We start from the raw sequence: 72,089 nt of genomic DNA, 5'->3' as shown, positions 1-72,089 counted from the left end.
TTGTCTTTATTTTATAATTTTAATTTCATAACATTAATCTAATTCTTCAAATAATGCAACCATCCCATTGCTTTTACTATGCCACAATTTTGAAAATTTGTAAGAGAGTAAAGTTTATTAAATTCGTTTCTTTTTTCTCATTTTTTTTCTAGTCGATACATTAAGCTGATTTGATTTCAGAATTTGGACAATCATCCTGGCTATAGACCCGTATCCACTAAGTCGATTTTGTATTCTATTCATAGAAAGAAAACTATCTTATATAGTTAAGTAAAGATAAAATTGACTACATATGTATCTACTCACCCTAATCATCAATTGGTTGAATCATTAATTGAAATAAAATAAATAAAGCATATGGAAATTAAAGACGAGAGAATTAAAGTTTCAAGGTAAAAGTGAAAAAAATTGGGAAGTACTTTAGGTGGCAAATGAGAAAGCTCCCTTCGTATTTTCTCATCTGAACACATCAATCAAAAATAACTAGCTTTGACATGTAAACATTTTATCCAGTTTTTTAAAAAAAACGTTAAATAACATTCTATTTTTTCTTGGAATTCTAATTTTAGGAAGTATTCGCTATTAGAACACATGTTGTATTGAATTAATCACAAATAAAGATTCTAAGTTAATCGCCTTACAAAAATACTCTTTTCAACTTCAACTTTAATTTTTTTTAACTTCAGCAATATTGTCCAAAACTCCAAATTAACTTCTACCAAATATAAAGATCTGCATAATTGATACTTTAATACGGACGAGAAACTAAAATTTCGTGCTTTACTATTAGCGGAACATAATTTACTTTAAATTGTCCGTAAAAGTTTCGTCATTATCTATTTTCTTTTTTATTTATTTATTTCTACTAATTCGTTTGAATCTTGTTGACAATTTTCTTGATTAATCCCATTAAAGTTCACCAAGCTTTCTTTTTAGCTTAAATTTTGTATAAGAAATTCCATTAATTAACCAAAAAATAATGAAGGAAAACTGAGCTGAATGATTAATAAGAAAGGTGGTGTGGATGATCAAACTTCAAAGCTGCCAACATATTAATAATCTCACGACAAATTATATCAACTAAATATAATTAACCCCAAAAAAGAAACTAAAATCTAACACCTCTCTACTAAGAAAGCTCTTCTGAAGCTGACTTTACATTATACAAAGGCTCCTCTCAGTGAGAGAAAAAAAGAAGAAGCTAAACTGCAGTTGTCATATGTTCCTTGCCTGTATTCTTTCTGGTTTTTTCGGGAATTCAGAAAAAACAACGTTTATGAAAATGGAATAAGTCGGACCAGTTTCAAATAATACTGAATATTCGAAGTGAAAAAATAAACAATTTATGGAAGAAGGCCGATGTAAGGCGTTGTAGCAACGTAATTTCTGTTGGCAGAGGAAGAAGAATTGTTTTGTGAGATAACAGTACCAACTGCCTCTACAAACACAACAACGAACTCAAACGCCAATTTCACCATTCCTATGCACATTTCCAACCTTTGAATCACCATAATTGTATAGTATATCAAATGTGTTTTCGACTCTCTTTCTCCTTCTAATTTCCGCTTCTTTCTCTTTTGTCCAGTATTCTAAGAACCTGTTCTATTTATAGTATTCAAGAAACAGCCTGCATGATTAATTGAAAAACGAAGAAACTTTAGCTAAATGCGGCTTTTGGAAACTCCCAAGCGACAGGGAATAAAATTTGCGCTCTTGGTCCTTCAAATATTGACAAATTTTAAGTTTGATCCTAGTTATGATATCTGATTGCCATTTATGATTTAACCTTCAATCAATTGAAATGTGCAATTTTTATTCTACTGCTTGTGAATCTTCACATATATGATATAAATTATTAACTGTTAAATCTTTTAACTATTCTTATTTTGTATTAATTTCTCGTTGTTACTGCACATTCAAGGGTAATATATAGTTATAAGGATTACTCTTAAGGGATGAAAAACATATACTTAAGTTAATTCAGGGTTTAAATGTATTTAATAAATTTCAGAAGGACTAAAATCAGAACTACTAATAATTAAAAGGTCAAAAGTACAATTGTTTCAAAATAATAATAGCAATAGTGACATGGAACAACCATTACTTTTGTTTCTCCCTCCTCTTTCAAATAATACATATCAAGGACAAGTTTGGAAGATAAATGTGAATGGTTTCAACTTTTGGGTTAATGAGACCCTTTACTATTATTATTATTGATAACCTTATCCATCTATCATGTTGGCAATAAAGTAACGATATTTTATACCAACGTAGCATTACTAGGAGGAAAAACAAATGGGCTTTTTGATTAGAAAAATTAGCCGTACGAAACATCAACGTTGGTCTACGTTGAATAATGAAACTGTTTGTTATGTGATTTAGGATAATCGAGTATTTATTGGATTAATAGAATATTTGACAAGCATTAGCGACTAATTTTTACCTAATCTGAGCTTTTAAACTACACCTTGGCATTGTTTAAGTTACTTTTTTTGGTGAAGAGGCACTCCGTTCTGGAAATACTACGTCTCTTCAGAGGTTGCAAGTGCTTTGAGGCAATTATTTAGACATTTAATTTGATCATTAGAATCTTCTTAGATTAATACTGCTCATTAACTAAGATGAAAGGGAAAAGGGAGATTAATATAATGCTTCATTCCTTGCACCTAGAAAGAAGAACAACTTAAAAAAACACTAAAAAGAAAATGAAAAAGAAAAGGGAGGGGCTTTATTTAGAGAAACTACCAATTATGTCATCGCATAAGTAAATTAGTACAAAAATTAGCCAATTCGTAAAATATTACCAATATAGCTAAATGCTATCAATATTAGCCAATTAACTATTTGTAATAAAAAAAATATCAAAATGTTTTCTTTTGACTCGGTATTGTTGGAATAGATTTGGTACATCTTAACTAGTTTGATCCTCAGTTTTAGGATGAGTGGTGGAGTTTTGAGGTAGTTTGAATTGAAAATTCGAAAGTAGAAGATGAACATGAAAAAAGAAGACATGTGTATCACACTATCACTATGTATCATTTGTGTATCACATATGTATCATATGTGTATCAGATATGTATTACATGTATATCTATGTATACTTATGTGTGAGATACATGTGTCGTAGAAGAATTTTTAAATTTGATTTCAACTGCGAATTTTGACTCAAATCTAGTCCAAATTACCTCCAATCTTCTTCAAATTTTGTACATTGATTCATCTATATGTTTTCAATGAATTTCAACCATACTCACTCAAAAGGGTCCCTTTTTGCTTAGATTTTGGAATCTTGTATATGTTTTTTCTTTGTGTTTCATTACCTTATTTGCTACCTCATCCATGGAATTTCTTTTCCGTCTTGCATCTAATGTTGTTGATCCCACTTAAAAATATGGAAGGAGATCTTTGCGTGTGATTCTTGAAGAGAAGAAATCTTTATTTATCTGAGTTTTTTTTTATTTTTGTATGTACTTGACTAATGTTGGTAAATCTGTAATATGGCTAGAGGTCGGTAAGTTTGGATTTATTTTGGACATTTTCGTAAGATTCTCTTTTATTTAACCCGCATATGGGAGACGGGTCGCGTATTAATGGGTTAAGTATGGACAAATCGGTCCGAGTCCTAAATGACATGCCAACTAAATAGCATTTAGTTTGATAAGCTATTTTAGATCACTTAATCGGCACCTTTGCAATTTTCGATAATAATTATTACTTCATTTGAGGGACTATCTTTAATAAGATGATTTTATTATGACAAAACAATACGTGAATTTACTACTAATTACATTCACGTAAGTGATCATTTAAGCAATTAACTTCTCATGATAATAGGGGAATTGCTCCATCAGACTTTCTTTCCTGTCTACAATCTTGAGCAAAGTAAAGTGTATATGGGTAGAACCGAGCTCTATACTTAATCAAGGTATTTGGAACAATACGCAAAGCCCGGCACCTACGTAAGAGATCGAAGTTACAGATGTAACTGAGCTCGATATTGATGATCGAAGTTCGAACAAGCCCATCAGATTTGCCCTCGAGTTTATTGGGGGCATGACGGACTCCGCTTCTAACGACCTCAAAGAAAAGCTTTGTCAACTCACACAACAAGTATCCGTGATTCTCGCCATTGACCAATCATTATGGCAAAATTTACGGGATTAAGTAAAAAAGGGAGCCAACGGTCTACATAATTTCCTATAAAATAATGTCTTAGAAGTTTCATCTTCCTGTATATATAAAGGGAATGGAGTAATTCATTGGACACGTTGTAACATACTTAAGAGAACAAGATACTATTTTTTTGGCTTTGTTCATATTATTCTGGCTTCAAGAATATCACATCTAAATTCTAAGGAAATTAACCTTGCGAGGCTTAAGTTGTTCTATCTGCATGGTTTGCATTTATTTTTCTACTTATTCTTTCATATTAAATATTATTTCTGACTTTGTATCAAATTAGATCACATATCCTTAAAACTGCATATAAATTCAATTGTTATCCGATTTTGGGAGAAAACAGGTTGGCGCCCACCGTGGGGCTAAGGATAATAGTGGTAATTTGATACAAATCTTCATAACACATACTACTTTACACTTGCTCTTTGAAGTATCTTTGATCTCAGGCCAAAAATGACAAACTCTCAATTGGCACCTCTACATATCGACAGCGAGGTTGGTCATCAAGGTGAGAATAACAACATGGCGCCCGCTAATGCGGGGCCACCTGCTGATGTCGTTAGGATTCAGACTGCAGATCCGATCGATGTAAATTCACATGTGGCCATCGACGCGAACTTGCGTACCGACCCTAAAAATAGCTTCCGTGGTGGAGCCCGATTTGCAGCTCGAAACACACAGAACATTGAAGAAGACGGGATTAGCCTACGCATGATCTTCGAAATGTTGCAAGCTCAACAGGTGGCGATAGCTCAGTTACAGAGCCAAACCCAGGAACCGAGCAGGGTTGAACCCGATCAACCCCAAGAAGTCACCCACAGAACGGAACCGGCCGTGGTAAGGTCGAATGAACAAGAGTCGGGGACTAACCCCGAAATTATAAAAATGCTCGAGGAGATGACAAAGCAGATAGAGTCAGGGGAAAAGAAGATCGAAGCAAACGGTAAAAAGGTTGAAACTTATAATTTCAGGGTAGATCAAATCCCAGGAGCACCCCTGAAATTGAAGGGACTGGATTCCAAAAAGTTCGTACAAAAACCTTTTACTCCAAGCGCGGCCCCAAAATCGATCCCCAAGAAATTTCGTATGCCCGAAATACCTAAGTACAACGGAACGACCGATCCAAACGAGCATGTAACCTCTTATACATGTGCCATCAAAGGAAATGACTTAGAAGACGACGAAATCGAATCTGTTTTGCTGAAAAAATTTAGGGAGACCCTGTCGAAGGGAGCCATGATATAGTATCACAACTTACCTCCTAATTCTATTGACTCATTTGCTATGCTTGCAGATTCTTTCGTAAAAGTACATGCCGGTGCCATCAAGATTGAAACCAGGAAATTAGACCTTTTCAAAGTCAAACAGAAGGAAAACGAGATGCTCAGGGAGTTCGTGTCCCGTTTTCAAATGGAGCGAATTGATCTGCCACAGATCGCTGATGATTGGGCTGTTCAGGCTTTCACTCAGGGACTCAATATTCGAAGCTCGGTGGCTTCGCAGCAATTAAAGCAAAGCCTGATAGAATACCCCATTGTTACTTGGAACGATGTACACAATCGGTATCAGTCAAAAATCAGAGTCGAAGATGATCAACTCGGGGCACCTTTAAAGTCTATATATCCCTCCAGGATTCTCGATAGAGCCACAAGGGATATCGATCGTGAACCAATCAAACGGGAATCGATATCGGCCCTATAATGGAGACCGAAGGAATAGTGAATCGGGGCAAACCCCGTAAGAAATGCCAGGAGAAATGACCAAGGTCGAACCAACCGGGGTCTCATGACCAAAAATATCTTCGACAGGACCATCGGGCATAAAGAAGCACCAAGGCTATCAGAGTACAACTTTAATGTCGATGATGTCGCTATCGTATCTTCTATCGGGAACATCAGTGATACCAAATGGCCTCGACCTTTACAATCCAATCCAGCTCAAAAGGACCCTAACCAGATGTGTAAATATCATGGAACTCACGGTCATAGAACGGAAGATTGTCGACAACTGAGAGAAGAAGTAGCTCGTTTATTCAAGCACTTTCGAGAATTCTTAAGAGACCGAGCTAAGAACCACTTTAGAAACAGGGATTCTAACAAACAAACAAGACAAGAAGAGATCGAACCTCAATACGTCATAAATATGATCATCGGTGGAGCCGACATCCCACAAGGGCCAATGTTGAAATGCACCAGAATCTCCGTCACCAAGGAGAAATGAACTCTAGACTACATACCTAAAGGAGCCTTATCCTTCAGCAACGAGGGCGCGAAAGGGATCATACAACCTCACAATGATGCACTGGTAATATCTGTACTCGTAAATGAAACTAGAGTCAAACGTGTGTTAATTGATCCAGGCAGCTCGACCAACATTATTCGATCGAAGGTCATAGAACAGCTCGATCTACAAGACAGAATCGTGCCAGTAGTCCGGGTCCTAAACGTGTTCAACATGGCATGTGAAACCACCAAAGGGGAGATAACATTACCGGTCAATACGGTCGGAATCATACGGGAGGCCATGTTTTATGTAATCGAAGGGGACATGAGGTACAACGCCCTTCTCGGAAGGCCATGGATCCACCACATGAGGGCAGTACCCTCGACTCTTCACCAAGTGTTAAAATTCCCAGTCCCGGGGGGATCAAGACAATCTATGGGGAACAACCGGCCGCAAAAGAGATGTTTGCCATCGAAGAAGTGGTTCCGATATCAACGCTCTCAATACCAAAGGAACCGAATTCTGGCGCTGACCCAGAGGCCAAATAGTAATTACCAATTCTGGTAACAGTCCAATCAGATAAGCAAAAGACTTATGAAGACGATGATTACGGGGTTCCCCGATCTATTATAATCCCCGATGACTCCGACGCAACCAAATCGACGGTCAAAGAGCTGGAACAGTTTGTATTAATCAAGCATTTGCCCGATCGAAAGGTCCCATGCCCAGGAAAATATTTATTCAATTTCTTATTGTTAACATAGATTGTTTTATTTGATCCCATCTTGATATGACAGGGATCCCACCAGAAATAACCACTCACAGACTAAGCATGGACCCAAAAATTAATCCTGTCAAGCAGAAGAGGAGGTCCCACTCCGAGGTCAAACATGCTTTCATCAAGGACGAGGTATCTAAACTCCTAAAAATAGGGTCCATTCGAGAATTTAAATACCCGGATTGGTTAGCAAACACAGTGGTAGTCCCTAAAAAGGGAATAAACTAAGAATGTGTGTAGATTACGAAGATTTGAATAAAGCATGCCCCAAAGACTCTTTTCTCTTGTCCAACATCGATCGTATGATCGATGTCACGGCCGGCCACAAGATCCTCAGTTTTCTAAATGCCTATTCCGGGTACAACCAAATACGGATGGACCTGGGTGATCAGGAAAAAACCTCCTTCATTACTAAAAACAGCACATACTGTTATAATGTAATGCCATTTGGATTAAAAAATGTCGGTGCTACATACCAACGCCTAGTAAATCGGATGTTCGAAGAACAAATAGGAAAATCGATGGAAGTTTATATTGACGATATGTTGGTTAAATTCCTGTGAGCAGAGGACCATTTAAAGTATTTGCAGGAAACCTTCGGTATATTGAAGAAGTACAATATGAATCTGAATCCGGAAAAATGCGCGTTCGGAGTCGGATCAGGTAAATTTCTCGGATTCATGGTATCCAACCGAGGAATCGAGATCAACCCGACAAAATCAAAGCTATCGAAGATATCATGGTAGTGGACAACGAGAAGGTCGTGCAAAGGCTAACCGGGCGCATTGCCGCCATGGGGCGATTCATCTCGAGGTCCTCTGATAAGAGTCATCAATTTTTCTCGTTGCTAAAAAAGAAAAACAACTACACATGGACCCCGAAATGCCAACGGGCCTTGGAAGAACTTAAGCGGTATTTACCGAGTCTGCTACTGCTTTACACACCGAGGGCAGACGAACAGCTATATTTGTATTTGGTAGTATCCGAGGTAGCGGTAAGTGGAGTCCTAGTTCGGGAAGAGCAAGGTACGCAATTTCCGATTTATTATGTTAGCTGGACCTTGGGTGAGGCCAAAACTAGATACCCCCACCTAGAAAAATTGGCTCTCGCTTTACTAAGCGCCTCCAGGAAATTAAAACCATACTTCCAATGTCAACCCATATGTGTCGTAACAACATACCCGTTAAGAAACGTTATTCATAACCCCGAACTCTCAGGCCTATTGGCCAAATGGGCCGTAGAAGTAAGTGGTTACGATATTGAGTACCGGCCCCGGACCGCCATTAAGTCACACATTTTGGCAGATTTCGTGGCCGACTTTACGCCGACCTTAATACCCGAGGTCGAAAGAGAGTTATTGATTGACTCGGGGACTTCTTCGGGAATCTGGACCCTCTTCACAGACGGCGCCTCAAACGTGAAAGGATCTGAGCTTGGCATTGTACTAAAGCCACCGATTGGTAATATAATTAGGCAATCTATTAAGACCGTGAAATTGACTAATAACGAGGCCGAATATGAGGCCATGATTGCAGGCCTCGAGTTAGCCAAAAGCTTGAGGGCAGAGGTGATCGAAGCCAAGTGCGACTCACTCCTTGTGGTAAACCAGGTTAATAGGACATTCGAAGTCAGGGAAGAATGAATGCAGAGATACTTGGACAAGTTGCAGGTCACATTGCATCAATTCAAAGAATGGGCTTTGCAACATGTAACTCGGGATCAAAACAGCGAAGCTGATGGCCTCGTGAACTTGGGATCGTCAGTCAAAGACAACGACATCAACTCGGGAGAAATTGTGCAGCTTATGAGATCGGTGGTGGAACAAGGCCACGCCGAGATCAATCAATGAGCCTAACTTGGGACTGGAGGAATAAGTACGTGGAATATATCAGGACTGGAAAACTACCCTCGGACCCAAAAGAATCGAGGGCCCTACTGTCATGACCCAAATTCCATTAGAGGTCGTGATAACGCCTAACACCGCTTTCAGGCCAGCCAACAATAATTGATTAACTTAATTAATCATTTCAGTATTTTTGAAATCATAATTTCCTTCAATTAAATAGTAAGAGATGGATTTTACAAAGTAAATGATAGTGTTTTCACAACTACAATACTGAACAGCCCATAATCACTCCCAAAACCCGGTGTCACAAGTACATGAGCATCAACTAGGAAATATATTAGAAACACAACATCTGTCTGAAAGTACAATTAGACATGAGAGGGTAGATAACTCTGATGGAGACTCTGTGTGCTGCAAATTTGCAACATGGGATGCAACTCACCTAAATCCATGAAATAGCCGTGCCTCTGCACCCACAAGTCTGCTAGACATATATGCACCAACACAAAAATGTGCAGCAAGTGTAGTATGAGTACAAAAATCAACGCGTACCTAGTAAGTATCTAGTCTAACCTCGAAGAAGTAATGACGAGGGGTCGACTCCGACACTTACTATGGGCTAACAATAAGTACTGATATTATACTTAAGCATGGATTGTATGAAATATTTGTAAACTCAATAACAAGAAGTGAGTGAACAATTCTTTTATTAATAGGAAATGTTTCCAAATTTATTCCCATCATTTAACATTTTGTATCTCAGGCCAATGAGGCAATATCAATTATTATTAATTCCAAAGATTTATCATGCGCAAATCTTGTCGAGGTCATACGGTCCGATCCAACATAAATATTTAAAACGTGCACTATCGAGGGTCGAACGGCGCGAACCATAAATGCATTTATCTGCTACCGAGGCGTTCGGCCCGCTCCACAAAAGAGAAAATACATTTACAACAACCAATTCAAGATTTATTAAGGGGCAATTATTCAAGGGAATACCAAATTCTCATTAACGGTCAAGAAAATGAAGTTTAACCTTTTACAATTCCTTTATCAAGTTTCAATATGATTTAAGCAATTAAATTAACTAGTAGCGCACAAACATCACAAGTATAACATGATTTGGGTCCTAGACTACCCGAACATAAGCATAATAGTAGCTATGCACGGACTCTCATCACCTCGTGCGTACGTAGCCCCTACAAATAGAAGCACATATTAAATCAATTTACCTATGGGTTAATTTACATATTAAATGAGGGAAATGAGCTAAGTCCCGAAATAAAAGCCCTTGCTCTAGTCGCAGACGTCGCATTTGCGACATCTGGTTCGCAAATGCGATGGTCGCAATTGCGACAAAAGCATCGCAAATACGAAGGAGAGCCACCCCTGCCAAGGTCGTATTTGCGACCAAAATCTTCGCAAATGCAAAGAGGACAGATTCACAAAAGTGATAAAATGTTCGCAAATGCGAACCCCTCAGAAATTTCCCACCCTCGCAAATGCATACTCCTTCCTCGCAAATGCGAGTTTGCAAATGTGATCAAAACCTCGCATTTGCGAGACCTGCAACCTAGACCCAAAAACCCGTAGAACCAGCAACAGCTTTTCATCCAAAATTGATTTGAAACCACCTCGGAACACACCTGACGCCCCCGAGACCCTGTCCAATCACATCAACCTGTCCCAAAATATGACTATTACACCCCAGGTTTTCGTACGTAAGAATATGCCATAAGTAAATTGATGAAAGCTCGGAAATAAGATATTACATCCCGCATTTTCGTACGTAAAAGCTTCGTCGTAAGTTAATCGACGTAGATTCGGGGATGAGATTATTTTTGAGGTTATAAGCATTTATGCTACTTATAACACGCGATAAGTAAAGTGCCATGAAGGTTAAAGGGTGAACGAATCAAAGATAATGAGTTTCGTTGAAGATTGTCGATTTGGAAAAATAATATGGTCCGAGCTATAATACCTGGTATTTATGGATTAGTACCATATAAGGTACTACGTGACCATGATAGTAAGATGTATAAGGTATGTTAAAAGTGAGTAGTATTTTAAGTAATTTTAGATAATTCCTAATTATGTGGATAATTGAGTAATTATTGGTTAGTGGGAGATTAATAAATTATCAATAATTTGGATAACTTTAAGAGGGCAAAATGTGGCAGCCCCTCCCTTAATATTTAGATGACTCTTAAAGTCATACTATTATGTGGCAAAGTCTAAAACGTGAGTCACACATCCACTTTCAAGAAAAGAGTTACAAGTCCTTTCTTAGTACATTCATTCTTAAGAAAGAGATACATATCTTTCTAACCTCTTAGAGAGTCTCAGCCAAGAACGTTACTATACAAATCACTTTCTAAGAACATAGCAATGTTAATTCATTTTCCAAATAGCAACATTGTTGCTAAGCTCTTAAGGAAAAGTTTCGGCCAAAATTTTCTTTGCATAGCAACGTGATTACTTCGAGCTTTTCATATGATTTGCTCCGTGTTTTATCACAATTAACGCGTGTTAGAGGATTGTCAAGAGAATCGACTCAGGTATGTTAAGGATCCCTTCTCTCTTTTGGCATGGTCCAAATGATACAAATGAAACAAGCAAAATACACAACTTCCATAAATGACTCTATTCATAGAAATATTAGGGGTGTCTATATTCTTGATTCCCCATGTAAATTATTATTATATCTTATGTTCATGGGTCTCAGAAAAATACGTATTTGATAAAGTTTATCCGACATGCATATTATTTTTATGACATTCCGAGAAATCTTATTAATGTATTTCTTATGCATTTCATGCATTTATACATATACATTGACCCGTGACCAGATGACGTTATATGCGCGTATATATATGTACTTATATGTATATGGGATATGGGAAAAGGTTACGGCGTTATATACGCACCACCACCTGATCAGCTGGTATATGTTGATGATTTGCCCACAATGGCCGAAATGATATGATGGGATGCCCTCAGAGGCTTGATGATGTTATGAACGCATATACCAATGCATGGTATGACATTTATACGCATATGCATGACATTATAAAAATGAAATGATTCACAGAGCTATGCAGACGTACATGTCGAGTCTTTTACTCCATGTTTCTCTCATGTCTATTATTTACTGATTTTCATTCCTTACATACTCGGTACATTATCTGTACTGACGTCCCTTTTGCCTGGGGACGCTACATTTTATGCTCGCATGTCTCGATAGACAGGTCGAGAGTCCTCCAAGTAGGTGATCAGCTCAGCGAAAGATGTTGGTGCACTCCATTGTTCCGGAGTTGCTTATGTGGTCAGTATGATTAGGACATGTACTGATTAGTATGACGGGGCCCTGTCCCGACCTTTATGATATTTATGTACTCTTAGAGGCTTGTAGACATATGTCGTGTACGTGAAAGATTGTACGGCCTTGTCGTCCTATGTTTTGAGTTTATAAATGATGATGTTGGCCTATTAGGCCCGTATGTCACGTGTATATGATGATGTAATAAGAAAGATACGTTACGTCGGTATTCGATTGAGTAAAGTACCGGGTGCTCGTCGCGGCCCATCGGCTTGGGTCGTGACAATGAAACGAACTTGCTCGAGGCCTCAAATCACGTCAAACAACGTCGAAATCATGAGTCACACCCCAATTCGATCTTAATGAACTTTAGAACTTCAAACCTCTACATTCGATGCCGAAACCTATCAAATCACGTCTGATTGACCTCATATTTTGCACACAAGTCACATTTGACATTACGGACCTACTCCAACTTCCGAAATCGAAATCCGACCCCGATATGAAAAAGTCCACTCCCGGTCAAACTTCTAAAAACCATCAAAATTTCCAACTTTCGCCAATTGACGCCGAAATGACCTACGGACCTCCAAATCAACGTTCGGACAAGCACCTAAGACCAAAATCACCATACGGAGCCATTTCCATGCTCGGAATCCCAAACGACATCGATAACATTGAAATACACTTCAACCCGAATTCATGAATTTTTTTCAAAATGCCAACCTTTCACAATAGGCGCCGAAATGCTCTCGGGTCGTCCAAAACCCGATCCGGACATACTCCCAAGTCCAAAATTATCATACGAACCTGTTGGAACCTTCTAATCCCGATTCCGAGATCATTTACTCAAAAGTCAAACATTAGTCAATTCCTCCAACTTAAAGCTTCCGAATTTAGAAGTTTTTTTCCATATCGACTCCGAACTTCCCGAAACTCAATTCCGATCACACGTACAAGTCATAATACTTGAAGTGAAGCTGCTCATGGCCTCAAAACACTGAACGACGTGCTAGAGCTCAAAACGACCGGGTGAGTCGTTACATTCTCTCCCACTTAAACATACGTTCATCCTCGAACATGCTAAGAACTATTCCGGGGTTGTCCAAAATTACTGTTTAATACCTCGTGTACCTAAACATGCTACCACAATCCAGTTGGGCACATTAGCTCGAGCCAGTCTGAAATTTCTCCCTTTTATTTAGTCAAATAAGCCTTAGAGCCAAATTCCAACATTCGAAATTCTCCACGATACCAGATTCTAACACACGAACAGCGTATCAATCACCAGACTCCGTACCAAAACATGATAGTATACCTTAGCTGAATTCACACCCTACACCGCATAATTCACATGACCATAATTACATCCCTTGACCACAATAGCTGAAATTTCATGAATCTGGTCCCCACAACACGCCTCATGACAACTATAAGTATTGTTCCAACTCTCGCAATACTGCCACGACGAAAAAGATGGGTAAAACTCATAACCACCTGCCGAATAAATGATTCGTGGAGTCTCTTCTCCTGATAAGAACCATTACCTCACTCTAAACTGAATAACGATATCTTCTTTTTAATGCACCTTATATAAATCTGGTCAGACTATTTTCAAGTCCAATAATCTTGTCTCATCCATTACAAGTTGCTCAGGCAATAAGCCACCTCAGACAGTGCCAAAAGTCTCATATGATGCCACAATGTGCCAACAAGCTACAAACTCTAATGTGATACATAAGGAAAAATGAACTCTGGAAAGAACTACTCAACCCACGTAACTAATTAAACAACTGAAAAGATGTCATAAACCTTCCTCCGAAAATGAGTGACAAAACACACGAGAATAGATATAGGGAACTGTACTCCACATCCCACAGTTGCAGCGTGCAACCCAATCCACACATGACACCATTGCGACGTGCAACCCGATCCAACCATGATACTTGTGGCGGCGTGCCACCCGATCCAAACAACATACCCGTGGCGGCGTGCCACCCGATTCACACATAATAATCTAAAGAAAACACACATCGAGCCGTAACGCTTATACTCACGAAATGCCCGAATATCAACCATAAGCACGCCAAGTTCATAATACAAATCCAGGGAGACGGGTAGCGTCATACGCTACAAAACTCAAGCACAACTAAGGTACGATATATGATCTGTATCTCGAGAGCCATCCTGCTCACATAACACCACCGCTACGCGGGACCTCAACACATTGTACAAATAATCAAGTCGTCTTACAACCCACATGGCATAATAGAGTATTACATGAAATAGCTGGCGACGAAATTAACATCTCATGCCCGAATACTCTTCCATAAGGAATGCTATGCTGAATGAACACACCCAGGCTGGTGTAGAATACACATCCACATTTGGACCCATCAACAGACCTCAAACCGATTCTGATCATACCATGCTTGGGCAAATAACCTCTCAAGGATCCACAATGACCCTTTTTTCCCATGACACGCAAGAACAACCGTCGAATCCAGAACAAACTTCCATAATTCACAACCAACTGAATAGAGTGCCTTTTCAGGACTAAACCTTCACATTAGCGATAGTACAAAAATCTCCATACTTGATTTCAATCTTTAATCAATCAAGTGACTACATGTCACACTTATACAATTTTCCCGTGGGATACGCTCCCACGACCTTCCGCACCAGGTAACAAGTCTGCACCTCCATACCGCCGGCCACATTAATGATGTAAAGCAAATCAAGAATCCGCAAATCAGTACACAAAGCCTCTTACACAGGACATCGATCTCAGGTAACGCTAAAGACAATACTAGTTGATTCTAACCATCTGAATTCTTTCCTGCTCGTCCGAGCTCGTGACATTCTTGTCAACACCAAACCACAACCTTGATCCTCAGCTTCCGATTTCCATGTTGTTCACTACATCTAACATGACAATACGTGAGAGTACAGGAATTACATAATAACCCCTGATCCACTAATAAAATAAACACTCTTTCATATAGCAACCTTTCACTTAACTCATTTCAGGAGAACCATTACAACATGCGACCGAATTCTCATAACCGTAGAAAATACAACCCCAAGTAGTGGTCTAAACCACCATGACCCTTCTGGGATCCATCTACACATAACAGGCCATAATAACCCGAATGCCTCCAAGTAAAATCAATTACGGTGGCCGTCAAGCCTCGCACGTACCGCCATAACCACCTGTAAAACTTAACACGTTGAAGGAACTGATCATTACCACATCATGCCGATTCAACCATTGCTAACCGATCTAACTTCTTCTAATTTACTCCGGACTTGCCTTAGGAATAGTAATAGCTCCATTCAAAATATGACAAACCCAATTCGCACTCATCCAGAAGGACCCTATTTCACGAGACCACGTTGTCTCAAAATCCACAAACAAATCTCATACCCTCCTTATGCACACATTTGCATCTTCAACTGGTACACCCATTCTGATATTTCCTTTATGAATCCGAACTTATTTTCTCCCATTCCTCCAGTGCTACACCGCAGATCGATGATAACATAGAACACTCTCCAAGCCCTTTTTTTCGTAATCCACTGCAATGCTCGATACTTAACCATACTACAGACTCGAAATCCTTAGGCACCGCACTTTAATTTTTTTTGAATCTACTAGGACCGTTGTTGAGAGTCACCCACTCTGACTTGTTCCCAAATATGATCAAACCCCAAGGCTTTGCTAGAACATAAATGCCCTCTCAAAGAAGCATCCGGCTGAATCACCTTTCTTGTATATCACATCTACACGAAGCATAAATCCTGAGTCTTCCCAAAGCCTGAACATGAATCGATAAGGCCAATTATAGCACACATTGCTCAAATCACCATTGATGTTCTCTTTCCTTAGTCGTAATAACCCACCAATATGCCGATAACCAGAAACCTCACAAGTAGACAACCATGCAATCAAATCGTCGGCGGTGGGGCTCTCCCACTTAGCTTGAAGCTACCATTACATAACCTTGGAACCTACCAAGATTCCTTCTTCCTCACTGACATGACCTAGCGCAATCGACCCGCAAAATTCCTCGAAATCTTCCTATTAACCATTTTATGAATGCTCTGAATCCCTAGCCACATTCACATGTTCGACCTCTTATCGGGTAGCCAATAGAATTCTTCGCAGAAGCTTTGTCAACACCACGCAACTGTTAACCTGCTCACCGGAAATAACCCACTTGTGAAAATTCCATGCCGACATCTTCCAACAACGCTGCACTGAGTATAATTACCACGAAACCAATAAACCATCCTGAGCCTATGCTCATTCACTAGTTGTACAAGCCCGTTCACTCCTCATGGACATCAACTAAAGGTGCGACAATACATTCCAATCCAAAGTCATGTTGTATCCTTATTCATATCAAGCAACTCCTTTCCGTCGTATCTAACGTTTCTCCGTATAGCATCCCATATTCCAAATTAAGCTCGTAGATTTAGTCACTTTCCACCATGAGTTCCAAATCACTCAAAACTTTCCTCAATGCGTGTAGCTATCCTACCACAGAACCCATATGCTACCCGGACACTCTCTTACTTTGGTCAGACCCTCTCCTTTAAGAACCTACTGGACTTCTGTTTTCTTACACTTGGCCTTCTAGAAGTTTAACCACAAGACACCTCCCACATGTCCTTCCTCATCCTTCGCTACCTAGTTGTTGCCTTAAGTAAATATTCATATCTATAGCACCTGAACCAACAGATCGCCGCCAACTCTAAACCTCCTCGAAGATCATCTTCCTTGAGCCATCAACATTAGGATCACCGATTCTATTCTGAACTACAGCACACTGCGACCTCTAACAGTAGCTTCCCCGGCACCATTCACAATACTCTGCCCCAAAGGTGATTTTGAAGAAGGCCATAATACCGTCGAGCTTAACACATTCAATCAAGGACGACGACACCACATGACGGATGAAGATTCCACTATGCTCGAAAATACCAAGTCTTTTTACTCCATCAACCCAAAACTAACCATTCTTAGTCCGATTGCCTTTTCTCCACTGGAAATAAAACACTGAACCTCTGAATTATGCATTGAGAAAAACCTCCTTTCGAATCATTCAATGCCCCGACACGTAGACAAGTATCCTACCATTGCATCAATACTGTGCTATAATAACTCTTAGACATCATAGCAACCCATGCACACTCTCGAAACCATAGAAAATACCGATACTGAGCTAGAACAAAAGAACATCCTTCCACAAGGCGATAACATTAGCCCAATCAAATATGCAGGGAGAAACATCCTGTACTACATCTACAGTGCCATTAAAATTCCTCGATTCCCAATTTATAACAAGCGTTTCACGTTGCATAAGATTGAATAGGAAGGGAATGAATACATAAGCCTCAAAGGAATCAAACTGCACGATGAGGAATCAAGAAGGGAAGTGCTCCTAACAACCCTGTAGCCTCTCGAAGATAAGTACAGACATCTCCGTACCGATCCACAAGACTCTACTAGACTTGCCCATGACTCGTGAGACCTAAGTAAACCTAGGGCTCTGATACCAAGTTGTCACGACCTAAATTCCAATAGAGGTCATGATGGTGCCTAAAACCGTTGTCAGGCAAGCCAACAATAATTGATTAACTTAATTACTCATTTCCGTATTTTTGAAATCATAATTTCCTTCAATTAAATAGTAAGAGATAGACTTTACAAAGTAAATGATAGTGTTTTCACAACTACAATACTGAACAGCCCATAATCACCCCCAAAACCCGGTGTCACAAGTACAGGAGCATCAACTAGGAAATATATTAGAAACACAACATCTGTCTGAAAGTACAATTAGACAGGAGAGGGTAGATAACTCTGATGGAGACTCTGTGTGCTGCGAATTCGCAACATGGGATGCAACTCACCTAAATCCCTGAAATAGCCGCGCCTCTACACCCACAAGTCTGCTAGACATATATGCACCAACACAAAAATGTGCAGCAAGTGTAGTATGAGTATGTAAATCAACGCGTACCCAGTAAGTATCTAGTCTAACCTCGAAGAAGTAATGACGAGAGGTCGACTCCGACACTTACTATGGGCTAACAATAAATATCGATATTATACCTAAGCATGGATTGTATGAAACATCTGTAAACTCAATAACAAGAAGTGAGTGAACAATTCTTTTATTAATAGGAAATGTTTCCAAATTTATTCCCCTCATTTAACATTTTGTATCTCATGCCAATGAGGCAATATCAATTATTATTAATTCCAAAGATTTATTATGTGAAAATCATGTCGAGGTCGTATGGCCCGATCCAATATAAATAGTTAAACTGTACACTATCGAGGGTCGAACAGCGCGAACCATAGATGCATTTATCTGCTACTGAGGCGTTCGGCCCACTCCACAAAAGAGAAAATACATTTACAACAACTAATTCAAGATTTATTAAGGGAAAACTATTCAACGGAATACCAAATTCTCATTAACGGTCAAGAAAATCAAGTTTAACCTTTTACAATTCCTTTATCAAATTTCAATATGGTTTAAGCAATTAAATTAACAAGTAGGGCACAAACATCGCAAGTATAACATGATTTGGGTCCTAGACTACCCGAACATAAGCATAATAGTAGCTACGCACGGACTCTCGTCACCTTATACGTACGTAGCCTCCACAAATAGAAGCACATATTAAATCAATTTACCTATGGGATTAATTCCCCCCTACAAGGTTAGAAAAGAGACTTACCTCGCTCAGAAATTCCATAACCGGTTCCAAAGCCTTTCCAACAACTCACACCAATGCCCATCGCTCCAAAACTAGTCAATAAATGTGCAAATCCATAAATATATACTCTAATACTCATTATAATCCAATTTATAACAATTCCAAACTCCGCTCGAAAAGTCGATAAAAATCACCCTCGGGCCTACGTGCTCGGATTCTGAAAATTTATGAAGATAAACATTACCCATAGCCTCACGAACTCAAATATATAGATTATTCTCAATTTCACGCCCAAATTCGTGGTTAAAATCCAAAAATACCAATTTTTAGGTTTTCAACCAAAACCCCAAATTTCTATAAATTTTCATGAATTTCCATGTTAAAATCTATGTATAATCCAATTATTTAACTCAAAAAACACGGGAATCACTTACCTCTTTGATGTTGATGGAACCCCTCTCAAGATGCTCTCAAAATTTGCCTAAGTCCAAGTGGGAAATGAGGGAAATGAGCTAAGTCCCGAAATAAAAGCCCTTGCTCTAGTCGCAGACATCGCATTTGCGACATCTGGTTCGCAAATGCGATGGTCGTAATTGCGACAAAAGCATCGCAAATGCAAAGGAGAGCCATCCCTGCCAAGGTCGCATTTGCGACCAAACTCTTCGCAAATGCGAAGAGGACAGATTCGCAAAAGCGATAAAATGTTCGCAAATGCGAGCCCCTCAGAAATTTCCCACCCTCGCATTTGCAAGACCTGCAGCCTCGACCCAAAAACCAGCAGAACCAGCAATAACTTTTCATCCAGCATTTATCTGAAACTACCCTGGAACACACCTGACGCCCCTGGGACCCCGTCCAGTCACATCAACCTGTCCCAAAACATGACACGAACTTGCTCGAGGCTTCAAATCATGTCAAACAACGTCGAAATCACGAGTCACACCCCAATTCGATCTTAATGAATTAGAACTTCAAACTTCTACATTCGATGCCGAAACCTATCAAATCACGTCCGATTGACCTCAAATTTTGCACACAAGTCATATTTGACATTACGGACCTACTCCAACTTCCGGAATCGAAATCCGACCCCGATATCAAAAAGTTCACTCCCGGTCAAACTTCTCAAAATCATCCAAATATCCAACTTTCACCAATTGACGCCGAAATGACCTAAGGACCTCCAAATCAACGTTCGGACACGCACCAAAGACAAAAATAACCATACGGAGCCATTCCCAGGCTCGGAATCCCAAACGACATTAATAACGTTGAAATACACTTCAACCCAAATTCATGAAATTCTTTCAAAATGCCAACCTTCCACAATAGGCGCCGAAACGCTTCCGGGTCATCCAAAACCCTATCCGGACATACGTCCAAGTCCAAAATCATCATACGAACCTGTTGGAATCTTCAAATCCCGATTCTGAGGTCGTTTACTCGAAAGTCAAACATTAGTCAATTCCTCCAACTTAAAGCTTCCCAATTTAGAATTTTCTTTCCAAATCGACTCTGAACTTCCCGAAACTCAATTCCGACCACACGTACAAGTCATAATACTTGAAGTGAAGCTACTCATGGTCTCAAACCACAAAACAACACGCTAGATCTCAAAATAACTGGTCTGGTCATTACACCTACGTACCAAGGCAGCCCGGTTTAGTTTATCTGAGGATGAAACCTTAGTCAGAAGAACGTTCAATGGCCTGATGGCGATATGTTTGGGACCAGGGGACACCGAATACATGTTTAGGGAAATCCACGAAGGTACCCGTGGAAATCACTCGGGCGCCGAATCATTGGTTCAAAAAATAATCAGAGTGCTGATCGACATGGAAAAAGTTGCAAAGGAGTTTGTCCGAAAATGTGATGGATGCCAATGGCATGCTCCGATGATTCATCGATCAGGAGAGCCGTTATATTCGGTCTTGTCACCAAGGCCATTCATGAAATAGGGGATGGACATCGGTGGCCCAGTTCCACGGGTGCCCGGTAAGGCCCAATTTATTTTATTTATGACTGACTATTTTTCTAAATGGGTGAAAGCACAGGCATATGAACAGGTCAGAGAAAAAGAAGTCGTCGATTTTATCTAGGATCACATTATATGTCGATTCGGAATACCGGCCGAGATCGTGTGCGACAACGGAAAACAGTTTATTGGCAACAAAGTAAGCAAGTTTCTTAAAGACCATAAGATAAAAAGGATCCTATCCACTCCTTCCCATCCCAGTGGGAACGGACAAGCAGAATCCACCAACAAATCGATAATCCAGAACCTCAGAATGAGGTTGATGGAGGCCAAAGGAAAATGGAAAGAAGTGCTACCTGAGGTCCTATGGGCGTACCGTACAACCTCGAAGTCCAGTACCGGATCCATACCATTTTCTTTGGTTTACGGCACCGAAGCTTTAATATCGGTCGAGGTCGGAGAACCAAGCATCAGATTCCTACATGCAACAAGGGAATCAAATGACGAGGCTATGAGTACGAGCCTGGAACTATTAGATGAAAGGCGTGAAGCCGCCCTTGTCCGTTTAGCCTCCCAAAAATAGTGGATCGAGAGATATTATAATCGAAGGGCCAACCTTCGGTATTTCAATATTGGGGACTTAGTATTAAGAAAAGTTATACTAAACACCCGAAACTCAAACAAAGGGAAATTGGGGCCAAACTGGGAAGGACCGTACCAAATTATTGGGATCACTAGAAAAGGATCCTACAAGCTCGGAACAATGAACGGCGAACAATTACCGAACAACTGGAATGTATATCACTTAAAACCATATTATTGCTAAGGTACGACCCCAATTCTTTCTTCTGTTTATCTTTTTTAACATTTCAAACTGACACTTGCAGGCAACTCACAAAGGATGATACGAGATCCTAGGTTTGAAAGCACGCGTTGTACTCTTTTTCCGTTGTACCGCTTTTATCCTAAATGGGTTTTTTGGCAAGGTTTTTAATGAGGTAACAAGTAATCATGCTAACTTAGAAATTGAGGGCGGGCTATAAAATCGGTGACAATGATCATGACAACATTTGAGGCCTCTCATCGGTCAACCTTGAACACTGAGGGGCAATGTCCTCGGATATCGGATTTAACAAGGCATTTCGACTCCGTGATTGAAGGGCCTCGACCAACGAGATTTATTGTAAGGGCCAAACGGCCAAATGAACCGTGCCCGCTCAAATCATTCAAGCCCTGGTACAAAACGTATATGCATGTACAACTATTATGCATAGGAATAAAAAGGAGACTGTATAAACATCTCATCTTCAAAAATAGCACTTGCATTTTTCAAGGAATTTCCTGCAGATATTAAGCCCAAGGGCCACCTTAATCCGAGTTCGAACATTCACTTCACTCGGGGAATGTAGGCATTGCCTAACTGAAAAGGCTAAGGCCAGTCCGAGTTAATAAAACTCGAGGGCATGAAGCTTATTTGGCATTGCCCGAATTTAAAGGCTAAGGCCAGTCCGAGTTAATAAAACTCGAGGGCATGAAGCTTATTTGGCATTTCCCGAATTTAAAGGCTAAGGCCAATCCGAGTTAATGAAACTCGAGGGCATGAAGCTTATTTGGCATTGCCTAAATTTAAAGGCTAAGGCCAGTCCGAGTTAATAAAACTCGAGGGCATGAAGCTTATTTGGCATTGCCCAAATTTAAAGGCTAAGGCTAGTCCGAGTTAATAAAACTCGAGGGCATGAAACTTATTTGGCATTGCCCGAATTTAACGGCCAATGCCAGTCCGAGTAAATAAAACTCGAGGGCATGAAGCTTATTTGGCATTGCCCGAATTTAATGGCCAAGGCCAGTCCGAGTTAATAAAACTCGAGGTCATGAAGCTTATTTAGCATTGCCGAAATTTAAAGGCTAAGGCCAGTCAGAGTTATTAAAACTCGAGGGCATGAAGCTTATTTGGCCTTAATCCAAAAAGGCGATAAAGGCAAGGTTTGTTCGAACCTTCGAAAATAACCTAATATTTTCATGCTAAGGCATCTCCACTTTTGAAAATAAATAATAAAGCAAAGAAGAAATTTGAAAGCTATGAAAGAGGCCTTATATATATATATATCAAAGTTTTTTTTACAAAGGCCGAATAGCCCTGTTACATGTCATATACAAAGGCCAAATTGCCTCAACAAAAGAAACAGTACAAAATTTGAACGGACTAATCTTCACTGGGGACTGCGTCATCGCCTTCGAAGTCTCCCTCACCACCGGACTCGCCCGTTTCTTTAGACGCATTGGAATCCTCCTCGGGAAAATCTAGCCTTTGAGCATTGACTTCGCATGTCTTGGCGTTCTCAATTTCGTTCAATTTGTCAAAATTCTGGGCATGGACTCCCTCGAGGGTCTTCCTTCGGGATTCCCACCATGCATGCTTCACCATACTTTTTTCCTGCTCCTATATAGCCTCGGCATCAACTTTGAGCTGGGCCACCCTTTTATCAGCTTTGTTTAGGACCGTAATAACTTCTAACTTGGAAGCCTCGAACTCCTTGGCCAGATTCTCTTGGCCAGAAATAGCTAAACTAAGTTGAGATTAGAGTTCCTCGATCGTTTTGGCCTGCGCTAAGTTCCTCTCCTTTGCAGCCCGAAGCTGAACCTCAGCAGAAGCCAATTGTGCCTGGGCAGTTTCTATTTTCGAGGCCAGATGGTCCATAGTTTTCTTCCATTTTTCGGCCTCGTCCTTCACCGCGTCCACCTCTGCTTGAAGCTGCTCGACCTGGTCAAGCCTTTTTTGAGCCTATAGTTTCGGGTCGTTAGCCAAAGTATCTGAATCATCATCACTAAGATTGAATATTCGTATTACCTGCACGAGCAAACCGGTATGCTCCTTCCGAGCCGCTTCTAACTTGGCCTGAAGCTTCTCAGTAAGAAGCTTGTAAGTATCCTTCTTCTCGGCAAGCTCCCGAGTCTCGGCCTCATGACACTTGAACTCCTCCTGGTATCGTAGAAAGGCCTCATGATGAAGCACTGAGGCCTGAAAACACAAAGGAAGATGTTAGGATTATTCACTATTAAATTTAAGTATATAACAAAGGGATATGCGAAATTACCTGATTCAGCGCATGTTGAGCTTTGTTGAAAAGCTAGGGCGCCTATACCTCGTTCATTATGATTTGATCCTCTTCGGTCAGCAAGCACCGAAGGTAACTAGCAATTACCACCAGGGTGGAAAGAACCTGGGTGTCCTCTGGGATGGACATATAAATTGCTCGCCTCCCAGTAGGATCAACACTCGGAGCAGGGAACTGATTCACTAATTTCGGGCTCGAAGAGGACCCGCCAGCTCCCGGGGACGGTATCTTCCTTGGTACCGGTAGGTCGCCTAAACCGGTAACATCCTCTGAAGCAGTGGAATCTAGGCCGTCGAAAAATTTATGGAAAGAATCGGCTACTCCTTGGGCCCCTTCGCCGAAGTTACCTTTCAACGCCTAGGCCTCGTTTATCATAAAAGTTGTAAACGAAGGCGACCCAGAAAGGTCAATCACCCAAGCGCTTCTTTGGGTACGTTATCTTCCGACCAGGATGTACCGGTCACATTTTCTTTCTCGACCTCACTGGCTCGGGCCAAATCAGTCTCGACCCTCTCGGAGACTTCAACCGCTGTTTCTTCTACGGCCTCCATGGCTCGAGGCATTTCGAAGGCGCTTCTCACGCGGGCCACTAACTCAGAATTTTCTTCTTTCTCGGACTTATCCCTCAACCGATTGAGTGAGTCCGATGAAAGTTCTCGGGCGCTGGGTTTCTTAGGTTTATGCGCGGGTCGCTTCCTCGGTCTTTTCCTTTCAGGGGCCGAGGGACTCGAAGCTTTTCTTTTCCTCTTCTCTTTGCCCTGTTTCGAAGCAGGGGGATGGGCGTGTATATCATCGTCAGCTGGTAGAGGCCTCATCTCGACGTCCTTTCCTAAACCTACATAATGAATATATAACAAATCAGAGACTGATGATGAAAATGAGATCAGATATATTATTAGGGAAAAACCCTTACCATGATTACGGGCCTCCCATCGGCCCTTCGAGAGCTCACGCCATAAGTGTTCGGAATAAGGTCTCTGTGTCGCAATGCCCTCGACCTACTCTTTAAGTTAGGGAATAGGGTTCGGCATCTGGGCAACAACTGCATCACATAACATCGATGAGAAACCAAACGGAATGAAAAGCAATAAAAGGAATACCAAAGGCAAAGCTAAACTTACGTTTCATGTTCCATTTCTCAAGGAACGGCATGTCCTCAGCCGGGATTAAGTCTGAGGTTCTCACTCGAACAAATCTACCTAACCAGCCCTGGTCTCGATCCACGTCGATACTTGAGAACAAGGTCTTGGTGGCTCAGCGTGCAAGTTTAATTAACCCTCTTCGGTAAAGTCGAGGGTTGTACAGGCACATGAGATGGTCGATGGTGAATGGACATCTCTCGACCTTGCTTATAAAGAATCGAAGCAGAATAACGATCCTCTAAAATGAAGGATGTATTTGCCCGAGCGTCACATCATACCTTTTGCAAAAGGCTATGATAACCAGGTCTAGAGGACCCAACGTGAAAGGGTAAGTGTAAACACTAAAGAAACCCTTCACGTAGGTGGTAATTGATTCTTCAGCGGTAGGAACCACTACGTGTTTGCCTACCCAGTTGCAATCCTCTTTAACCTTATCGGGGATGTTGTCCGTGATCGTACATATGTACTTTGAGACCGGTTCGCATCGACCCGGTAGCATGGGCGTATTCTCAACCTTGAAATCAGCCATAGTAGGGCACCCGGTAGGGATGTATGATCTCAGAGGGGTTCCTCAGTAGCAGCGTGAGGAGCATTTTCAGAAGGTTTTGAAGAAGAAGGTGTTTCTTTTTGAGGAACAGACTTTGACGTTTTTACCATTTTTATAAAAAATGAAAGAAAGAGATTGTTCATAAGGGGAAGCTTTGAGGTTGGCAATGAGAAAACCAGAAGATGAAGAAGATAAAGTTCTTAGAACGCAAAATGGATGTGAACGTAAAAGTTCTAACGAATGGATTAAAGGGTATTTATAGGTTCCTCAAGCGGCGATTCATCTCCAGAGGTAGCCGACCATCAACTGACATATCTTTAATGCCTCGAAGACCGGACTGGCGGGACGTTTCCACTATTCTTATCACCTACGTCATGTACCCGTCGTCATGATTTATCAAAGTAAAGACCGAAGGTTCATATCGTTTTTAATCGCTTACTCTCCAAAAAATGAAGGGACTATCTGTATATGGGTAGAACCGAGCTCTATGCTTGATCAAGGCATCTGGAACAATAGGTCAAGGTTCGGCACCTACGTAAGAGATCGAAGTTACAGATGTAACTGAGCTCGATATCAAGGATCGAAGTTCGAACAAGACCATCAGATTTTTCCTCGAGTTTATCGGGGGCACGACCGACCCCGCTTCTAATGACCTCGAAGAAAAGCTTTGCCAACTCACACAACAAGTATCTGTGATTCTCGCCATTGACCAATCATTATGGCGGAAATTACGGGATTAAGTCAAAATGGGAGCCAACGGTCTACATAATTTCCTATAAAATAATGTCTTAAAGGTTTCATCTCCCTGTATATATAACGGGAATGGAATAATTCATTACAAATATTGTAACATACTTAAGAGAACAAGATACTATTTTTTTCAGTTTTGTTCATATTATTCTGGCTTCAAGAATATCAAATCTAAATTCGAAGGAAATTAATCTTGCGAGGCTTAAGTTGTTCAATCTGCACGGTTTGTATTTATTTTTCTACTTATTCTTCCATATTAAATATGATTTCTGACTTTGTATCAAATTAGATCACATATCCTTAAAACCGCGTATAAATTCAGTTGTTATCCGATTTTGGGGGAAAACATAAAGTCACTCCAAACATAATGTAACAGACTGAATTTTCATTTCTCTTGATGGGTAAATTAAAAAACTGATAAAACTTCCTTTTATGTTTGATATGATTTGATTTTTTATATAATTAACAGAGTAAAATAATTCAAGTAAAACTCAATTCAAACCAAACCACAAATAACTCTATAGAGCGGGATAGAGAGAATTAATGGTCATTAATTTATCTTATTTTGAGAGTAAGCCAGTACTGTGTTAGCCGTTTCGATGGCCTTATCGTTAGGCAAAATACTTCGTTACTCCTATAACACAATATGACAAATTTTAATGTACAATGTGGTCGGAAAATGATACCATCTTCTGCAAAATAAAATTAAAAACATCAATTATGCTGACATGCCACCAGGTCCCTTCTTTTGTCTTCTTTCCTTTCTTTTTCGAGTTTCATGACAGTTGCCATTTAGTAGTAACTTGTAAGTGAGAAAAGGGGTGTTGGTGACGCTGAAATAGGAGTTTACTAGGGACTTGATTGGGACATTTCTGAAATTTTAAAGGCTTGATCGTAACCAAAAATTGGATAAGAACTCACTTTGAAAATTTGGATGATTTAAGAATCTTTGGTATCTAATTTGATTGTACTAAGGTAACAGCAGACAATTTAATAGTATAATTTTTTAATAAGAAGTTGGCTAGAAATCTGAAGGGGGCTGGTAAAACTACAAGTTTGAAGTGCTCTATAATTTCAGCTCTTTTTTAGCAACAATCAACGTGTTTCATTTCGGCCTTATTCACTTTTGAAAGTCTCAACAAGAATTATTCATTTCAACTTCCTAAGTGTTGTTTTTGGCACCATCACCAACAACGACAACCTCCAATCTCGCGATAAACTGAAAAATTTCAGAGATTACTCTATGATTTCTTGTGCTTTCTTTATGTAAAAAAACCTCGAGTTAAAAGTGACGAAATATGTACTTATAGTCTATTTTGTGTAGGAATGAGTTGATGCATAGTGAGATGTGAAAGAAGCACAAAATGGTGTATGAAATACTCAAAAACTTTTGTCAATGGCAACCTTAGCTGAGGTCTTCCGTGATCTTTAAAATTAATAAAAAGTATGAGTATATATCCTAAAAGTGTAAAAAAAAATTCCAGCCAAAAGATTAAAAAAATAAAAAATTAAAACCAACAAATTGATGGAAAAAAAACACTTAAGCGGACGCGAGGTGGCACGAGACAGGTGGACGCAATGTGGATGCGAAGCGGATGAACGCAGGTGCAAATGATATGCAGGGAGGAGCGAGTTAATACAAACCTGTCCCGCACCCGCACCGCCATGCCGCTTGCCATTCCTATCAAAAGCCTAAGTGATCAAACGCTGAAAAATCTAGCTCAAGCCCAAGCTCAAAGATTTCTTAATAAATGTGAAAATAGTATGGGCTAGCCAGTTTTTTAATTGGTAATTGAAAAATACTCATTGTTTGTAAAGTCATTGCAAAATAGTCACTATTTTACTGCAACATGAAAAGTTCTAGCATAATATACTGGAGATTGGTGCACATGTGTATGAACTTCCAGCATATTATGTTGGAACTCTAGCACACGGAAAGTTCCAGCATAATATACTGGAGATTGAAGCACTTGTGTATGAACTTCCAGCACACGCAAAGTTCCAACATAATATACTGGAGATTGGAGCACCCGTGTATGAACTTCCAACATATTATGCTAGAAGTTCACACGTAAACAATTCGAATTCTAGTATATTATGCTGGAAGTTCACATGTAAAAAATTCGAACTCGAGTATATTATACTCGAAATCTAGTATCTTATATTGGAACTCCAGTATATTATGCTGGAATATTTTTCGGATTTTGAATAGTATTTTCGTTCAAATTTATCTTTACATGAAAGTGGATAAATTTTGATTATTTTTGAAATTATGGTTATTTTTCAATTATCACTTGTAAATCTGGCTATTTTTTAATTTCAACCAGATAGAATTATGAAGAAAGTCGATTTTTACTGCATAATCATTACCTTTAGCAGCCAACAATTAGCACTTAGCTACTCCAACCACAAGCACAACCAGAAACCATCTCACTGCCAATATCGCCGACCACCACCACGGTCAGTTATTACCACCACTAATTAACTTTTAGCGTACTTCATCAAGCAAATAGTTTTTACAACGAATATAAATAATTTTGTAAAAATATTATTTATTCAACTAAATTAGAGACATTAAGATGTTGCAAAAACAAACATGTGTGTTTGTATATAAACTAGAGAACTAATTATACTAATTATGCTGCAATCTTGACAAGAAGCTGGTAGGAATAATGATCAGACCTCAAAGTTGCCAATATGAATAAGCTCACGACAAATCACATTAAATAAAAATAATTAACCAAAAATTACAAAACAGAAAAGGAAAAAAAAGCTAATTAAAACTCTAACACCTCTCTCCCAAGAAAGCTCTTCTGAAGCTGATTTTACATTGTACAAAACCTCATGATGAGAAAAAGGCAAAATTGCAGTTGTCATATGTTCGTTGCCTGTATTCTTTCCTTCTTTACGTGGGTTTTTCGGGAATTCAGAAAGACAACGTTTAAGAAATTGGATTAAGTCGGACCAGTAAGTTTCGGATATTCGAAGTGAAGAAATAAACAATTTAAGGAAGAAGGCCGATGTAAGGCGTTGTAGCAACGTAGTCTCGGTTGGCCGAGGAATCATGTGTTGACAAGGAAGATGAATTGTTTTGTGAGATAACAGTACCAACTGCCTCTACAAACACCACAACGAACTCAAACGCCAATTTCACCATTCCTATGCACATCTCCAACCTTTGAATCACCATATTTATTGTCAAAAATGTATATTCGTCTCTGTTTGTTTTTCTCCTCTTTCTATTTTCCGCGTCTTTGGTTTCTCTTTGGTCCAATTTAGTACCTGTTCTATTTATAGGTTCCAAGAAACAGATAGCCATGATTTAGAAAACAAGAAATCTTTAGCTAAATTTGGCTTTTGGAACTCCCAAGAGACGAGGAAATATGAAATAATACTTATAGCAATAATGACATGGAACAACCATTGTTTTTTTTATTTCTTTTTCTCTCTCAAATAATATAGGAGTGTCGAGGACAAGTTTGGAAGATAGATCGACAAGAGATTGAGACCCCTTACTACTATTATTACTATTGGCAACCTTATCCATCTATCATGTTGGCAATAAAATAATAATAATACATATTAAACCAACGTAGCATTACTAGGACGAAGACCAAAAGGGCTTTTGATTAGAAAAATTAGCCTTACACACATCAACGTTGGTCTACGTTAAATAATGAAATTGACTGTAGGAGTAGTATGTGTTTTAGCACAATGAAATACTATAAGGTGGATTCATGATTTGAATTTGAATAGTTGAGATTTTAATTTTTTTTTATCAATGAACCTGTTGCACTTCTGCAATTATGGGGTTTAGGCTTGAAACTTGTTGAAATTTCAATGATTTTTTACACGTATATGTATATGTTTAAAAAAAACGAATTCAGTTGAAGAACTAAAGAGCATCTGCCGGATTAGTAGAAGATTCTCATTGATTGAGTTAGCTAGTTGACAAGCATGGTGATTAATTTTCACCTAATCTGAGCTTTTAAAACTAAATGGTGGCAATTGTTTAAGTTACTTTTTGGTGAAGAGGCATTTCTTCCTGGATATATACTGTGTCTCTTCAGAGGTTGCAAGTGCTTTGAAGCAACTTTTTAGACATTTAATTTGATCTTTAGAATCTTCTTAGATTAATACTGCTCATTAACTAAGATGAAAGGGAAAAGGGAGATTAATATAATGCTTCATCCCTTGCACCTAGCTAGGATGTTCAACAGAAATAATAAAAAAAAAAAACAGTCTAACTTAAAAAACCTACCAAAGGTTGTCATGGGATTGAGTATCTCCATCCTTAATCAGAGGTCCCGGATTCGAGCTTTAAAATGGAGTTAGTTGCCTTTGGCATGGAGGCGCTTTAACCCATAGTGACATTTTCTGGCAAGAATCCGAAATAATCAAGCTTCCGGTACCAGACACTGGGTGAAAAACTATAGAAACTATTTTAAAAAATAACCTACTAATTGTAAGATTGCATATACATGTTCGTAACATGCAGCGGAAGACAATCTTAAAATTTATGTACATGTCAAAGATCACATCTAAGGCGTACCTCGTGAAGAGAGTCTCGTTTCAAAAATTCTTCGATAGTGCGAAGACTCTATGCGTATCCACACCGAGACCGATCCTTGCTATCAACTCTTTGATCAATGAAACGGGCGAACAAATTGAACAAAATATTATGCTGAAAGTTTTCTCACAAATCTCAACTCAATGGTAGAAGAACAAGAAACACTTTTCTTGTAATGATATTTTCTCTCTTGGCTTGTGATGCAGTCTCACTTTCACAAAGTGATTTTTCTTTTCAAAAAAAATTTTTCCGGCAATTTTCTCCATCACTCTTTATATAACATCACCTATAAACCTCTTTTCTATTTGGTTGAGGCAATAATTTACTTAGGGTAAAAATTTATTCCAAAATAAACTTCATGGAATATTTTATATGGAAATTCGAAATTCCATCTAATTGACATTGTGACTGCCGATTTCAAATCCAATTCCAATTGGAATACAAGTATCAATTAATGTATTATATTAAAAAAAAAAAAAAAAATACCAATCCCATTCTCAATGGGTTTGAATCAACCTCACGTCCTTCTTTGGACTTATTGGCAATCCAATCCTAAATTGGTTTTACCAAATAAGTCTTCATCATTAATATATTATATACATCCCATATATATAAATAAATAGTAATTATATATATCACATATACATTTTAACCAAGAGATAATTTAATTTTCTATTTCAAATAGAAAACTTTAATTTGTTCACAATATTAATTATATCCTCTGTGCTAGCAAAGAATATAATAATATTTCATTTGGACTAATAACCAAATCTATTTACCAAATAAGTCTTCATCATTAATATATTATACACATCCCATATATATAAATAAATAGTAATTATATATATCACATATACATTTTAACCAAGAGATAATTTAATTTTCTATTTCAAATAGAAAACTTTAATTTGTTCATAATATTAATTATATCCATTGTGCTAGCAAAGAATATAATAATATTTCATTTGGACTAATAACTAAATCTATTTGACCAATTAAATTCTTTAATTTAATTATCAAATAATAAAGTAATTAACTCTTGAGCAAAGATCAGAACACTCGTTAGTGTGCGACCCCATAGGTTCAATACTAAGACACTAGTAAACTGATCACATTAATATACTAATCAAGGGTGGCGTCTAGCAATACTCCTTAATGACCGGATAGAATAAAGTATACAATTTACTCTCAAGAACCAGTAGAAGAATAATGTAGCAATTCCTTCTGTCCTTATAGCTCCGGGTCACCCTAGGATATGGTTCAACTGTCAAATCCTAATAGGCGACCAACTATGTGTGCATGTCAAATATAATCGACCATTGAATGACCTAAGAAACTCTTTTCTTCTTTTCATCAATTGCCCAGGCCAAGGTCTTAATTTGGTCGTTTATAATTCATGACAACATAGAGCTTAAACTCATTACCAAGAGTTGACAGATTCCATCTTGATCAATCACTAATTCTACAAGCATTTAATCATACCCAATATCCTTTCAACTATCGCCCTAGGGCCATAGGTGTCACGACCCGAAATTCCCACCTTCGGGGCCGTGATGACGCCTAACATTTCACTTGCTAGGCAAGCCAACGTTAGAATAATATAATCCATTTTAAAATAATTTTTAAATTTATTAATAACAAAGAAACAAATGCGAAAGTAAAGTCTGAAATGTAGTGAATAATTCATAAAAATAACGGAGTCTAAATACCATCCCAGAATTTAGTGTCACAAGTACACGAGCGTCTAGAATAATACAAATAAAGGTATGGATAAAATAAAATTGTCTGGAAACAAACACACAGCTAAAGTAAAGTAGACGGGGACTTCAGAACTACGGACGTCGTGCAGTTATACCTCAAGTCTCCTCTAGTAGCTGAAATCCGAGCAAGTCTATGGTACGTCGCTGGGACCAACTCCGAAATCTGCACAAGAAGTGCATAGTGTAGTATCAGTACAATCGATCCCATGTACTGGTAAGTGCCGAGCCTAACCTCGACAAAATAGTAACGAGGCTAAGGCAGGTCACTTACATTAACCTGTACGCAATAATAGTAATAACCACAATAATAGAATTAAATCAGGTAACTCATTTCTAATAGTTGAAGCCAACTCAGCAGTCATAACTAATTATTACTTCAATCAATTTTCGTTGCAGCGTGCAACCCGATCCCCCAATATGGACTTTTAATAAGTCTGTTGCGGCGTGCAACCCGATCCCTCAATATGGACTTTTAATAAAGTCTATTGCGGCGTGCAACCCGATCCCCCAATATATTTATTTCAATCAATTTTGTTGCGGCGTGCAACCCGCTCCTCCAATATATTCATTTACCAATTCTTATAGAAGAAATTTCCCCAATAAATGCAACAATTAATATAAAATTATAAGACAACAAGCATACAATAATTATGATTTAATTATGAAACAAACAATGACAAATAGAAATTTATTATAAAAATTAAGGAGAAAATAGACAGTTTAATATTTAATATGCTAAATGTCAGATAGCAATTAATGCACATAAATCAAATAAGTATATAGCAATTATTGCAGGAATTCAAAAACCAATATTTGACAAAGAATAGGAGAGAAACAATTTTTATAACAATTAATTCGTGTATTAAAACAATTTAGGCTTTTCAAATAATTATGCAAACAATTAATTTGACGACATATAGACACTCGTCACCTCGCCTATACGTCGTTCACATATATTTCACATAACAAATAATTTAAGGGTTCTATTCCCTCAAGTCAAGGTTAACCACGACACCTACCTCGCTTTGCAATTTCAATCAATTACTCGAACACAACTTTTCCTTTTAAATTTGACTCCCAAAGCTTTAAATTTATTAACAAACAATTTTATATACTCAATACAAATCGTAGGAATTAATTCCATATGAATTTACTAATTTTTCAGATAAAATCCGAAATTTGCTTTTAAAAATTGACAGTGGGGCCCACGTCTCAAATCTTTAAAAAAAATTACGAAATCCGAACACCCATTACGAGACGAGTCTAACCATATAAAAATTATCAAATTCCGATGTTAAATGGACCTTCAAATCTTAAATTTTCGTTTTTGGAAGATTTTATAAAAATCTTATTTTTCTCCCAAAATTTTACGGATTCATGATATAAATGAGTATGGAATCATGAAATATAATCAATATAGGACAAGAAATACTTACCCCAATATTTTTCCGTGAAAATCGCCTAAGAATCGCCTTACCCGAGCTCAAAAATAGAAAATGGTTGAAAATGGGACGAAATCCCATTTCTAGAACTTAAGTTCCGTTTCCCCAGATTTTACCTTATGCGATCGTGTACAATGCTTCGCGATCACGAAGTACCTTTTTGGCTGCCCAGATTTTTGCTCTACGCGAACGCGGCAGTGCTCTCGCGAATGCGAAGCACAATTTCTTAGCCTTCCGCGATCGCGGACATCATTGTGCGATCGCGGAGTACAATTTTTGTGCTTCAGCTTCTGCCTCATTCCTTTTACGCGAACGCAGCTTGGCCCTCGCGTTCGCGGTGCTTTGCCTGCTGTCATTGTGCGATCGCGGACCTCACTATGCGATCGCATAGTACAAATTTCATTTGTGACCATTAAGCCTTTGTGATCGCAAACACAGTCACGCGATCACATAGAAGGAAACCAGTAGCAGCAGGTTCAGCGGTTTCATGTTCCAAAATGCGCTGATCCTGATCCGAATTACACCCGAGTCCTCGGGGTTCCAAACCATATATGCACATAAGTCCTAAAATATCATACGAACTTACTCGCGTGATCAGATCGCCAAAATAACACCTAGAACTACGAATCGGACACCAAATCAAAGGAAATTTTCAAGAAAACTTTAAAACTTATATTTTCACAACCGGACGTCTGAATCACGTCAAATTAATTCTGTTTCTCACAAAAATCGACAGACAAATCATAAATATTATAGTGGACCTATACCGGGCTCCGGAACCAAAATACGGACCCGATGTCAATAAATCCAACATCAGTAAATTCTTAAAACTCCTTAAGCTTTAAAACTTTTAATATTTCATCAAAATTTCATATCTCGGGCTAGGGGCCTCGGAATTTGATTCCGGGCATACGCCCAAGTCACAAATCACGATACGGACCTACCAGAACTATCAAAATATTGATCCGAGTTCGTTTGCTCAAAATATTAACGAAAGTCAACTCATTTGAGTTTTAAAGCTCTATTTCACATTTTAATCCTTTTTCACATAAAAACTTTCCGGAAAATTATACAGACTGCGCACGCAAGTCGAGAAATGATAAAATAGTGCCTTTTGAGGTCTTAGAACACATAATTAATTATTAAATTTAAAGATGACATTTTGGGTCATCACATTCTCCACCTCTAAAACAAACGTTCGTCCTCGAACGAAGTTAAAAAAAGTACTCGAGCTGGTGAATAAGTGGTGAATAAGTTAGAAAAAGTACCTGGGATGGTATTTACTCCGCATGTCCGACTTGGACTCCCAGGTAGATGCCTCTACCGGCTGACCTCTCCTGTGTACCCAAACTGAAGGATAACCCTTATACCTCAACTGTCGGAGCTGTCGGGCTAGAATAGCTACCGGCTCCTCCTCATAAGTCAAATCTTTGTCCAGTTGGACTGGGCTGAAATCTAACACATGGGACGGATCACCATAATATTTCTGGAGCATCGACACATGAAACACCGGATGAACCACTGATAAACTAGTTTGTAATGCAAGTATGTAGGCTACTTCACCCACCCTTTCAAGAATTTCAAAGGGTCCAATATATCTAGGGATTAACTTGCCCTTCTTTCCGAACCTCATTACACCTTTCATAGGTAAAACCCGGAGTAATATTCTTTCTCCAACCATGAATGCAATATCACAAACTTTACGGTCGGCATAACTCTTTTGCCTAGACTAAGCTGTGCGAAGTCGATCCTGAATAACCTTGACCTTATACAAGGCATCCTGTACCAAATCGGTACCCAACAACTGAGCCTCTCCCGGTTCAAACCATCCAACTGGCGAACGACATCGCATTCCATATAATGCCTCATATGGAGCCATCTGAATACTCGACTGGTAGCTATTATTATAAGCAAACTCCACAAGTGGCAGGAATTGATCCCAAGAACCTCCAAAGTCTATAACACAAGCGCGAAGCATATCTTGTAATATCTGAATAGTGCGTTCTGACTGTCCGTCTATCTGTGGATGAAATATTGTACTCAACTCAACCCGCGTGCCTAATTCATGTTGTACAGCCCTCCAAAAGTGTGAGGTAAATTGCATACCTCGATCTGAAATAATAGACACGGGTATACCGTGTAGTCGGACAATCTCACGAATGCAAATTTCAGCTAACCGCTCCGCAGAATAGGTAACTGCCACTGGAATGAAATGTGCTGACTTGGTCAACCTGTCCACAATAACCCAAACTGCATCAAATTTTCTCTGAGTCCGTAGGAGCCCAACAACAAAATTCATAGTGATACGCTCCCACTTCCACTCAGGAATTTCTAACTTCTAAAGCAAACCATCATGTCTCTGATGCTCGTACTTGACTTGCTGACAATTTAGACACCGAGATACATATGAAACTATATCCTTCTTCATTCTCCTCCACCAGTAGTGTTGTCGTAAATCTTGATACATTTTGGCGGTACTTGGATGAATAGAATACCTGGAACTGTGTGCCTTTTCAAGAATTAATTCACGAAGCACGTCAATATTAGGCACACAAATATGACCTTGCATTCGTAGAACTCCATCTTCCCCCACAACAACTTGTTTGGCATCATCGTGCCGCACCGTGTCCTTAAGGACAAGTAAATGAGGATCATCATATTGCCTCTCTATGATGTGCCCATATAAAGAAGACCGAGCGACTGTGCAAGCTAGAACCCAACTGGGTTCTAAAACATCTAATCTCACGAACTGATTAGCCAAAGTCTGAACATCTGCAGCTAATGGCCTCTCACCAACCGAAATATATGCAAGACTGCCCGTATTCGCAGCCTTTCTACTCAAAGCATCGGCCACCACATAAGCCTTTCCGGGGTGATACAAAATGGTGATATCATAGTCTTTCAACAACTCCAACCATCTTCTCTTCCTCAAATTAAGATCTTTTTGTTTGAACAGATACTGAAGGCTACGATGATCAGTAAATACCTCACACGAGACACCGTAGAGGTAATGCCTCCAAATCTTCAACGCATGAACAATGGCTGCCAGTTCTAAGTCATGAACAGGATAATTCTTCTCGTGAACTTTCAACTTTTGTGAAGCATATGCAATCACCCTGCCATCTTACATTAATACTGCACCAAGCCCAATGTGAGATGCGTCACAAAATACCGTATACGATCTTGAACCTGTGGGTAATACAAACACTGGCGCCGTAGTCAAAGAAGTCTTGAGCTTCTGAAAGCTCAACTCACACTCGTCTGACCATCTGAATAGGATACCTTTCTGGGTCAGTCTGGTCAATGGGCTTTCTATAGATGAAAACCCTTCCACGAGCCGACGATAATAACCTGCCAAACCCATGAAACTCTAAATCTTTGTGACTGAAGTAGGTCTAGGCCAATTCTGAACAACCTCAATCTTCTTAGGATCCAATTTTATGCCTTATGCCGATACAATATGCCCCGAAAAGGCAACCGAGTTTAACCAAAACTCACATTTTGAAAATTTGGCATATAACTGATTATTCTTCAAAGTGTGAAGCACACTCTGAAGATGTTGCTCATGCTCCTCTCGACTGCTGGAGTAAATCAAGATATCATCAATGAATACAACCAGAAAAGAATCCAAATAGGGCTTGAATACCCGATTCATCAAATCCATAAATGCTGCTAGGGCATTTGTCACATCACTAGGAATTCGTAATGCCCATACCAAGTCCGAAAAGCTGTCTTAGGGACATCAGATGCTCTAATCTTCAATTGATAGTAACCGGACCTCAAATCGATCTTCGAAAATACCTTGGCACCCTGAAGCTGATCAAATAAGTCATCAATTCTTGGTAGCGGATATTTGTTTTTAATAGTAGCTTTGTTCAACTGCCGATAATCTATACACATCTGCATAGAGCCATCTTTCTTCTTTACAAATAGTACTGGTGTACCCCAGGGCGAGACACCGGGTCTAATGAATCCCTGATCAAGCAGGTCTTGTAACTGCTCCTTCAATTCTTTCAACTCCGGCGGGGCCATACGGTATGGTGGGATAGAAATGGGCTGAGTGCCCGGAGCCAAATCAATAAAGAAGTCAATATCCCTGTCGAGTGGCATCCCCGACAAATCTGCAGGAAATACTTCCGGAAATTCACGAACAACTGGTACTGAGTCCATAGAAGGAACATCCACACTGGGATCGCGAATATAAGCCAAATAGGCTAGACACCCTTTCTCTACCATACGTCGGGCTTTCATATAAGAAGTAACCCTAATGGAAGAATGACCACGATTTCCTTTCCACTCTAACTGAGGTAACCCCGACATGGCTAGGGTCACTATCTTGGCATGACAATCCAATATAGCATGATAAGGTGACATCCATTCCATACCCAAGATGACATCAAAATCTACCATATCAAGAAGTAGAAGATCCACACTAGTCTCAAGACTACCAATAGTAACCACACACGAATGATACACATGATCTACTATAACAGAGTCTCCCACCGGTGTAGATACACACAGAGAAGCACTCATAAAATAAAGAGGCACAACCAAATATGAAGTAAAGTAAGAGGACACATAGGAATAAGTAGATCCTGGATCAAATAGAACTGAAGCATCTCTATGGAAAACTAGAATAATACCTATGATCACAGCATCAGATAACTCAGCCTCAGGCCTAGCTGGAAAAGCATAAAATCGGGGCTGGGCCCCACCACTCTGAACTGCGTCTCTGAGATGGCCTCTAACTGGCTGGCCTCCACCTCTAACGGTCTGACCTCCACCTCTAATGGCCTTACCTCCACCTCTAGCTGCCTGACCCCTACTTCTAGCTGGCTGAGCAGGCGATGAAGCAACCGGTTCTGGTATGATGGCATGAGAATCCTATCGAGATCTATTACTCGACAACCTAGGGCAATACCTCCTGATATGACCAATGTTCCCACATTCATAACACCCATCCCGATGTCGTGGCTGCTGAAGCTGACCCAAATAGGCCAGATAACCGTTGTAATAACTCTGGAGTGGTGGTGCACTGATAGGAGCTGAATATGCACTAAATGTTGGTTGCCCATAGTAAGGCATAATAGGACCGTGACTCCCTAAAGCACCGGGAGATGCATGAAATGCTGAATGAAACGGTCTAGGAGGATGACCCCTACCAAAATTACCCCTACTTCCAGACGAGGCACCACTGAAACCACCAAACTAACGAGGCCTCTTATTAGACCTCTACCCTCTCTCCTGTGCAAGAACCATCTCGATCCTCCTCGCGACATTAGCAGCCGCCTGAAAAGAAATATCACTTCTGATCTCCTTGGCCATCTGAAGCCTGATAGGGTGAATGTGTCCCTCAATAAACCTCCTCACTCTCTCTCTCTCTCTCTCCCTCAGTAGGTAGTAAAAGGAGAGCATGACGAGCCAAATTCACAAAATGGGACTCATACTGAGTAACAGTCATACTGCCCTACTGTAGACACTCAAATTGCTTGCGGAAATCCTCTCTGGGTGTGATAGGAAGGAATATCTCCAGAAATAGCTGAGAGAACTACTCCCAAGTAAGTGCAGGCGATCCAACTAGTCTGGTCAATGTATAATCTCTCCACCACCTCTCGTCGGAACCCGTTATCTGAAATACAGCAAAATCAACCTCATTGGTCTCAATTATACCCATGTTCTGCAGCACTTTATGGCAGCGGTCAAGATAATCTTATGGGTCCTCAGGAAGTGTACCACTGAAGTGAACTGTAAAGAGCTTAGTAAAATTATCCAGTCTCAATAAAGCCTCAAATAATATGGCGGGCCTATCACCGGTCTGTGCCGCAAACAACTGGCTGAATTACCCCAACTGACGGGGCTGCTGGAGCCTGATTCTAGGGAGCCATCTGCTCCGGAGCGGGAGTAGTGAGAGTTTGTGCTCCTCTCCCAGTTTGTGAGATGGCTGGTGCCACTAGAAATGTACCATTCTGGGCCACGCCCTTCATAAGACTCACCAAATGGACCAAAGCGTCCTGAAGTACTGGGGTGGCAATGAGCCCCTCCGGAACTTGAGCTGGTCCGGCAGGAACAACATGGGTTGGAACCTCCTCGTCAAGCTCTATCTGAGGGTCCACTGTTGGGGATGCTGCTTAGGCTCAGGGCTGAGCCCTGCCCCTGTCTCTGCCTCGGCCTCTAGCACGACCTCGGCCTCGACCTCTACCCCTGGCCATAGTTTCCACCAGGGGCTCTGGTCCTTGTCCATCGGTAGATGTATTATGTGTTCTCACCATCTATGAGAGAATAATAGTAGAATGGTTCAATGATCGCTGATAGAATAAAAATCGCACGATAGAATAAGAAAGAAGTGATATTGTTCCTAAACTTCATAGCCTCTAAGAGATAAGTACAGACGTCTCTGTACCGATAATTCAGACTCTACTAAGCTTGCACGTGACTCGTGAGACCTATGTAACCTAGTGCACTGATACCAACTGTCACGACCCGAAATTCCCACCTTCGAAACCGTGATGGCGCCTAACATTTCACTTGCTAGGCAAGCCAACATTTGAATAATATAATCCATTTTAAAATAATTTTTAAATTTATTAATAACAAAGAAACAAATGCGAAAGTAAAGTCTGAAATGTAGTGAATAATTCATAAAACTAATGGAGTCTAAATACCATCCTAGAAGTTGGTGTCACAAGTGCACAAGATTCTAGAATCATACAAATAAAGATCAGAATAAAATAAAGCTTCCTGGAAACAAACACACAGCTAAAGTAAAATAGACGGGGACTTCAGAACTACGGACGTCGTGCAGTTATACCTCAAGTCTCCTCTGGTAGCTGAAATCCGAGCAACCCTATGGTACACCGCTGGGACCAACTCCGAAATCTGCACAAGAAGTGCAGAGTGTAATATCAGTACAACCGACCTCATGTACTGGTAAGTGTCATGCCTAACCTCAACGAAGTAGTGACAAGGCTAAGGCATGGCACTTACATTAACATGTACGCAATAATAGTAATAACCACAATAATAGAATTAAATCAGGAAACTCATTTCAAATAGTTGAAGTCAACTCAACAGTCATAACCAATTATTATTTCAATCAATTTCCGTTACAGCGTGCAATCCGCTCACACAACATATTCATTTTCAATCCTCCCATATATTTATTTTAATCAAGTATATATAGACTTTTAAATAAGTTTATTGCGGCGTGCAATCCGATCCCCCAATATGAACTTTTAAACAAGTCTGTTGCGGCGTGCATCCCGATCCCCCAATATGGACTTTTAAACAAGTCTGTTGCGGCGTGCAACCCAATCCTCCAATATGGACTTTTAATAAGTCTGTTGCGGCGTACAACCCGATCCCCCAATATGGACTTTTAATAAAGTCTACTGCGGCGTGCAACCCGTTCTCTCAATATATTCATTTCAATCAATTCTGTTGCGGCGTGCAACCCGCTCCTCCAATATATTCATTTGCCAATTCTTATAGAAGAAATTACCCCAATAAATACAAAAATTAATATAAAATTATAAGACAACAAGCATACAATAATTATGATTTAATTATGAAACAAACAATGACAAATAGCAATTTATTATGGAAATCAGGGAGAAAATAGGCAGTTTAATATTTAATATGCTAAATGTCAAGTAGCAATTAATGCACATAAATCAAATAAGCATATAGTAATTATTGTTGGAATTCAAAAACTAATATTTGACAAAGAATGGGAGAGAAATAATTTTTATAACAATTAATTCGTGTATTAAAATAATTTAGGATTTTCAAATAATTATGCAAACAATTAATTTGACAACGTATAGACACTCGTCACCTCGCCTATACGTCGTTCACATGCATTTCATATAATAAATAATTTATGGGTTCTATTCCCTCAAGTCAAAGTTAACCACGACACTTACCTCGCTTTGCAATTTCAATCAATTACTCGACCACATCTTTTCCTTTCAAATTTGACTCCAAAAGCTTCAAATCTATTAACAAACAATTCTATATACTCAATACAAATCGTAGAAATTAATTCCATATGAATTTACTAATTTTTCGGATAAAATGTGAAATTCACTTTTAAAAATTGACAGTGGGGCTCACGTCTCAAATCTCGAAAAAATATATGAAATCCAAACACCCATTCCGAGACGAGTCTAACCATATAATAAATATCAAATTCCGATGTCAAATGGACCTTCAAATCTTAAAATTTCGTTTTTGGAAGATTTTATAAAAATCTGATTTTTCTCCCAAAATTTTACGGATTTATGATATAAATGAGTATGGAATGATGAAATATAATTAATATAGGATAAAGAACAATTACCCCAATGTTATCTGATCTGTGCTAAACCTACACCACAATTGAGTAGCGAGACGGTCGATGCAATAATAAACCCAACAAAGGTCGGTATCGAATTCACAGGGAGTTAGAATATGGGATTAGGTGTATATCTAAGTTAATTGCAAGTTTTGGCTTTAATTTCACCTCCACAAACTTGATTGGTTTTTCTACTTCTAACTTTACTCTAAAGATTGCAATAACTGAAACTAAGGACAATATTTTTGCTGTTGTTTTTTAAATGTTTAAAGAGACTAGGGTAGTGACTTCTACCTAGGTGGATATCTAACGGGTAGCAAAATCTAGGGAAAGCTTAATTAGTTGGGATTGTAATATAGCTATCACACCCGGGTACTCATTCTATACCTCTCGATAGTTTGAGTAATTTTGCCCAATTTGGCTTTCTCAAGTCCAAATGGGTATTCATGCAAATCAAGTGATATTAGCTCAAGTTGGGTATTACTATCTCTAGGTTTAACCCTTTAATTGGGGCTATCAATTTCTTGAGTTCACCCCAATTCCTTGTTAGCCTAGTTTTCCTAGACTTAGTCCCTCTTTCTCAAGTAGACACTAAGTCATAAAGGCATGAATCAATGTTTGCAACCATTAATTCTTGAGTTCTGGCAAGAACTAGGCTAAATATCACTAACCCATTAACATTCAAGCCCTAAAATCAAATATCCATTAAATACCCACACTAGGGTTGGGTCACAACCCTAGCTATGGGTTTAGCTACTCATGGAAATAATAGAAATTAAAGATGAAATGAAGATAAAATCCATAATATTAATTTATGAAATGAAAATCTAATGTAAAGAAGTGAATCTAGTACAAAAACTCTGAAAGCAGAAATGTCAGTTGTCTCGGGTGCTCATACAAAACATAACATGCCCTAAAAATGACAAAAAGTTCTATTAATACTAAGCTAAAAATATCTGACAAAAATACCCCTGCGGAGGTTGTGCGGCCGCGTAATTCTGAATGCGGCCTCACTCTTTCTTTTGCGGCCGCATAATTCTGATGTGGTCCGTGTTCTTCTCTTTTGGATCTGGGTTTAGCTGAGCTATCGCGGACCGCATAATTCTAAGTGTGGCCGCGCTCTAGATTATATGACCGCATAAAAGTGATGTGGTCCGTACTTGCTTGAGTTTGGCTTGAAATCAACTCTCTGATTCTTCATCTTGCGGACCGCATAATTTCGATCGCGGCCGCACAAGGGATTCTGCGGCCATACAATTCTGGTGCGGTCCGTACTTCTCTCTTTTGCTCAAGTTGTCAGCTCTCTGAATCTCAGTCATCGCGGTCCGTATAATTTCAATTGCGGCCGCACATTTCTGGTGTGGTACGCGCTCATCATTTAGCCTAAAAATCACTCTCTGGATCTCCCTCTCGCGGACTGCATAATTCTGTTCGCGGCCGCATCATGGCTTTCACGGCCGCATAACATTTGTGCGGTCCGCGCTTCAGACCTCTTTGCCCAGCCTTGGTTTTTTGTTCAACTTTTGACTCATTGTGTGAGTTGATTTTGATTCCTTTGGCTCATTTTGAACAAATCCTGCAAACAAGCATATTTCATTAATTTCCGGGAATACCTTCAAGTATTTTTGGCCTAAAACACAAGTAAATGAGAGCAAATAATAGGTTAAAATCCCTAATTATCAACTCCCCCAAACTTAAGCTTTTGCTTGTCCTCAAGCAAATAAGGTAATTCCCACCTCCACTAGAAAAAAGGGTATTTCAGTTGTCCTAAGATGAATCAATCATGCATTAATTGGGACTAACAATTACCCTCAACACAAATAAATTATCAACAACATCATGTTTTGACCTTTTGAGTACCATAGTTCTAATGTGACACTAGAGCATCAAGAGTTGACTTAATTCACCAAGGAAGCTCGCTCTATCACGTAGGTCATTGTGGAACCCAAACTCCTCCTCTTCTACTCTCCATGAGCAAATCTCACTTTAAAAGAATGTCACAAGTCCGGCTCTAAGTACCCCCTTATGTAAATCACCACTAATTCAAGCTCACTCAACTTGAAATGATATAGGGCTTTTGAGGGAATATAATGAAGGCTTCTGGATCAAGGTAGGACTTATCAGCATATGATGGTTTCATCTTTCCTTAAGCACTCCATTTCCTCTTTTTGGCTCATACTTTCTTGACTCTTTGAGTCATTTTCTTCTTCCTTAGGGGAACTAGAGAGACGTAATGTCACTCTTTCTTGATCGTAACAATAATTTTTCTCCTTTTCTAATCACTCCATGCCTTTCATCATTGCTTTCTTTGAATCCCTTAAACTTTCTACTTTATTCGCTTTCTTTTTGGCATAATTCTTTTTTGCCTTTCTTCCTTTTCTTTGCCTTCCCTTTTCTTCATTTTTTTGGGTACCTTTTATCACTTTCACATTCCTCGTTTCTCCCCCAAACTTATGCTTTTGCCAATTGGAATGCTAAGGAAAGATCGGGTGCTAAGAGAGGGTCATTATAAAATGGATAAAGGCTTGTAACATGGCTATTGAATGAAAAAGGGCTTCGGCTCAAAGGGGTTGACTAGGGATATCACATTGGTAGGCTACGAAAGCTTTCAAGTTTCAAATTGGATCAAGGAGAGCCTACAATCATTTCTCAAGTCGAGCTACACTTAGAATTTTGCCTAGACAAACATTCAGGGCAAGTTCTAGACTTATTGAAGCGGAACTTGGACTTGCAATTCAATACCTCACCTCTCAAGCTGCTGGATTGTTAAAGAGAATAGAGTCGAGGGCCCACAACAACCCTAGCTAAGATTGAAAATCACAAATGGCTCAAAGAAACCACTCAATGATTGTTTTAGTCAACACAAGATTCTAAAGGTCACAACTAAATCTATTCTTTGCCAATCAACTTGTTTCTAACCATAAAGTCGAAGGTAAATGTGTTAGTACCAAGTGAAGCCTGCTTGAGACACTTTTGTTCATTACTATTATATATACAAAAACATAAAGGAAACGGACTCAATCCCTTAAGAAAGCTATCACGCCATCCATCTTTGGGAAGAGCCACTCGGTTCACACAGCATCCACCTTTGGAAAGAACCGTGGCATTAAGAAAACCAAAGGCTTATTGTTCACACAAAATATAAAAAGAAGCTAACAACTTAAAAAGAGTTATGCTACTAAGGAAAAACAACGAAAGAAGTTATGAAGTAAATTACGGAAAGTAGACTGAATATGTACAAAATGAAGTAAAGCGAATATATACATCGAATGGTAAGAATATATACATGCCAAAAGTGAAAATAAAGATAAATAAAGATAAAGAATAATAGTATAATTGTTATTACATACCAAATGTCATCAAATCAATATGGACCACCCCCCAAATGAAAAATAGCATTGCCCTCAATGCTTATAACAAATAAGAACAAAGAAAATGGGTAGAGAGTAGAGAAAACTCCCTATGTGGTCTCTGTCTGTATCGGGTCATCAGGACCCTCCGTATCCTCTAACTGGATCTCCACATCCTCTGACTATGGGACTACGGGGTTGATGAGCATCTGAATCAACTCCTCAGCAGTGTGTGAAGTGGAAGCCGACTCCTTAGACTGGCCGGCTGCTGCCTCTGATGCCTCGGGCACTGCTGCACATGCTGTTGTGGCTGTCTCTTCCATGAGCAGGTCCAGTGGAATATCACCAGCAGAAGCAATCTTCTGAATCTCTTTGCTCAACTTCTCCATCGACTCCTTAGATGTATGAGTCTTCCGCATCTTATTCACCTGCTTCCCCAAATCCTTGATAATCCTCCCATGTGTATCAAGAGTCTCCCGGATCTTCTTCTGGTCATCCAGAATCTTGTTCTGGTTGTCCAAAATCTTCTTCAAAGAGTCCTCCAACGATGGAGGTACCTGAAGCTCTGATGGGGCTGAAGACTGTGCTGCCACTGCACTGGAAATGGCAGTCAGCTTTGTGGTAGCTGCCTGCATCCAGTTGTTGAGACCGGATAGTCCCTGTGAAACCCGCAGTGCAGTCTGAGGGTAGGTAGAAGATATGGGCACTGACAGTGGCACTGAGAGGGATGGTCCGGAGGAAGGAGGAGGCATGGCAGCTACTCCGGCAGAAGTACCGGCTGCTGTGGAGGGCTCGGCAGCTGACCCGATGGCCACTACCCCTGGCTCTTCAGACTAGCCAGTGGAGGTAGTGGCTTTACCCTTAAATTTAGGGTTGTCCGCTCTCTGGAGGTGATACCATGAGAAAGGCTTTTTAGCCTTCACCTCCACATCAAAATGTCTCGAATCTACCCCTTGGTCTTGGAAATACTCTGTGAGGAAGTTGGGGTAGGGATACAATCTTTCTTCTTTCTGGACTGAATTGGAGATGTTGTAGGATATCAAGTTTCCTATATTAATAGGATAGCCTGCCATGATGGAAGCTACCAATACTGCCCGGTGGAGTGAAAGGATATTCTCATGCTGGCACGGGTCAAGACGGCCGCACACGAATGTTTGCCACCCTTTTGCTTCAAAGTTAAGGGTGGCTCTGACAATTTGAACTCTTGCTGTGAGCCATGCAGGTGTTGTCCCCTGAATAGAAAGTATCCCATCTAGCCATGGGCGAACTGCATCACCCAAGGCTAGCTTCTCCAGGTATTGCATTGCCTAGACCTCCTCAAACCCTACATAACTGTTCAGTGCGTGGCCATCAAACCGGATTTTCAAGTTCCGGACCTTCGTCACCTTTGTACCCTTTTTGATGTGGGCAAAATTGGCATAAAATTCCTTAATGAGGTATTCATTGGCATCTTTCAACGGGATGGTGAACAATTTTCACCTTTTTCTCTCTATAAATTGTTGTAGGACATTCGGATTGTGCTGACTTAGGTCTTTGGTTATGAATTGTCGCTCAAGAGTGAGTGACCTTTGGGGCCACCATTCCTGAATTTTTGCATACGCCTTCTCACATACAAATCTATCAGCCCACACCTCATGCTTCCTTGATCTAGCCAGGCCTCCCACAATTGTGTCAGCCCCTCTCCCGTCATCCGGGACCTCATCATCATGATCTAAATTGATTGGGATAGTTGTTGTGGCAGGTGGGGAAGATGGTTCAGATGCCTGACTACCTCCCTCTGAGCCATCAGAAGATCTAGAGGAGAAGGTAGGTTCATTGACTAAATGGAGTCTATCGGGGAATTATTGTGATTGTGCCCCCTATTGTGGTTATACATAATCCCCCTCAGAAGCTTCCCGAGATGGGAGGTATTCACTGGTGTCTGAGGAGTCCGTAGGTGGTCTACGGAGAGTAGTCTTTTTGCGTAAGACTTTCTGGGCTGATAATGGCATGTTAGGTTTTCCTCTACCCCGGCCTCGGGAGGATTCTGCCCCCCCTTTGGAAGTATCACCTCGACCACGAGAACGCACCATTGTATGCAACACACAAGTAGTAAAAGTCAGTTAGAATTGGGGTTCAACATGTGTTATTGAATTACAGTTGAAAAGAAAGACACTACTTCTCAGAACAGGGCAGCGCGGACCTCACAAAAGTGAGTGCGGTCGCGTACTGCCCATCGCGAACCGCACAAAAATGAGTGCAGTCGCGTACTTCCCATCACAAACTGCACAAAATTGAGTGCAGTCGCGGAGATCCCAGGTTCAGACTACTGGTTCTCTGAAGTTACCTCAGCACGGACCACATACTTTTGAGTGCGGCCGCAAAACCCCATCGTGGACCGCACAAAATTAAGTGCATCCGTATAGTCGATTTGTTGGGTCTCTGAAGTTTAATTGTGCGGACCGCCCAAAATTAAGTGCGGCTGCAAAAACCAATCGCGGATCGCACAAAATTGAGTGCGGCCGCACAAACTTAGCAATGACAAGTGCCTTCAACCTAGGGTATCGTGGACCGCACAATTTTGTATGCGGTCGTATACCGTAGCGCGGACCGTACAAAAATATGTGCGACAACGAAATTTAAATCAGAGCGGCACTGAAGTACGATTAATACTAGGGTTTTCATTAATTAGGCATGATTTGTGGCAATTAAACAATAAAGGCTACTAACCCCAGCCCCTATTATGCATTCAAACACTACCCACATGCTTCTAAGCAAGAATTAAGCATCAATTTGACATTGTTGTCATGAATCTAACCCTAGATAAAAAGAAAATAAATAGATGAAAATCATTCATTGAAATCAACATACTAGTAATGAAATGTAGTAGGAAATCTACACTTGATGAATATGGGATGAGATTGAAAACAAGAAAGAGTGCACTGCTTTAGTCTAGCTTGAGAGGCCAGAGTATGTAAAGTGTGAATAGTCTCAAAAAGTCCTATTTATACTGGACCATGTTGGCCCACCGACTTACCTGAGTGCGGCCGCATAATTTTGGTGCGGTCCGCACTCTTTACCTTTTCTATCTCAGCAGTTGATTCAGTGGCGCAAAATTTTGATCACGGCAGCGAATCCTTAAGGGATTTTGTCAGGCCAAACTTCAGAGAGTTGGAATTTTCCATCTTTCAGCTGTGCGACCGCACACAGAATTATGCGGCCGCGAAGGTCTTGTGCGGCCGCATAATTCTGGCGCGGTCCGCACAATTTCACCACTTTGCCAATTTTTGTCTTGTTAATTTTCTGCACTACACACCCAATTCCTGCATACACTTCACAACCAGTTAGTCCAAAATAATGCCTAATCTATCAAGAAAATCAAAAATAAAGAAAAACACATGGGTTACCTCCCAAGAAGCGCCTGATTTAACATCGTGGTACGACGCATGTTACCATCATTTATTTAAAATGGAGCAATGCCACAACGTGGCCATCATCAACCTTACCAAGGTAGTGCTTTACCCGGTGCCCATTGACTCTAAAGATCTAACCATTCTTATTTATCAAATCAAGAGCACCAAAAGGAGTCACATGTAGCACTTCAAAAGGACCACTCCATTTTGATTTAAGCTTTCCCGAAAACATCCGTAACTGAGAGTTGAATAAAAGAACAAGATCACCTTCTTTGAATTCTTTGTTCCGGATATACTTATCATGTAGGTACTTCATCTTGTCCTTACACAAGGTCGAACTGGAGTAAGCATGGAACCGGAACTCATAAAGTTCATTCAATTGCTCCACCCGAAGATTGGAAGCTACATCTCACTCAAAGTTCAATTTCTTCAACGCCCACATGGCCTTATGCTCTAATTCCACCGAAAGGTGACATGATTTCCCAAACACCAACCGATACGGAGACATACTAATTGGAGTTTTTTAAGTTGTTCTACAGGCCCAAAGAGCATCATCAAGTTTCCTTGACCAATCAGTCCAATTTGCATTGACAGTCTTGGATAGAATACTCTTGATCTCCCTGTTGGAGACTTCAACCTGTCCACTTGCCTGGGGGTGATAGGGGGTCGACACTTTGTGAGTGACACCATACTTGGAGAGTAAAGTGTCAAAGGATTTGTTGCAAAAATGTGAAACCCAATCACTAATGATGGCCCTCGGAGTACCAAACCTTGTGAATATGTTCTTCTTCAAGAAAGCTAACACACTCCGAGCTTCATTGTTAGGCAAAGCCACGGCTTCAACCCATTTGGACACGTAATTCACAACTACCAATATATAGGTGTTCCACATGATCTCACAAACGGACCCATAAAATCAATGCCCCAAACATCAAAAATATCAATCTCGAGGATGGTGGTGAGAGGCATCTCATTTTTCTTGAAGATCCCACCGGCCCTTTGACATTCATCACAACGCTTAACGAGATCGCTAGTGTCTTTGTACAAGGTAGGCCAATAGAATCCATGTAAAGGAGTTGTTCGTCAGTAAATGAATCATTGATCTCAAGGCCATCATGTGGCCTCCCCTCCTCCTCCAATCAGGACAAGTGGTCTGCCACTTGATTTTCACTACCCTTTCGGTCTTGAATCTCTAGATCAAACTCTTGCAATAGAAGCACCCACCGTATCAATCTTGCCTTAGAGTCTTTCTTGCTCATAAAATAATGAAGTGACGCATGGTCGGTGTGAACAATCACCTTTGTACCCATTAGGTACAGACGGAACTTCTCCATAGCAAAGACAATGGCTAGGAGTTCTTTCTCGGTCATTGTATAGTTAACTTAGGCCTCGTTCATGGTCTTGCTAGCATAGTAGACTGGATGAAAGATCTTATTAATTCGTTGCCCCAATACCGCACCAACTGCCACATCGATTGCATTACACATAAGCTCAAATGGTAAGCTCCAATTTGGCACGGTGATAATAGGAGTGGTAGTCAACTTATACTTGAGTAGTTCAAATTCCTTCATACAATCTTAATTAAAAAGGAACTTGGCATCTTTCTCCAAGAGTTTGCACAAGGGGTTTACCACCTTAGAAAAGTCCTTGATGAATCGGCGGTAAAACCCCGCATGACCTAGAAAGCTTCTCACTCCCTTTACGGAAGTAGGGGGAGAGTTTGGATATCACTTCAATTTTTGCTATATCAACCTCAATACCATTCTTGAAAATCATGTGACCGAGGACAATGCCCTCCTTGACCATAAAGTGACACTTCTCCAAATTCAGCACCAAGTTAGTTTCTTCACAACGTGCCAATACCTTATCCAAGTTATCCAAGCACTCTTCAAAAAAATCCCCCACGACAGAGAAATCATCCATGAAAACCTCGAGAGAGTCCTCCACCATATCGGTGAAGATGGACATCATACACCGCTGAAAGGTTGCCGGTGCATTACATAACCCGAATGGCATCCGCGAGAATACGAAAGTACCATATGGACAAGTGAAGGTAGTTTTCTCTTGGTCTTCAGGTGCAATAAGAATCTGGTTATATCCGTAATATCCATCCAAGAAGCAATAATAAGTACGTCCGGCTAACCTATCCAACATTTGATCAAGAAATGGGAGTGGAAAATGGTCTTTCCGAGTAACTTTGTTGAGCTTTCTATAATCCATGCACACTCTCCACCCCGTGACAGTTCTTGTGGGGATCAATTCATTTTTTTCATTTGTTATCACAGTCATGCCCCCTTTCTTTGGGACACATTGCAACGGTGAGGTCCACGAACTATCGGAAATGGGGTAAACCACCCCGGCATCCAACCACTTGATCTCTTTCTTTACTACCTCTTGAATGGACTCATTCAATCGTCTTTGATGTTCCACAGAGGGTTTGGAATCCTCCTCCAAAATGATTTTGTGTATGCAAAAGGCGGGGCTTATACCCCCAATATCCGCCAATGTCTAACCTATTGCTTTCTTCCTCCTTTGAAGCACCACAAGGGTGGCATCTACCTACACGTTAGTTAAGCACAAGGAAAGAATAACAGGTAAAGTGGAACAAGGGCCTAGAAACTCATACCTGAGGTGTGAAGGCAAAGGCTTTAACTCCAAGGTGGGAGGCTCCTCGATTGAGGGCTTTATTGGTGGAGTCTTCCAATTTTCGAGATCCAAGGAAAGTTTTTGGGGCTTATAATTATATGATCCCATTCTTTGCAAAGCATTGACACATTCTACAAAGCCTTCCTTCTCATCCTCATCATGATTCAACAACACAATTTCCAAGGTATCTTATACATTTATCACAGCACTTGTGTCATCAACAATTACTTCGGTCACAAGATCCACGAACGAACACACTTTATTGCTATTTGGCTGCCTCATTGATTTACAAACATGGAACACCATATTTTCATCGCCCACCTGGAAGGTGAGCTCTCCAGCTTCCACATCAACTAACGCCTTCCCTGTAGCAAGGAAAGGTCTCCCCATAATGTTTGGCACCTCGTAGTCAACCTCACAGTCAAGTACCACAAAATCTGCGGGAAGGATGAACTTGTCGACCCTAACTAACACATCATCAATTATCCCCAATGGCCTTTTCATTGTCCGATCTGCCATTTGCAACCTCATGGATGTGGGTCTTGGTTGCCCAATCCCTAACGTTTTGAACACAGAATAGGGCATCAAGTTAATGCTTGCCCCCAAATCACATAAAGCTTTCACAAAATTGGCACTCCTAATGGTGCACGGGATTGTGAAAGCATCGGGGTCTTCCAACTTTAGATCCATGGGGTGCACCTAAGAACTCACTTGATGTGTCATTTTGATCGTTTCACAGCTCATTGGTCTCTTCTTTGTTACCAAATCCTTCATGAACTTGGCATATCCCGGCATTTGTTCTAAGGCTTCAACTAACGACACATTTATGGACAAACTTTTCATCATATCAATGAATTTCTTGAATTTATTCTCATTGTTTTGCTTTGCAAGTATTTGAGGGTATGGAGGAGTAGGCCTTAGCATTGGTACCTTAGCCTTCTGCACTACCGGTTCCGGCATGTTAGTCACGTGCTCCCTAGACGGGTTCACTTCTTCTTACATCTCCTCCACATTTTCATAAATATCAATCCTCGCTTCTTCATTAGCTTGAACATCATTGATTGGCTCATCATCATATTGCACCAATACATCATCACCTATATGTCTTCTTTGGTTTGAGGTACTAGCAACTCTACCTCTCCCACTTCTTGTTGTCACGGCCATTGCATGCTCCGTATTACCACATTTCGGGTTCACCACTGTATCACTAGGTAGTTCCCCCTTTGGGAGAGTATTTAAAGCTTAAGAAATTTGGCCAAGTTGAACCTCCAAGTTGCGGATAGAAGTGTTGTGGGAGGATAATTAGGCATCGGAGTCAGCATTTTTCTCCATCATTTGCTTAAACATGTTTTCAATCCGCCCCATTTAACTATTAGAAGAACTAGGACCTTTCGACGGATACGGAGGCGGGTTGTTTGGTTGTAGATACATCGGGGGCCTCTGAAAGCCCGACCCCCGATTTCCTTGATTGCTATTATTCCAAACCCCTTGATTATTGTTGTTCCCCTAATTGCTTTGATTGTTTCCACCCCAATTACCTTGATTATTTCCTCCCCAATTGCCTTGATTACCCCAATTGCTTTGATTATTGTTGTTGCCACCACTCCAATTTCCTTGGTGGCCTTGGTTGTTCCAGTTTCCTTGGTTTCCTTATGATCTCCATTGTTGTTGATTTGGAGCATTGCTTCTTTGACCTTGATAACTGTTGACATATTGAACCTCTTCATCTTTCTCATTATATGAATCATCTTGATTATACCCACTATTACTTTGCTCAAATTGTCCCGGATGGTTTTGTGATTGTTGACCTCGTTGTTGTCTCTTGTTTACCATCATGTTCACCCCTTCCATAGCATTCACCTATTTTGACCCTTGAACCTGTTGAAGCTGAGCCTTCGCCAATTGATTCATGGTGGTTCTCAACTCCGCAATAGCTTTCCCATGATCATGTATCTCCTTGTGTAGATGAATAACATTTGGGTCACCATGAGGAAAATTGGCTCTACTGTGCCACGCCGAAGAGGTGTCCGCCATCTCATCCAAGATTTCACAAGCTTCAGAAAAAGGCATATTCATGAAGTTACCCTCAGCGAGTTGATTTACCACACACTGATTTGTTGTGTTGATCCCCCTGTAGAAGGTCTATTGGATCATGGCCTCAGTCATATAATTGTTCGGGCATTCTTTGACCATGGAGCAATATCTTTCCCAAATCTCTTGCAATGGCTCATTGGGCTCTTGTTTAAAAGCTAAAATTTCATCTCTTAGTGTAGACATGTGCCCCGGAGAGAATAATTTGGCAATGAACTTCTCGGCCAACTCATCCCAAGTGTGGATGGAATGATTGGGCAATCTCTCTATCCAGTCCAAAGCCTTCCCCCGTAAAGAAAAAGTAAACAGCCTTATCCTCTGTGATATTTGTTTGCTTGCTCCCCCAACAAGTATCGACGAAACCCTTGATATGCTTGTAGGCATTTTGGTGTGGAGCTCCGGTGAAGAAACCTCGCTGCTCAAGCAGTGTAAGCATCACATTAGTAATTTGGAAGTTGCCCGCCCTAGTCCAGGGCGGGACTATTGCACTTGCATAGCCCTCATTCGGCAACGCCCGGTGTGCTGCTCTTGGTGGAGGTGGTCGGCCTCGCCTGTTTACTTGAGGCTCGGGATGAACCTCATCCGCTTGATCGTCATCTACCTCCTCCCCCAATGGTAAATTTCCGAGGGGCTCGTTGTTAAGGGCCATTTTGTACCTGAAAGCAATTCACAAACAAAATTAGTGACTCGGAAGGAAAGAAAGACAAAACATACAAATACCTAGATATATAGATAAGTCAGTTTAACTCCCCGACAACGGTGCCAAAAATTGATTTGTGCCAAACCTATGCCACAATTGAGTTGCGAGGCGGTCGATGTAATAATAAACCCAACAAAGGTCGGGATCGAATCCACAGGGAGTTAGAATATGGGATTAGGTGTATATCTAAGTTAATTTCAAGTTTTGTCTTTAACTGCACTTCCACAAACTTGACTGGTTTTTTTACTTCTAACTTTACTCTAAAGATTGCAATAATTGAAACTAAGGACAATATTTTTGTTGTTGGTTTTCAAATGTTTAAAGAGACTAGGGTAGTGACTTCTACCAAGGTGGATATCTAACGGGTAGCAAAATCTAGGGAAAGCTTGATTAGTTGGGATTGTAATATAGCTATCCCACCCAGGTACTCACTTTATACCTCTTGCTAGTTTGAGTGATTTTTCCCAATTTGGCTTTCTCAAGTCCAAATGGGTATTCATGCAAATCAAGTGATAGTAGCACAAGTTGGGTATTATTATCTCTAGGTTTAACCCTTTAATTGGGGCTATCAATTTCTTGAGTTCATCCCAATTCCTTGTTAGCCTAGTTTTCCTAGACTTAGTCCCTCTTTCTCAAGTAGACACTAAGTCATAAAGGCATAAATCAATGTTTGCAACCATTAATTCTTGAGTTCTGGCAAGAACTAGGCTAAATATCATAACACATTCATATTCAAGCCCTAAAATCAAATACCCATTAAATACCCATACTAGGGTTGGGTCATAACCCTAGCTATGGGGTTTAGCTACTCATGAAAATAATAGAAATTAAAGATGAAATGAAGATAAAATCCATAATATTAATTTATGAAATAAAAATCTAATGTTAAGAAGTGAATCTAGTACAAAAACTCTGAAAGCAGAAATGTCAGTTGCCTCTGGTGCTCATACAAAACATAACATGCCCTAAAAATGACAAAAAGTTCTATTTATACTAAGCTGAAAATATCTGACAAAAATACCCTTGCGGAGGTTGTGCGGCCGCGTAATTCTGAGTGCGGCCTCACTCTTTCTTTCGCGGCCGCATAATTCTGATGTGGTCCGTGTTCTTCTCTTTTGGATCTGGGTTGAGCTGAGCTTTCGCGGATCGCATAATTCTAAGTGCGGCCACGCTCCAGATTATGCGGCTGCATAAAAGTGATGTGGTCTGCACTTGCTTGAGTTTGTCTTGAAATCAACTCTCTGATTCTTCATCTTGCGGACCGCAAAATTTCGATCGCGGACGCACAAGGGATTCCGTGGCCGCACAATTCTGGTGAGGTCCGCACTTCTCTTTTTTGCTCAAGTTGTCAGCTCTCTGAATCTCAGTCATCACGGTCCGCGTAATTTCAATTACGGCCACACAGGGACTTTTGCGGCCGCACATTTTTGGTGCGGTCCGCGCTCATCATTTAGCCCAAAAATCACTCTCTGGATCTCCCTCTCGCGGACCGCATAATTCTGATCATGGCCGCATCATGGCTTTCTCGGACCTCTTTGCCCAGCCTTGGTTTTTTGTTCAACTTTTGACTCCTTTGTGAGTTGATTTTTATTCCTTTAGCTCATTTTGAACAATTCCTGCAAGCAAGCATATTTCATTAATTTTTGGGAATACCTTCAAGCCTTTTTGGCCTAAAACACAAGTAAATGAGAGCAAATAATAGGTTAAAATCTCTACATATCATTATCCCGTGAAAATCGCCCAAGAATCGCCTTACCCGAGCTCAAAAATGGAAAATGGTTGAAAATGGGACGAAATCCCATTTCCAGAACTTAAGTTCTATTTGCCCAGATTTTACCTTATGCGATTGCGTACAATGCTTCGCGATCGCGAAGCACCTTTTTGGCTGCCCAGCTTTTTGCTCTACGCGAACACGACAGTGCTCTCGCAAAGGCGAAGCACAATTTCTTAGCCTTCTGCGATCGCGGACATCATTGTGCAATCGCGTAGTATAATTTTTGTGCTTCAGCTTCTGCCTCATTCCTTCTACGCGAACGCGGCTTGGCCCTCGCGTTCACGGTGTTTTGCCTGCTGTCACTGTGTGATCACGGACCTCACTATGCGATCGCATAGTACAAATTTCATTCGTGACCATTAAGCCTTCGCGATCGCGGACACAGTCACGCGATCACATAGAAAGAAACCAGTAGTAGCAAGTTCAGCAGTTTCATGGTTCCAAAATGCGCCGATCCTGATCCGAATTACACTCGAGCCCTCGGGGTTCCAAATCATACATGCACACAAGTCTTAAAACATCATACGAACTTGCTCGGGCGATCAGATCTCCAAAGTAACACCTAGAACTACGAATCGGACACCAAATCAAAGAAAATTTTCAAGAAAACTTTAAAACTTATATTTTCACAACCGGACTTCTGAATCACGTCAAATCAATTCTGTTTTTCACCAAATTTGATAGACAAGTCATAAATATTATAGTGGGCCTGTACCGTGCTCCGTAACCAAAATACAGACCCGGTGTCAATAAATCCAACATCAGTAAATTCTTAAAACTCCTTAAGCTTTAAAACTTTTAATTTTTCATTAAAATTCCATATCTCGGGCTAGGGACCTCGAAATTCGATTCCGGACATACGCCCAAGTCCCAAATCATGATACGGACCTACCGGAACTATCAAAATACTTATCCGAGTCAGTTTACTTAAAATATTGACCAAAGTCAACTCAGTTGAGTTTTAAAGCTCTATTTCACATTTTAATCCATTTTTCACATAAAAACTTTCCAGAAAATTATACGGATTATGCACGCAAGTCGAGAAATAATAAATAGTGCTTTTTGAGGTCTTAGAATACAGAATTAATTATTAAATTTAAAGATTATATTTTAGGTCATCACAATAGGTGTCTAGTATCAAAGCATAATAAATAACTTGTCAATTATTATGACAATCTCAGGTCAAAAGAAACTCTTACATCACATTGTTCAAGAGAATATCCTATTGACAGTTTATGATAATTTTAACCATTAGGAATTATCCAATGAATCGGTTCAATAATCATATCTTTATGTGCATCATCTATCTATGTGATTTAGTTAATGAGATCAACTAATCTTTATCTCATAAAGACGATCACATAAATATTGATCTAACGTGATTACTAATGTCCAAATTAATAATCCTACGATCAAGAACAAATTTAGATTAAATTATAAGAAACTTTACATTCAATTTAGATCAAGTCTTAAAATTTAATCAAGGACCATATTAAATTAATTAAGCAATTAATAATAACTATGATAAAAAAATATCAAATGCCATATATTTTTATTTCAAATAACGTTCACAAAAATAGGTTCAAATCATCAAATTTGAGATTGGATCTAGGGCATATCTACTATATCCCTAACAATCTCCCACTTGCGCTAGAGCCAATCGCTCCTGTACTTTATTCTCAATTTCACTTGTGATTTGCAAACTCCTTTGCAACAAGAGCTTTAGTGAATCCGTCTACAGCATTTTTCATTCCATCAACCTTTTGAATCTTAATGTCTCCACGTTTAATAATTTCTCTTATCAAGTGATACCTTCGTAGAACGTGTTTAGATTTTTTTCTTTTTGGTGTGATCTTGGTTCTTTTGCTTGAGCAATGGCTCCAGAATTGTCACACAATAATAGAGATGCACCTTCTTTTGAAGGAATCACACCAAGTTCAGTTAAGAACTTTTTCATCCATACAACTTCCTTAGCAGCTTTACTAGCTTCTATATATTCTGTTCAGTCATTAAATTAAATACTGTAGTTTGTTTGGAATTTTTCCAACTTACTGCACCACCATTTTAGGTGAATACATAACCAGAAATAGATTTGCTATCATCTTTATCTGAAGAGAAACTTGCATCAGTATAACCTTCAAGTTTCAACTCAGAATCTCCATAGATGAGGAAGTGGTCTTTAGTCCTTCTTAAGTACTTAAGAATGGTCTTCACCACCTTCCAATGTTCCTCACCAAGATTTTTCTGATATCGGCTAGTCACTCCAAGTGCATAAGCCACATCAGGATGTGTACATGTCATGGTATTCATGATAGCTACCACTGCACTAGCGTATGGGATCCTACTCATGTGTTCTCTCTCTTCAGGTGTTTTAGGACAATCCTCCCTACTGAGAGTAGTTCCAATGCATATTGGTAGATAGCCTCTTTTGGAATTATCCATGTTATACTTTTTCAAAATGGTATAACATCAAGAACTCATATCCCTCCCTCCAAAACTAAACCGCAACCTCGTACATGCAACTTTTCAACCTCATATGGCGCATCGCCCCTAACATGCTAACTCGCGACACTATGAAAATCTCATAGTCAACTCTGAACCATAAGCAAATTGAACACCTCATCAACCGAGAATCTTTCATTTAACTCAATCCAGGAGAACACCACCATACGCAATATAGCTTCTATACCTGTGGTAAACACCAACTACGGCCGTGGTCATAACCATGATAAATTCTTCGGAACTCAGTAACACCTAATCGAGTAATCAGAACTAATAGCCTCTAACTTAACCGAGTCACGCAGACTGCCAACCCGAAAGTAACTCAATCTGATATGATCGCCCTGAGGGAACTTCCTGGGAACCTGAAGCCATTTATTGCATCACTCCAACATTGACATGTAGACCTCTCTTGACAAGGAAATACCGCATATCCAATTACCATTCGCTACCTTTTTCAAGCCCACCCGTAGACAAATTCAAAAGTCCTTAAAGGCTACATAAGACCTGGAACTCACCAGAACCTTCTCGATAACCGCTTATCTTATTCTGATCTTCAATACATGGCTAATACTCGTCAAGCAACCCGTGATTCACCAGCATATGCCCATTCAAAGAAATAACCAAGCAGTCTCTCGGTCCGGAAACTGATATGGCCCATGATCCTACAATCCGATCGTCATTAGCATACTCCACCACTTAGCACGAAGCCATAGAACACCTCATCAGCAACCCAAAGTACCATACCTTCATAGCATACCCCGATCCCTCACGACTATTTAGCTGAATACTTTCAAAAATTCATGCAATACTGATCATAGAACACCTCGAAGACTCTGCCCAATGCTTACCCATCATGGCAATAGTCAAACAATTTCCCCAAATGTTTTGAAATGATAACATATGCACTCTACCAAATGGAAACCTCATATAAGACACACGATCCAAACTCATCACGCAGGAGATGTCCCACTAATTATACTCAAATCGACACCTTGACATGAACCCACCTTAATCACAATAGCCTGGCCACCAGTCAATCTTCCCAAATCTGTGCTTACCAACCAGACATATGAACCCGCCTCATGCCACAAATGAACGACTAGAAGATTTAACACTGCATCTGCTTCTGAGGCTAACACATCGCAATGATAATCAAGCATCCATATCACGTCGTAATATATCTGCAGCATCATCGATCGTCGGTGCATAGAAAATACTGAGTGCACAACATCACATATGAGCGATTGGGAAGAGTCAAAGTCGTCGATTTCAAGCTGAAACAAGGCCGCACAATAAGAAAAGAAGAAAGGGAAATTTTTCCTAAATGCCTTGTAGCCTCCCAAAGATCGGTATGGATGTCATCATACCGATCCGCAGGACTTTACTAAATACTTGCTCATGACTCGTAGAACCTACGAACCTAGTGCTCTGATACCACCTGTCACGACCCGAAATTCACTAGTCGTGATGGCACCTAACCCAACCCGCTAGGTAAAAGCCAATTTACGATTTCCCATTTTCAATTAATTTAATAACACAATTTAACAAAGGAGTTATCTAAGTCTTATACATCCCCAAGGACTGATAATACAAATCATGAGCTTCTAAGAATAGAATTTACAAACTAATATGAAGTAAATACATCTTCTGTTTGAAAAAAATACATAAACAGAGTTTTTATAAATCTAGGGCTACCATGAACAAGAGGCAGCTACAACAGGAACGCAGGTACATCTTCAATACCGGCAACCATAGAACACAGCAACAACAACAACCAATATCTGCACATAATGTGCAGAAGTGTAGTATCAGTACAACCGACCCCATGTATTGAGTAAGTATCTTGTCTAACCTCGTCGAAGTAGTGACGAGGCTTTGGTTAAAAGATACGCATTGATAAAACCTATAATGTAACTAACAATAAAACTATACTACAGCACAACAGAGTAGAGCACACGAAATGCTTATACAAAGCAATAACGGAGTACTAAGGGAAAACACAATTCAGCAGGTATCAAAATCCCACCCAATCCTTTCCTGAGAGAGAAAGCCAATAAATCACAACAATCACATCAAAACTTTCATAATGTGAAAAATATACCCAAGACATCAAATTCAATGGCACGGCAACACTCTTCGTGCATTTATCTCATCCTCACCAATTATGCGTAAAGCAGTACCAGCCAAATGACAGAAATGTCGATAACAGAAATGACAGAGTGGGAAATACACAAATAACTATGGGGGACGGGAGTGTACATGAGAACATCAGTAACAGACTGAGCATAAAGCATATAGGTAATGATAATGATTAGGAAAAAAGAATGTAATTTTGACTAACTAGCAAGGTAAAGGCATGAAGACAAATATGACAAATAAGGAAGCGGACACATGATCTTTATAAGTTAGCAAGTAGGGACAAGAACGACTAGTATGGAAGAAGACCTACACTTAAGTGCAACAAAACAGATGGCATGGATGAAATCCTAACAGCAGGAAATAGGCATGATATTAGTAAGTTTAAGCAAATAGAAGGAATGATAGCATGACAATAAGGAGATAGAGGATAAAGACAGAACAGTAACGACATATCACATAAGAACCATAAACACGACAATAACAAATCCAGGTAAAGAACTTTAGGCCAAAACCTCCAATTTCCTCTATAAAATTCATAATCCAATTACCAAAAACGAGGGTAGATTCGTGATATAAGACCAAAAATAAGTAGAGAACACTTACCCTAGCCTACAAGATGAAAATTGCTCCAATAATCGCCTCAATCCGGGCTTGGAAATGTTAAAATAAAGTCAAAATTGCGATTTTTAAAAGAACACTACCCAGGTCTTTTATGCATCGCGAACGCGGAAGAACTATCGCATTCGCGAAGAAGAAAACAAAAGCTGCCCAGAATACCCTTCGCGAACGCGAGAAACGGGACGCGAACGCGATAAACAAGGGACAGGACTTACACGAACGCGTAAGAGACACGCGAACGCGAAGAGGAAAATGATCACCAGTGCCCGGGGCCTGGTTTGCACTTCACGAACATGACATATGGAATGCGAACGCGAAGAAGGAGGTGGCACAACTTCGCGAACGCGAGAGAGTAGCTGCGAACGCGAAGAGGAAATATTCCACCCTCTAAAATAACACTACACGAACGCGAGTGCAAGGACGCGAACGCGATGATGGAAAACCAGATGACAGATTCAGTAGTTCAAAATAGGTGGAAAACGTCCCGTAGCCCACCAGGAACACACCCGAGGCCCCTGGGACCCCGTCCAAACATACCAACAAGTCCCATAACATAACACGGACCTACTCAAGGCCTCAAAATACACGAAACAACATTAGAACGACGAATCACACCTCAATTCGAATTCAATGAACTTGAAACTTCAAACTTCCATAACTGATGCCGAAACCTATCAAATCACGTCCGATTGACCTCAAATTTTGCACACAAGTTACATTTGACATTACGAACCTTCTCCAACTTTCGAAATCGAATTCGGACCCCGATATCAAAAAGTCCACTTCCGGTCAAACCTTCAAATTTCTAACTTTTGCCAAACGACTCCAAAATGACCTACTGACCTCCAAATCCATTTTCGGACGCGCTCCCAATACCAGAATCACCATACAGAGCTATTCTCAAACTCGAAATCCCAAACGGACATCGATAACATTGAAATACACTTCAGCCCAAATATGATGAATTTTTTCCAAAATGCTAACTTCCACAATAGGTGCCAAAATACTCCCGGGTTATCCAAAACCCAATCCGAACATACGCCCAAGTCCAAAATTATCATACGAACCTGATGGAACTTTCAAATCCCGATTCTAAGATCGTTTACCTAAAAATCTAACCTTAGTCAATTCTTCCAACTTAGAGCTTGAATCTTGAAGTTCATCCTTCCAAATCGATTCCGGATAACTTGAAACCAACACCGTCGATTTATGCAAGTCATAACACATCATGCAGAGATGCTCGAGCTCTCAAAACTCCGAGCGAAGTGCAGATTCTTAAAATGACATGTCGGGTCGTTACAAAACATCTGTATGAATTAGTCCCAATAATTCAGAGCTCTTTCTCCACTTCCAATAAATGGAGATTTGGTCATTTTTCCTTTGAGACAAAAATCACAAGTTTGATATGATTCAAAATCATACCTGTCAAGGTACCCTTCCTTGTACAACTTGTTAATTATTTTCACTCTAATATGACCAAGCCTACAATGCCAAAGGTATGCATGATTTACTTGATCATCTCTTTTCCTTTTAAGACAAGAAACATGCATAATCGAATTTGCATTCACATTAGGTAAGACATAAACATCATGTTAGAGATAGCCATTCACATATAAATCATTACCATAATGAATAGAGCAAATACCATTGCCTATGTTAATGTGAAACCCATGTTGTCCAACATAGAAGCTGAAATTATGTTCGAATGCATTATTAAAGAAATAGATCCTACATCTATGGTTGCAACTTTTGCACCATGTCCAACTTGTAGATTAACTTCTTCTTTCTTTAGTCTCCTACCTATCTTGAACTCTTGCAACATATTGTAGATGTTATAACCACTGCCAACATCTAATACCCACAGTGAAGAATTAGTAGTAGCTAAAGAAACCTTGAAAACATTTTTCATTAATGTTTTACCTTGTTTCTTATCCTTTAGAGTTGAAAGATACTCCTTGCAATTTCTCTTCCAATGTCCTTTCTTCTTACAGTGAAAACATTCAACATCATATACTGACTGCAAGATCAAATCTTCAGAAAGCTCTTTACCAAGCTTGTACCCCAACTTCTCAAGTTCTTCGATAAGATCAATCACATGATTGACATGGGGTCCAACTGGAGAGTTTCCAATGTCCAACTGTGTATCAACCATCTTTTTAAGATGTTCAATGATGCAGTTGGATCCATATTCTGATGTTTTCTCTAGAGTTCAGAACTCATAGAAGCGAGAATGATGTGTTTAATAGCAAGGCATTCTTCCAAGTATTTCTGATAAACCTTGGTGCCTTCAACATCATTCTCTGGGGGGACTAGCTTTGCAGGATTATCGATCACATCAATGAGCTTTTCATGCATGAGAACAAATTCTCAAATTTCTATACCAGCCATCAAAGTTTGGTCCTACCAACTTGTTGGTCTCAAGTATTTCACGCAATGATATAACATACATATTGAGAAATCTAAAATGCAATAATATAAGAGCATATTTGTATATATCATAAAGACATGGACTTTTATCTAAATGATATTTTTACTAATTATTTTAAACTATTTACCCTCATTATAGTCTAAGAAATCTTTATTTCTGTTAGTGGAGTAAAGGAATCCTTTAACAGTCTATATGAGCCCCTTGGAAGTTAAGTCTCTCACATATATTTTAAAGGTAGGTACTCTTACCAATTGTATCTCCATACAATTTTCTTAAATAGCTCTATGTCAAATAGTCCCCCTAGTAGTCAGGTCGATCTTATTGGCATAGTTGAGTTCAACCATCATGATAGCAAAGAACTTATTAAATTTTATACTCCCCGGATTGTCCAGGCGTCTAGTGTAAAAAATAAATAATTCTTTCAATCCATGCATCTAATGTGTCACGAGCCGGAATTCCCAACATCGGGACCGTGATGGCGCCTAACATTTCACTTGCTAGGCAAGCCAACGTTAGAGAATCCTTTAAACCAAACCCTTATTTCCATTCAGTAAATAACAATAATTAGTTAAGATAAAACATAATAAGTGCGGAATAATATAAAAATTATATTAATTACTACCACCCGGATCTAGAGTCACAATTTACGAGCATTCTAGAATTCACTACAAGTAATAGTCTGAAAGAAATGTAACTGTTTTAATGAAAGAAAGAGTAAAACAGGAGGATAGACGGGGACTTCAAGGTCTGTGAACGCCGACAGATCTACCTTGAGTCTCCGGATAGTGGGCCCAACAGCTAAAATCTCGATCAACCTGAGCCGGTACCAAAATCTGCACAGAAAGTGCAGAGTGCAGTATCAGTACAACCGACCCCATGTACCGGTAAGTATCGAGCCTAACCTCGACGAAGTAGTGACGAGGCTAAGGCAAGGCACCTACAAATCAACCTATATAATTTAACAGTGTATATATAAATAACAATAATGAAGAGCTGGACAAGAATTATCAGGAGGGGAAAACATGTTGAGGAAAATACGAGATAAAGAATTACAAAAGAATAATAACTGGAACAACCAATATACTATGAATCAACAGAAACAACGAATACAGTAAATGAAAAATGCACGGCATCACCCTTCGTGCTTGTACTCTCAATCTCACCATAAAATCAATAGAAACGGCACGGCATCACCCTTCGTGCATTAACTCTCATATCATGGCACGGCATCACCCTTCGTGCTTTTACACTCACAATTTGGCACGGCATCACCCTTCGTGCATTAACACTCACAATATGGCACGGCATCACCCTTCATGCATTAACACTCTCCCTTACCATAATGCAATGCATAAATAACAACAGGGAGATAGAATAACAAGTACAAGCCTTACTTTAACATTTGGTTCCACAATATCAATCTCAACTTCGAAATAAATACTCAATTATCACCAGAAAATCCGCAAACATGATAAGATCGATCAATTTAACAACACTAGTACAAACACGTAGCAATTAGATATAGGAAAGAGACAATATAAGAAAAATGGAAGAAACATGAAAAACAGGTAAATTGGCAGCGTATAAGTACTTGTCACCTCACATATACGCCGCTCACATGAATTTCATATAGCAAATAATCTAAGGTTCCTAATTCCCTCAAGTCAGGGTTAGATACAACACTTACTTTGTTCCGAAGGCCACTTAATTCTCAATCACGTCTTTTCCTCTAGAATTTACCTCCAAACCACACGTATCTATTAAAAAATGACTCAATAATATCAAATATTGCTAAAGGAATTAATTATATTGCACAAATTAAATTTCCCAAATTTTTCTCTAAAAAAGTCGAAAAATCGACCCCGGGCCCACTTGGTCAAAACTCGAGGTTCGGACCAAAATCCATTTACCCATTCACCCCCGAGCCCAAATATATAATTGGTTTTGGAATCCGACCTCAAATTGAGGTCTAAATTCCTAAATTTTTGAAATCCCTAGTTTCTAACCTAACCCCTAATTCTACCATAAAAACTCTAGATTTTAGGTTGATAATTCGTAAAATGTAATGGGTAATTGAAAGAAAATAGTTTAGAATCACTTATCAACACTTTGGGGAAGAAAATACTCTTGAAAATCGCCTCTAGTCCGTTTGGTTATTGAAAATGTGAAAAAATGGCTTAATCTCGTTCTGAATTCTGTTTTAAGTGTTGGGCGACAGTGTGCATCACGTTCGCGAGGCCACTGTCGCATTTGCGAATAGCATCGGCTGCCAAGCCTTCGCGTTCGCGATGAAGGATCACTGACTCTCCCCCAAGTATGCCTAACACTACGCGTTCGCGAGGAGCTGGTCGTGTTCGCAAAGGGTAACGCCCTCATCGCTTCGCGTTCGCGACCAAGCCTTCGCGTTCGCGAAGAAGAAAATTTCAGCGTTCGCGAAGGACATTCCAGAACACCTGCTGCAGCAAAATACCAGATTTTCTAAGTCCAAAATATCTCGTAGCCTATCCGAAACTCACCCGAGCCCTCGGGGTTCCAAACCAAACATGCACACAAGTCCAAAAACATCATACAGACTTGCTAGCGCGATCAAATCGCCAAAATAACACCTAGAACTATGAATTTAGCACCAAATCGAATAAAATTTTCAAGAACACTTTAAAATTCCTATCTTCTCAACTGGACGTCTGAATCACGTCAAATCAACTCCATTTCTCACCAAATTTCACATACAGGTCTTAAATATCATAATGAACCTGTATCGGACTCCGAAACCAGAATACGGATCCGGTACTAACAATGCCAAACACCAATCAATTCTTAAAAATAAATAAACTTTCAAGCTTTTAATTTTCCTCAAAAATTCATAACTCGAGCTAGGGACCTCCGAATTCAATTTCGGGCATACATCCAGGTCCCATAATTCGATACGGACCCATCGACACCATCAAAATACGGATCTGGGCCCGTTTACCAAAAATATTGACCGAAGTCCACAAAATCAACTTTTAAGGCAAAAATTCTTATTTTCATCAATTTTCAACATAAAAAATTTTCGGAAACAAGCCCGGACTAGCACGCAAATCGAGGAGGGTAAAATGAGATTTTTAGGGCTTAAGAGCGCAGAATCGAGTCCTAAAATATAAGATGACCTTTTGGGTCATCACATAATGCAATAAATAATTTTAACATATTCTCGAACTATAAGTCTCCTGGTTGTCAGGCCCTCCTTATAAATAAGAAATAAATAAAATTATTTATTTTGATGGATAGTTTTATAATAAAATATCTTATATTTTATTATTTAAGAACTCAAATTTTAGTAAGAGGGAATTGTTATTAAAACAACTTTTAATATCATGATGATCAAATCATTTATAGCACATGAATTTAGTTCAAGTTGTCTACATGATTAGTCCTAAATTAATTTAATTCACATGCAATAAATAATTCAAAATTATCTAACGGACAAGCATGAGACATGAAAACTAAATTCAACATTCTTCTAACATGTTTATCTTGTATATCACATATATCACATAAAAATAATTCATGCCAAAGTATTATTATTAATTAATATCTCATGAACTAATAACAATTAAAATAACAGTAGAATCCAATAACCTATTATAGATTACTGTCGTATCTAAACTATCTCAGTAGTTTAACTTATATGTATACATATTTTATTCACAATAAAATAATATCAATCTAATATGCATTCAAACAATTTGACTATTGCACAATACACAAGTATTATGGTTTGAACTCTTCAAATATAATCTTAAAATATTTCATAAATAAATTTTAGACACGAGAAACCATGACTCTCATACCACTGTAGGATTGCATATAGATGTTCGTAACATGCAGTGGAAGACAATAACAATCCTAGGAAGATCTTTTGTGTTTAAAATTTATGTACATATCAAAGATCGGATCTAAGATGTACCTGATGAAGAGAGTCTCGTTTAAAAAATTCTTCGATAATGTGAAGACTCTATACGTATCCACACCGAGACCGATCCTTGCTATCAACTCTTTGATCAATGAGACGGGCGAACAAATTGAACAAAATATTGTGCTGAAAGTTTTCTCAAAAATCTCAACTCAATGGTAGAAGAACAAGAAATACTTTTCTTGTAATGATATTTTCTCTCTTGACTTGTGTTGCACTCTCACTTTCACAAAGTGATTTTTCTTCTCAAGAATATTTTTTTCGGTAATTTTCCCCATCACCCTTTATATAACATCACCTATAAACCACTTTTCTATTTGGTTGATGTAATGATTTACTTAGGGTAAAAGTTTATTCCAAAATAAACTTCATGGAATATTTTATATGGAAATTCGAAATTCCATCTAATTGGCATCGTGACTGCCGATTTCAAATCCAATTCCAATTGGAATACAAGTATCAATTAATGTATTATATTTTTTAAAAAAAATACCAATCCCATTCTTAATGGGTTTGAATCAACCTCACGTCCTTCTTTGGACTTATTGGCAATCCAATCCTAAATTGATTTTACCAAATAAGTCTTCATCATTAATATATTATATACATCCCATATAAATAAATAAATAAATAAATAGTAATTATATATATCACATATATATTTTAACCAAGAGATAATTTAATTTTCTATTTCAAATAGAAAACTTTAATTTGTTCACAATATTAATTATATCCTCTGTACTAGCAAAGAATATAATAATATTTTATTTGGACTAATAACTAAATCTATTTGACTAATTAAATTCTTTAATTTAATTATCAAATAATAAAATAACTAATTCTTTAGCAAAGATCGGAACACTCGTTAGTGTGCGACCTCATAGGTTCAATACTAAGCCGGTAGTAAACTGATCACATCAATATACTAATCAAGGGTGGTGTCTAACAACACTCCTTAACGACCGGATAGAATGAAGTATACAATTTACTCTCAAGAACCAGTAGAAGAATAATATAGTAATTCCTTCTGTCCTTATAGCTCCGGGTCATCCTAGGATATGGTTCAACTGTCAACTCCTAATAGGCGACCAACTATGCGTGCATGTCAAATATAATCGACCATTGAATGACCTAAGAAACTCTTTTCTTCTTTAATTCAATCGCCCTGGCCAAGGTCTTAGTCTGGTCATTTATAATTCATGACACTATGGAGCTTAAATTCATTACCAAGAGTTGGTAGATTCCATCTTGATCAATCACTAATTCTAGAAGCATTTAATCATACCTAATATCCTTTCAACTATCGCCCTAGGGCCATAGGTGTCTAGTATTAAAGCACAACAAATAACTTGTCAATTACTATGACGATCTCAGGTCAAAGGAAACTCTTACATCACATTCTTCAAGAGAATATCCTATTGACAGTTTATGGTAATTCTAACCATTAGGAATTATCCAATGAGTCGGTTCAATGATCATATCTCTATATGCATCATCTATCTATGTGATTTAGTTAATGAGATCAACTAATCTTTATCTCATAAAGACGATCACATAAATATTGATCTAACGAGATTACTAATGTCTAAACTAATAATCCTACGATCAAGAACAAATTTAAATTAAATTATAAGAAAGTTTACTCTCATTATCATAATCTCCATCATGATATCAAGTCTTAAAATTTAATCAAGGACCTTATTAAATTAATCAAGTAATTAATAATAACTATGATAAAAAAAATATCAAATGTCATATATTTTTATATCAAATAACGTTCACAAAAATATGTTCAAATCATCAAATATGATATTGGATCTAGGGCATATCTACTATATCCCTAACACTAATTGTGCCCGAGGCATCTTCTTTTCTTCTGAAAATGAATCAAAGACTGAAGGATTCCTTGTCTCATCTTGGGTTACTCATATTATTAGGGGAATTGCTTCTTCAGACTTCCATTCTCTATTTTTCTTTTTTTCTTTTAGCACATGCGGCGTGACAAGGCAGGATATATATATATATATATATATATATATATATATATATATATATATATATATATATATATATAGTAGTTACAATAATTGAATTTCCATTTCATAATTTGTTCATGGAAAAAAAGAAAAAAAAAGAAGAAAAAACGACAAAGTAAACTTGATTTTATGTTTGTTCGATTTGGTTTATATGTTTAACAAATTAACTTATTTGTTTGATGTTGATTTGGGGAAAACAAGATGAGACTTGAGACGTCGTAATGGCCACTTAACTTATTTCGAGTATTCTTTGAGAGAAAGCCAGCACTTAGTATAACACTTGTATGATGCACAAATTGTTTAGCAAAATGTTTTTGTCCTAGCATTAATTAATCATCATCGCACTATACAATCTGTAAAAAGAAAATAAAACCCCATCTAATACATACACTGACAAGCCCCGGTTCCTTTTTCTCTTTTGGTTTCTTCTTTTTGGAGTTTCATGACATTGCTAACTAACTATAAACTAAAACTAAAAGAATATTATTATATGGAAAAGTGGACATATTTTGCTAGTAGTAAGTGAGAAAAGTGGCATTATAGGAGTTTTCTAGGACTTGATTGTGACAAAGCCAGATTGAGACATTTCTGAAATTTTAAAATGCATATGCTTGATCCAGGATGAGAACTCACTTGAATTTTTTTTAGATAATTTAAGAATATGTGGTATCTTTTGTCCTAAAGTAGCAGCAGAAATTTAATATACTAGAAAAGGGAAGCTCTAAGTTTGAAGTGCTCTCTAATTTCGTTCCTTTTTAACAATAAAATTATGTTGCTCGATATCTCCCAATATTTTTCTTAAAAATATCAAGCAAATTGAGAACTTTTACCTTAAATCTTAAATCTCGCAAATCTAACGTTACATTTGACCTCTTCCATTATTTATAGTAAATAAAAATGGAAACGCAAACAAAAAATGAAAAATGAAATCTTTCATGACAAAAACCCTTTAAAGTAAAAGGATTTGGAAAAAGAAATTGCCTTAGGTAGGAGAAGAAGAAAGACAGTGACGCACTTTGATGGGTGCCATAGGTATCCACTGTGGGCTTAGATGTTTAAGTTCAATTCTTATTTTAATAGCCTTAAAATTAAAAGTGTTAAGTTTATCTTTGTAGTTTTCTCTTTTGGGAAAGTTAATTACCATTTGATGCGACTTTAGATATAACTAAGTGCTAAGTACCTGGTCCAATTGTTTTGTGGTTGTTATTTTTTTTTTTCTATAAAAACATTAAACGAAAAAACATCGAAACTGAATGCCCACATTGATTCTTTCAATAATAAATCCAAATAGTACTCATGAAAACAAAACAAAACAACTCAAAGTGATATTTTAGTCAGTTGGTCGATGTCTTTTTTTATTAGATTTTGAATATGTTCACTCTTCTAGTTCTTCAAAAAATTGACAGAACAGAAAAAAATTATTTCAGTTGCAAAATTAAACATTGATCTTGACTAGGTTCTACCGAAATGATTGCAACAATACACTCCAGCACCACCGCTACTTAAAAATAAAAAAGGAACAAGGTTAGGACTTTAGCAAAGTCATACATAACAAATTAATTTCATTAGAAGAATCACCTCTTTCTTCCGGATAACTAAAAATCTAATGTTTATTAGTTTCATTTTCAGTCATTTAAAGTATTTATTTTCTTTGTAGCACCATTCCGTTTAGCAGTAGAACCAAAATTAAACATTGATCTTGGCACCCCCAATTACTCTTGGTAGAGTAAAAAACCAAAAG

Source organism: Nicotiana tabacum, chromosome 19 (genome assembly GCF_000715075.1).
Source record: "Nicotiana tabacum cultivar K326 chromosome 19, ASM71507v2, whole genome shotgun sequence".
Lineage (NCBI taxonomy): Eukaryota > Viridiplantae > Streptophyta > Magnoliopsida > Solanales > Solanaceae > Nicotiana > Nicotiana tabacum.
This window is presented reverse-complemented; position numbering follows the sequence as displayed.